This window comes from Ceratotherium simum, chromosome 2 (genome assembly GCF_057802395.1).
Source record: "Ceratotherium simum simum isolate JZ-2026a chromosome 2, ASM5780239v1, whole genome shotgun sequence".
Lineage (NCBI taxonomy): Eukaryota > Metazoa > Chordata > Mammalia > Perissodactyla > Rhinocerotidae > Ceratotherium > Ceratotherium simum.
Window position 1 is genome coordinate 48073552 of NC_141901.1, and position 55485 is coordinate 48129036.

General features: G+C 43.4%; 2 protein-coding genes and 2 long non-coding RNA genes across 5 annotated transcripts in view; 1 reads left to right on the top strand and 3 right to left on the bottom strand.

The window, feature by feature from the left end:
- Nucleotides 1–557: 557 nt before the first annotated feature.
- Nucleotides 558–8570, bottom strand: LOC106800283 (uncharacterized). Its single transcript, XR_015555435.1, has 3 exons — nt 8497–8570; nt 3488–3708; nt 558–1752 (listed from the first exon to the last, which is right to left on the bottom strand). It is a non-coding gene; the product is annotated as an uncharacterized LOC106800283 (long non-coding RNA).
- A 13-nt stretch (nt 8571–8583) lies between these two features.
- Nucleotides 8584–16327, bottom strand: LOC147918003 (NBPF family member NBPF11-like; the record flags this gene model as incomplete). Its single annotated transcript, XM_087417814.1, has 8 exons — nt 16296–16327; nt 15795–15970; nt 13403–13481; nt 12615–12829; nt 11484–11532; nt 10640–10854; nt 9501–9552; nt 8584–8671 (listed from the first exon to the last, which is right to left on the bottom strand). Coding segments are annotated over exons 1-8 (906 nt in total), but the record flags the coding sequence as incomplete, so codon positions are not given.
- A 387-nt stretch (nt 16328–16714) lies between these two features.
- On the bottom strand, nt 16715–50584 carry LOC147918004 (NBPF family member NBPF6-like protein). Its single transcript, XM_087417821.1, has 16 exons — nt 50388–50584; nt 48019–48140; nt 47491–47589; nt 46893–47088; nt 45240–45661; nt 44787–44843; nt 44237–44415; nt 42354–42431; nt 29226–29436; nt 27075–27177; nt 25593–25807; nt 20569–20620; nt 19582–19751; nt 18664–18715; nt 17675–17841; nt 16715–16809 (listed from the first exon to the last, which is right to left on the bottom strand). Exons 9-16 carry the CDS (start codon nt 29401–29403, stop codon nt 16715–16717), a joined length of 1032 nt encoding a protein of 343 aa, XP_087273947.1. The 5' UTR covers nt 29404–29436; nt 42354–42431; nt 44237–44415; nt 44787–44843; nt 45240–45661; nt 46893–47088; nt 47491–47589; nt 48019–48140; nt 50388–50584.
- An 805-nt stretch (nt 50585–51389) lies between these two features.
- Nucleotides 51390–55485, top strand: part of LOC147918005 (uncharacterized) — a 12369-nt gene continuing 8273 nt past the window's right edge. Inside the window, exons 1-3 of one of the 2 annotated variants that reach the window (XR_015549045.1) lie at nt 51390–51529; nt 52746–52824; nt 52972–53379. This is a non-coding gene — a long non-coding RNA (uncharacterized LOC147918005). Of the gene's footprint in view, nt 51530–52745; nt 52825–52971; nt 53380–55485 lie in introns of those variants that run through there. The other variant, XR_015549041.1, reaches the window with a different exon arrangement.

The window sequence follows — 55485 nt, forward strand, 5'->3', positions numbered from 1 at the left end:
TGGGGAAATTTTCACTTTTAAACAGCTGGTCATCATTGAATATATTTAATTGTATATGTAAAACAAAAATCTAGGAACGGACAAGATGGGAAAAATAGTATGTAAATGCTATATGTTTAACCAGGTTGAAATAATACAATAAGAAGTGGCAGGAAAAGATGGAAGAAAAGAGAAAAATAGAATAATGTCAAAAGTTTGAAGTTGAGAGATATCATTTAAAACATGTAAAACAAATATGAGAAGTTTGACAAGTTCATAAGGAACTGAAGATGTCAAAATAATTTTCGGGCAATGTCAAACACTATCTATACAATCCTTCCTAAATGCCAAACAAAACTCATACAGACACACCCATACACGCACACACAAAGAAAACAAGAAACACGGAGAAAGAGACAGAGCAAATGAAGTCTACTACACAGGGTAAGTAGAGCCTAAGGATATGGGAGGCTTTAGCATATAAATATGAATAGGAGAAACAGGAATATTTACATTAATTTATCCACATCCACTAAAATCAATGATGAAAATAACCATTATAGCATTGAACGTAAAAAATCCACAAGTCCACAGTGATAGTTAAAACAGAAATTTTAATGAAACGGAAGGGGGGAGGAATGTCCTTTTCCACAGCACAATGCCAGCAACTACAAGTTTACATGAATGACTGAATTAGAAAATTCCCAACGTATAAACACGAATATGATAATTGACATACAGCAGGGATCATTAATGGGTGGTAAAAATTTCTAGGGAAAGATCGTTGAGAAGAGGGTATTCATAGTCTCAAAGTACCACTCACCAAATTACTAACGGCAGAAAGAAAAAGATGTGTCTTTACAATGAACAGATCTTGTAGGCCCCTCCATATCAAAGAGACCAATGCTAGTCTCAGTAATGGTGGTGGATAAGCTGGACATTCTTGGTCTCCAGGTGGGCTGCGCTAGGAAGCACACAGCATTAACTAACTATACAGCATTCTTGGAGAAAAGGTGAGCCTGAATTTAATCACGAGGAAACGGTCAGACAACTTCAGAACGTAGACCATTGAGCCAGACGACTGACCTTTCCTCTCCAAACAAGGCAACGTCACCACCACCACAGACAACCACAAAAAGGTAGGAGATGTTTTTGGTTCAAACAGACCAAAGAAATATAACAACATAATCTTTTCAGTCCTTTGGAACCCAAAATATCTCTTCTTTTTCTTGTCTTACTTGTGGTGGCATTGACTGTTGGAAGACAGGCCAGTTGTCTTGGTCAATGGTCTCAATTCTGCAGGTGTCTGATAACGACCTCATGATGAAATTCAGGCTAAACATTGTCAACAAGAACACTGCATGGTTAACGCTGTCTGCTCCTAGCACAGCCCTGCTGGTGGCAAAGAATATCCGGTTTGCCATGTTGTCTTTTTCCAGTTGTTCCCGATTCCGGTTAGGGACAGCACGGGAATTGAGAGGAGCAAGCGTTAAGGTCTCTCAGAACTGTGTGTGGATCTAGGCAATGGTCTCCTTAGCGATTTATCACAATTGGAGGCTGAAGGGCTGGGATGTCTCCCATCAAACCAGGCTGTTGGAGTAAAAATCTTGGAGAGTGGTGTCTGGTTGTGAGGTTCATTCTAAGCCAAGGACCCTCTAGAGTTTTCTTGGGGGCTTTAACTTGATTTGCTGGTTTAGATTTTTTTCATCAAGTGGAAAAGCGACTTTTTATAATGGGGTTTCTTCTTTTCTTCGTTCCACAAGTACTTGGTATCTGAGAGAGACAGGAAAAAAGGTCAGTGTGAGTCCTTGTCAGGTCCTGCTGATAGCTGAGCCTGCAGGGATGGCTACCTGGTGACAGAGGCCAAGAGCAAGCTGAGCTCCTATTGGGAGGAAGAGCTGAAGCGGGGAGCTGCAGGCTGGCTGAAGGGGAAAGTGAGATCCACAAGTTAGAAGAAAAACCTCCCTAAACGTCCATCCAGTCTGTGGTGCAGGAGCTAGGGACCCCTGTCTTCACCTCACCAGGAGGCTGGTGACATCCCAGCTCAGAGCTGCTGCAGAGCCTTAGCCAGATCCCTACCACCCTTTCCTCAGCAGCCGCTTCACTCCTGAATCCCCTTCCTCTGGAGCAAAGTGATGGCTTCTCACACCTCCCCGGGAGGAACGTTCTCAGCCTCCATCACGCACATTCAGAAACAGACTGCTGTTGGAAGGGGAGGGCCATTGGTAGAGAAACACACCCTCTTTTTCTCTATGTCCCAGTCCTCTGAGGATGAGGGGCAGGCTATGGGAAGAGTCCTGGAATGGGAGAGCCTACAGGAACCTCAGAATAGATCCAAACCCAGTTCCACCTTTCACAGAAGAGCAGCTGCGGTGCCAAGGGGCAAAGGACTCACCAAAGCCATGTGACCTGTTACTGACAACCCTAGGACTAGAACCCAGGCCTCAGGCCCTTTCCACACATTTGGGGGAATGTGAGAGGAAAGGCTCCAAGCTGCAGGTGTCAACAGGTAGGTCACCTTGGCTGGGTCACCTTGGCTCTACAAATTCTATCAGCGGCTGATGGATACTCAGCCATTTCAAGGAAGTGGTGAAACGTTTGGGACATTTCTATGTGGAACCTGAGATCATAGGAGACAAATGGCTCCTCTCATCTCTCGCTGTGTAGAGAGTCACTGGGGAGCTTTTTAAAAATACTGAAGCCCAAAACCCACCCCAGACCATTTAAATGAGAATCTCGAGGTGTGAGGTCAAGGCATTCATTTTAAATTACATTTCACCTGTGCTTGTTACATGGCGGTAATAATGCCAGCTCCAGTGAGGTCCTGAGGTGGGGACACTGAGTCCCTGGAAGCCCCATGCAGATGAGCACAGGCCTGCACATCTGGGGCTGATGAGAAACCTCACTCCAGGCCAGTCCAGCACTCCCACCAGTGACCCAGGTTCTCATTTAGGTTTTTCAATGGGGCTCTCTCTCCTCAGTTTTAACACTTCTTATTGACATGGAGAAGTCCAGGGTTAAGGGTTGTCCTAGGTCGGGTTCCCTAAAAGAGGCCCAGGAGGAGGACCCGTGTGCAAGTGATGCATTAAGACAATGTTCCCAGAAGAAACAGGCAGTGGAGTTGGGGAAGCTGGGAAGGGAAGGCAAAGAAGCCAAGAGAGTGTGTGATTTCAGACAGAGTGCAATGTGATCAGTGGCTAAATGATGCTCTTGTGATGAGGAGGACCATGGGGACAGGCTTCCCCGTGGCTAAGAGGAAAGGCGAGAGCGAGTATCAGGACTGTAGCAGTGGGAACACAGCAGAGTTCAGACTGCAAACAGGAGATAGAGATGGAAGGGCCTGGCAGAGTGGCAGCCGCCATGGAAAACAGAGGTAAGACCAGACAGAGGTAGCATCAGTTGTTGGACTGAACACACAAAGAAGAGAAAAAGAGTGGGAGATTGAGCTATAACCTTAGATAGAGAGCAAGCAGGAATAAGTGCATCTAAGAACCACAGATGTGATTACCTCTGGACCCTAAGCTTGAAGGCCAGGGAATCTGCACGCTAGTCTCCATTTGCTGAGCCGTGCTTTTCTTTGGAGAATCCTCTGTTTCATGACGCTTGAGGTGTTACCGTGGCCGAAGACTTGACACCCATGCTTGCTGGCAGCCGAGCCCTCAAGAGCATCACCCTTCAGAGGTTCTGAGGGAGGGTTCTTCATTCTGAGAGTAGCAGTCAAACCCAGCTCTGAAAACAAAGCCACAGCCAATAGGATCCACTGTTATTCCTGATCTTACTGTGATTTACTCCTCCACCCAAGAGGGACATTGAATAAGGAAAGTGGCTGGAACAAGAACGGCCATCTGAAAGTCCAGGGGTGAAGTCAAGCCACTGCAGACTCTTTGATATTTTCTTTGTTGTTGATCTTTCTTAAACTACCCAGTATTGATAAGATTGCCAGGAGGCAAACATGCTCCCAGTTGCCAAATAAAATCTAGAAAAATAGAATTGATAAAGACAAACAGTGCCTCAGTAGAGAAGACAAAGTCAAGGAAATCACATGGTCAGAGGTTGTCCTATTGGAAGGGAAGAGATTGTAGCGATCACACAAAACCAGAGTTGAAGGAAAAACTTATGAGAGAAGAAAACTGGGGAAGTGAAAGAGGGGAATTTACAAACCTTGCATAAATATATATTTCATATGTGTACCCTATATACGATGTACACACCAAATACACATCACGTATATGATATATAATATAAATACAAATACGTATAAGTATTTATTTATCTAATTGAACTAATGAATACATAGGGATTTGGAGACATTGAATATAACATTCTAATTACTATTCTGGTCAGTTGAAATTGAAAAAAATTTAGAAATACAAGAAGAAGGAGAAAAGCTGTGGTGAGCAACAGATGACCTGTGAAACACCAGGGAAGAATTCCAGGAGGAGGAGAGTGAGACTACAACAAAGAGCATTAACAGTATGTGTGAGAGAATGATAGGTTGTGTTCCCCCAGATTCATATATAGAAACCTAATCCCCAACGTGATGGTGTTTGGAGGTGGGGCCTTTGGGAGGCAGATCCCTCATGAATGGGATTAGTGTCCTTATAAAAGAGACCCCACAGAGCTCCCTTGCTCTTGCCGCCATGTGAGGACAGAGCGAGAAGACGGCCTCTGTGAACCAGGAAGGGGGCTCTCACCAGCCATCGAATGTGCCAGAGCCTTGATTTTGGACTTTTCGGCCTCCAGAACTCTGAGAAATAAATTTCTGTTCTGCATACGTCACTAGGTCTGAGATATTTTTGTTACGGCAGCCCAAACAGGCGAAGAAACTATCCCTGGCCAAAATATCTGGTATGGAGCTTGCTTTCCTGCTCAGGCCTCTGTGGAAAGTGAGCAGGAAAGCGAGAGCCTGAGCCAGTGAGGCTGAGTCTTAGCTGGGATTGGGGGAAGCCAAGGGAAGTACAAGAGAGACTAGAGGGAGCAGAAGACAACTAAATACCCCAAGGTCTGATGGCACTTGTCAGGGCTACGCCTCCCCTGCCACTCACTGAGCACTTTCTGTGAGACCTCTCCATAAGCGACAGGGGTGCCTCTTGTTGCCTCACCTCCACTTGGGTCTCTCCTCGCTCCTCAGCTGAGATCATCGCCTGACGGATGAGTGCCAGGCAGCCCCAGGCTCCAGGAGGAGATACCGAGAGTGGTGGAGGGTAAGGAGGAACACGACCCAGATGAAATGGATGTCAGGGTTGGAAAGCTCAGTGTTAAGAAAACCTGAGCAGGAGTGGATCCTGATGAGAAGAAAACAGAGGACATGGTCTTCGAGAGGAGTGGAGAGCACGAATTAAACGGAGTATCCTCGGGCCGGCCCCGTGGCTTAGCGGTTAAGTGCGCGCGCTCCGCTGCTGGCGGCCCGGGTTCGGATCCCGGGCGCGCACCGACGCACTGCTTCTCGGGCCATGCTGAGGCCGCGTCCCACATACAGCAACTAGAAGGATGTGCAACTGTGACATACAACTATCTACTGGGGCTTTGGGGGGAAAATAAATAAATAAATAAAAAATTAAAAAAAAAAATAAACGGAGTATCCTAAAAGACACTGATTCGTGCACTTTACAGATGAAGGTGGCCCTTTGTTTTCAAAAAGGGGGAAAGACCGAAGAATAAGCAGGAGACTGAGCTGTGTGCCACTGTTTCCACCGTGACTGAATGTGCCTAACACATTGTTACTGACGGCACCTAATAGGGCAAAATTGGCCTGATGATGGATTGTGAGAGGAGAGGGAAAAATGGGCAAACGTGCCTTTCTGAGAAAGCAAGGGACGATGGGGTCCAGAGAGAGTGGAGACCATCAGAACTGCTCTACATCAGATGGAACAATGCATGGGACATCATTTTGTAAGGGTTAAAGCAGCACAAAGATACAGGGTTAGGCGTGATATCCTCACAGCTCCTGCTTAAGCAATTTTTATTGAATCGGACACTCTGGAAATGATGTCCTTAATACTCCCAAGAACCATGGAATACAGACATAATTTTCAGGGGTTCAGATAAGGGAATTCAGATGTAAACACCTAAGAAGATAAATAACTTGGCCAAGGTAAACAGCCAATAAGTTTGCAAACCCAGGACCTGGGGCAGAGCTGTCCTAAATCCAAGGCTCTCACCCACCTCACTCTACCTCATCACGGGTTTCAACCTGACCCGAGGGGAGCATGGGAGGGGCCCCACGGCCACCTCCACACGCAACCCTGCGACGACCAAGGCGTGGACTAGAGCTTCCTATTCCCCTTTTGTTTCTTATGTTGGAAGAAGCGGCCCTTGGTTTCCAGAGTCAGTGTTGGCTGCAAAATTCCAGATGGCGGAGAGAAGGCCAAGCCTGGCTTTGTCATCACCGCCATGGAACTGGCTCAGCTGCAGTCGCAGATCATTGGTCACCCCGGTGCTTGGCTCCAGCTGTGCTTGTGCAGTTTGCAACTCTGTCCTTTGGAAACTCAAGTTTCCGCTGAAAGGCCCTTGCTGACAGACCTCCTGAGTAGGAGCTGAAACAAGAAGCGGTTTCAGTAGGACCAATCCGAGTTTTCCTTTGCTAAGCTCTCTCAGACCACCCATTTCAGATGTCTCTGCCTGTCAGGGACACCACCCAGTGACCCAGGAAACAAAGGCAGACTTCATGTATTTGAAGGAGACGTCACCATTCTGTGTGTCCCTGGGGAGGCTGAGATGGCAGGTGCCCAGACTACAGGGTCCCTGAAGTGGACAATCACCTACTGGAGTCCAGAGGGCTTTGGATGGGCAGACGAGGTCATGCCTATTATTCTGTTGCTATTAACCTTAGCCCAGTAGCCTGCAGAGAAGTTTCTAGAGAGGACTCAGGAGATGGGGGAGAAAGAGTTGTTGATGTCTACCCACAAGAATATAAGAAGATGGGAAGAAGTATGGTCTCAAGGCTTCAGGTTCCAGTAGAAAGGGAGTTGGGAAACTGTAGACCAAGGACCAACTTAAGAAATTTTTGCCAAGTACTAGCACCTTTTGACCTCCCTTGTCTATAAGTTTCAACTGCCCTCCACCCACCCACCCACAGACACACACACACACACACACACACACACACACACACACACACATATGTATGCATTCTTTTGCCACTTGAGGGGAGGTACTAGCAGCTGTAAGTAAGGTAGTACAAGTCTGAGTCCCTTATTGGAAACTTAGGGGCCAGAAGTGCTACAGAATCAGACCTTGTGGCTCTTCAGGGAGGTAATACAGTGCACAATCCTTATATTACACACCCCTCAGTGGGGTCTGGGCAGTACTCCCTAATCAAATACGTTTATATTTCTACTGTGAAATGAAAACATACTCTCAGAAAGAGGGCTGACCAAAGACTTCAAACCACCTCAGGCCACTCTGCCTAAGCCTAAAGCATGGTCATGGCCCCCAGGGCCTCCTCCACACTGTTGTAGGCTCCCCTTTCTCCTCCCCTCTACACATCCTCATTCCCACCAAAGAGCGTTTTAAGTGTTTCTTAAAAATGTCATTTGGGATTGTGTTGCCGTTTAGATTCCTGACGACACACTCTGCGAGACCCTCATCGTTGATGCCTGGATTCACCAATCTCCTTCCACTTCTCTGATTCTGCCATCTCCACACTATCAAACGTCTCAACAGTCTTATCACCTAGAAGTCCTCTTCTCATCATGTTCCAACTCTACTTGTGCAAACTCCTCCTGCTGCCTTTGTAGTCCTTCGGTCTTCTGGCCTCACGTTCTGCTTTGCTCATAAATTAGGCCAGGGCCCTATCAGGCATGCTGGTTGATGATGGTTTCTGTGAGAGTAGCACACTGACACTAGACTCGTGATTGAAACTATAACCCACCCATGAAAGAAGTCACCGGGGCTGCACAAAGGATGAAAACCATGGCGATTTATGGAGGATGGGAAACCAGAGCCAGAGCTTTGGCTTCATTGAAACTAATGGGCACAGGCAGGATGTGGCGTTCAGGGTCTCATTTTTAAATCTTCAGAGGGACATAGTCACCCCAGAGGAAGTAGAGAATCTGCTTTGAACCCAAAATCATGGTAACAGACCTCCAAAATAATTGAGCAAAACTGTTAGCACGTGTGGATGGCCAGACAAGAGTGGAAGACACTGCTCAGGAAATGCAATTAGCAAGAACACTGCAGGAGAGATGAGGTGCCCCATGTCAAAGAAAGAGGTCTGACAAATGCCTGCTGTGCACCTGCTGTAGTGGTGGCTGTGAGGTGGTCATGACCCCTTCTCTCTCCTGCCTAGGGAACAATGGCTTGCAGATGCCAATGGGGGACAGGCTGAGACAGACACGACTAGGCACTAGGGTGACATCAAAGCTCCCGGGTCCCCCTGACATCTGTACTTAAAACTCTGCCCAAGAGACTGCAGAAATGATATCTCTCTACCTGGCAAGCAGCAGTGAGCACAAAAAATATGGAGGCTAACTGGGAGACCACCTGATTTCTCTGCTTTATAATGGGAGTACTCACTGGCTGCATCCAGAGCCAAGCTGACTTTAGTCTCATTAAACACGCAGGCGGTGCTTCTGAGGGCTTCTCCGGAGCTAGACAGATCCACGGACTGGAAGGAGTCAAATACTGTTTACCCAATGGATCTTGAGGGACTTCCCTCACGTGCTCCTTCTCCTGCAGCTCCCTCTCCAGACTGGTGAGATAGGGAAGACAGAAGATTAGATTAAGAGGGATTAGACACCACAGTATACCAACTGGTCCTGATTGGAGGCTTAAGGGTAGGGTCCAATGGTATCCCTTCAAAAAGGAGGAAGGAGGCTATCCTCCTCTGACTGGGGCAAAGCCTGGCTGCCCTGGAGCAGGACAGAGAGAGAGAAAGAGCAAACAGAAAGTGCTCAGTGCAGTGGCCAGACAATGAGATGATGATGGAGACTGCACTCTCCCTGTAAGGTATACTCATCACACACATCACACAAGGAGAACCCTTACAATGGCTTCAACTTGGTGAATAAATATTGTTGAATTTACATACGGCAGCCCAGTGAAGACAGGCTTCTAAGGCTCTGTGGACTCTCAGAGATCTTGTGCCTTCCAGGCCACTTTCTATCAATTTCGTGACATTTTACGATTTTTTTTTTTTTTTTTTTTTTGTATATTCCTTTTCTCACTGTGCTATACCTATCAAGGACCTAAGGCCAACAGTTGAGAAAGCAGATATGCATCTCATCATTGTTTTTAGCTTTCCAAGAGAGAGCAAGGGATTTCTTTAAGGGCAAGAAATCCCCCTGAGACTGCTTGGTTCCCCTTGTCAGACTGACTCTACAAGCACCACAAAGACAATAGACAACCTTGTTCAAAGGGCTGTGCCATCACTGCTTGAGTGAATGAAATCAGCAACATCAGCAGTGTTGGTTCACACAGGCATGTGAAATCCGGGGCTATTCGGATCTCGTGGTCTCTTCTTTCAGGTATTCTCCCCATATTTTATCCTTGCTTATTAGCCACTGATCATTCATTGTTACCTGGGGGTCAGCGATTCTTGTTCTTCTTCATCTTCATCCTCCTCCTGGGTTTCTGCAAACAAAATTCAGAAACATCCAGACAGAAATGAAATAGTGCCCCTTCACCTATTACACACACAAAGGCTTGTCTGGGCATGGACAGCAATTATCTGTGTATGAGGTCAGGACGCACTGAGAGAATTGTTCTGAAAGCCCCGTGCTGGACTTTGAAGGAATGGCCTGGGATGAATTACTGACCCATTGGGCAAAATGTCCCTGATCTGGTGGATCCCCATCATGGCATACTCTAAGTTTAATTGGCCAAAGATCTTTTGTCTCCAGATCATTGGGTTCTTGTACAGTTTCCCTCTGGCATTCTCTAGTTATATCCTTACTCCTTCCACAGAGCAAGTTCCCAGACCCAGCAGCTCTATGTCCCCTCACAACTCTCACATAGATCCTACTCCATTCTCTAAAAGGAGGATAAAAACACCCTCTGCCGCACCCCTCCATACAGCCCGGGACTTCACGGGGACCTCCAAGTTGGCTTTCACAGCGTAAGAGGAAAATTCTCTTTATGGAAAGTGTTCTAGTATGACTCAATGTATCTACCACCAGATTCTACTATTCTAACTAAATAAAACCCCAACAGTTAGGATTTTTATCCTTTTATGAAGTACATTCATGAGCAGTCCCTCCTTTCATAGTTACAGCTACCACGCAACACTTTTTTTGACCCATTTTACAGACGAGGAAGCAGAAATCCAGGTAGGATAAATCAATCACTTGCCTATAGTTATAAAAGCCAGTGCTCAGGCAAAAGCCTGAGGAACTCATGCTCAGTCCAGGACTCTTTTCACTCTGACGAGCTGCCTCCTGTCACGTCCCCCTTTTGGTGCTCTAACACTGGGTCGATGCTGCCTCCTGCCCCAAAGGCCACGGTCCATCACAGAGGAAGCAGATATTTGGAACACAATGACCTCCCCCTGTGCATTTCTCCTCTCTGCTCCCACCCAGCCAGTCGTGGTCCTGTCATGGCCCTAAAGTGCGATGTGGAAAGCAGGGCAGCTGGTAAAAACACTACTGGGGAGGGGAGGAGGCTCTTGTGAGCCGGGGACGTCGGAGGGGCTCAGTGCAATCAGGGCCTGTGGCCGCCTTACCTGGGCTAAGCTTGCAGACAAGGCACTCTGCCAGCCTGCGTCCCTCAGCCAGTTGCTCTCGGAAGCCCTGCCCCTGGGAGTTGTCAAGGTCACCGTGGGTGAGGAGGTCCTTGAGGTGCTGATTCAGTAGGATAGACACCTCTCTTCCTTCCCGTAATTTCTGGCGTATCTGGGTCAGCTTTCGTGCGTGATCATGAATTAGGAAATGGTATTTCCTATCGTGGGAGAGAAGAGAAATCTTCAGAGTGGAAACGGGGTAACGATAGATGATAAGGGGTTTGAGAGAGAGTTCCGCGAGAATAGCGCCAAAAGGCCGTCCCAGTGTAAATCTGCTCATTTTTGGTGAACCCCGTTTTTGCCTTTTTTTGTTTGTTTGCATTTTACATACAGTGACCCAGTAAAAACATGCTCCTGAGACATTCTAGACCCCAAGAGATCTTGTCACTTCTAGGATTCCTTCTCTAAATGTTGAGACAGAATATGAATTTTATTTTGTCTGGTTACTTTCCTTGTAATGAAATACCTGCCAACAAGCTAAGGCCAACGTGCAGAAAGCAGATCTGTATCTTACTCTGGGTTTTAACCATACAGCAGAGAAGAAGTCATCTCTGAAAGGGCAGGAAATCTCTAGGCCTGGTTACTTCACTTTGAGTGTGACAGACTACACATGCTACAAAGAATATGGACAATCCAGACGGGTGGAGTGAGTGAGACCAGTACAGTCAGCAACTTCTGTTCTCCCTTGCATCAGAAAAGTGACTACACTGGACCTCTGGGCCTGTTCATTCCAGAACCCTCTCTATATTTTACTTGCACATTACCTCCTCTGATCATTCGTTGTTACCTGGGGGTCAGTGATTCTAGTTGTTCTTCATCCTTATCTTCATGGTTTTCTGCAAACAAATTCAGAAAAGTCCATTTAGACATTAGTTACTTCCACTTCATCCATTATAAACGCAGGGGCCCATCTGGGCACGGAGGCATAAATTATCTACACGTGAGTTCAGGAAGGTGTCATATTTTGTCTTTAAAGAAACGGCCTGCCATGGTATTCTGATCGATCAGGCAAAGTGGCCCTGAACTGATGGATCCCAGAAGGGCATGCTCTGTGTTGACTTGGGCAAAGAGTTAAAACTTTATTTTGCTACCCAGATCAAGAGATACTTCTCCAGCTACCCTCTGGGCTTCTCCTGCTGTATCCCCACTCCTGCCACACAGCTGGTCCCCAAGTCCAGTAACTCTGTGTCTCATCACGGTTTTCATATAGAACCTCCTCCTTTCTCTAAGGAGAAGAAAAACAATTCTGTCCCACGAGTCTCATATAACTCGGTACTTCCTGGGGACTGCCACGTCTGCTTCTACTGTTTACCAGGGAAAATTCTCTCCATGTTAAGTGCTAAGTATTCTAGTGTAAACCAACATCCCACTACCAGCTTCTACTATATCAAGTACTTAAATCAACCCCAGTGGGTGATTTTATCCTTTGGAAAGTACACTCATAAACATTAAGCTATTGGAATCCTACAGCTACCAAGCAACATAGTTTTTAACCATGCTCTAGATGAAGAAACCAAAATCCAGGAAGGATAAATCCATCACTCGCCCACTGTTAGTAAAGACAACACTCAGGCTGGAGCCTGGGAACGTCCACGCTGAGCTCAGGCCTCTTTTCACTCTAACAAGCTGCCTCCTATCACGTCCTCCTTTCTGTGCTCTAACACTGGGTGGATGCTGCCTCCTGCCACAAAGGCCACGGTCCATCAGGGAGGAAGCAGATGGTTGGAACACTATGACCTCCACCTTGTGCATTTCTCCTCTGTCCTACCACTCAGGCAGTCCCGGTCCTGTCATGGTCCCAAATATGACATTGAAACCAGGACAGCTGGGAAAAACACTATGAGGGGAGGTGTGGAGTCTCTTGTGAGCCAGGCACCTTGGAGGGGCTCAGTGCAATCAGGGCCTGTGGCCGCCTTACCTTGGCTGAGTTTGCTGATAAGGCCCTCTGACAGCCTGCGTCCCTCAGCCAACTGCTCTTGGAAGCCTTGCCCCTGGGAGTTGTCAAGGTCACCGTGGGTGAGGAGGTCCTTGAGGTGCTGATTTAGTAGGATAGAGAAGTCTCTCCCTTCCCCTATCTTTTGGCGTAACTGGCTCAGCTCTCGTGCCTGAACTCGAATTAGAAAATCGAATTCCCTACGGCGGGTTAGAAGGGAAAATTGATCATTGGAATTGAGTGATAGGTTATTAGGACCTCCACAGAGGTTTCTATGAGAATATCCCCCAATTGCCTTCAAAACAGAATTCTGGTAGCTGTTTGGCAAATGCATAAATGGTTTTGAATGCTATATCAGCAACCAAGGAATACGAACACCTGAGGCCGCCTTCTAGGCCGCCTTCTCTCAATATTTAACAGAATATGATTTTTTTTGGTCTAGCTACCTCCTTTGTTGTGAAATACTTGCCAACGACCTAAGATGAACTCTGCAGAAAGCAGGTATGACTCTCACCCTGCATTTTAACCAAATATCCATGAGAGGACAGGTGGTGTCCGTGAGTACAGGAAATCCAGGAGAGTAGTCAGTTCACCTTGGTTCAGACTAACTCTACAAGTGCCAGAAAGAGAATACACAGCCTTGTTTAAAGAGCTATATCATTGTTGGTTGAGGAATGAAATGAGTGCAATCAGCAGGTTTTGTTGACCCTTGAGTCACGAATGTGGCCTCCTTTGCCCTCTTTGTTCTTTCTAGGACCACTTCCATACTTTACCTGTCCTTTTCCCTCCTCTGATCATTCATTTTGGACAGTGGTTCTTTCTCTTCTTCATCCTCCTCGGCTGCATGATTTTCTGCAAACCAATTCAGAAATGTCTAGTCAGACATGAAGTAGTTCCACATCACCCGTTACAGACACAGGGGCCTTTCTGGGCCGGGAGACATAATTACTATGGATGATTTCAGGATACACTGAGAGAATTTCACTGAAAGTTTTCATTTTTGTCTTTAAAGAAATGGCTTGGCTTGGTTTTATGATCCATCAGATAAGTGTCTTTCATCTGCTTGATCACCATCATGGCACGCTCTGCCTACAATTGGGGAAAAAGTGAAAAATGTCTTTTGTTCCACAGATCACCATATACTAGACCAGCTGCACTCTGGACTTCTCCACCTGCAGCCTCCTCCACGTGTATCCTCCTCCTTGCCACAAAGCTGCTTCCTAGGCTCAGTCACTCTGTGTCCCATCACAGCTCTCAGAAACAATCTCCTCCCTTCTCTTACAAGAGTGTAAACAACCCTGTCCCAAGTCCCTCCATACATCCAAGGACTTCCTGGGCACCTCCAAGATGGCTTCTGCTATGCTATCGGGGTAAATTCTCTGTATGTGGAATGTTTCAGTATAAACCAACTTTCCCACCACCAAGTTCTACTATACCAGGTACCTTATCCAACTCCACGCACTGCGAGGCTTTCTTTTTTCTGAAGTGCATTTGTAAATACTCCCACAGTTGATCACTGCAGCTACCATGAATAGATTATTTGATTCATTTTACAGATGAAGAGACAGACATCAAAGTAAAAATCAATCACCGTGTTAGCCCACCGTTTGTAAAGAAAACACTCAGGCTGGAGCCTGAGAACGTCCACACTGAGCTCAGGACTCTTTTCACTCTAACAAACCACCTCCCATCATGTCTTCCTTTCTGTGCTCTAACACTGGGTGGATGCTGCCTCCTGCCACAAAGGCCACGGTCCATCAGGGAGGAAGCAGGTGGTTGGAACACTATGACCTCCACCTTGTGCATTTCTCCTCTGTCCTACCACTCAGGCAGTCCTGGTCCTCTCCTGGCCCCGAATGTGCCAGGAATGGTAAAAACCAGGACGGCTGGTTACACATTACAAGTGATTGTATAGAATCTCTTGTGAGCTGAGGACCTTGGAGGGGCTCAGTGCAACCAGGGCCTGTGGCGGCCTTACCTGGGCTGAGCTTGTGGGCAAGGCCCTACGCCGGCCTGCATCCCTCAGCCAGTTGCTCTTACAAGGTCTGCCCCTCGTAGTTGTCTGGGTCATTGGGGTGAGTAGGTCCTTAAAGTGCCGATTGAATAGGACAGAGACATCTCTCCCTTCCTGAAACTATACAAGCATGGGGAGATAAATACTCTCTAGCAAAAGCCAGGGTCTTCTAACACTGTAGGAAGCCTCATGTTGGGCCTTTTGAGAAGTGGCCGGGCTTGTCTTCTTGAGCCATCAAGTGAACTGACCCAAACCTGGTAGATCATCATCACCATGTCCTCTACCCTGAGTTGAGCAAACAGTGAAACATGTCTTTTTTCACCAAAGATCACAGGGAACATGTAATCAGCCTTCAATAGGTGTTGCTGAAAGAGTCAGCTATGTCCCAACAGACACCCTAGTTCTTGGTGAGATAGATGGGAATATACACTAAGACTAGACTGGTGGATGGAATCTATACACCCCAAGTAGGAAAGCACATTTGGTGCTTTCAAGAGGACAGGATCCTCGGTGATTCACAGAGGGAGGAGCACCAGGGTCCATGCTTTCTTTTCAGGGAAAACTCCAGACATGGAAAGACAGAGATATCTTTCTTTTGGTACTCAGAAGACTGTTTAGCCAGGACAAGAAACCTTATAAGTGAGAGAGACTGGAGTTCAGACCTGAGGAACCGTTATAACAATTTCTCCAAAGATATAGGCAAGACTACAACTTTACTGGGACAGTCATTAATGCTCAGTTCAGAAACACAATTAATAAGAAAATGACAGGAGAGATCAGAGGTCCCATCTTAAAAGCAGCAGCTCATGTGACCCTTGTTGTGCACATGCATCAGTGGTGGCTGGAAGTGTGTTATGATCCCTTCAGTCTCCACACTCTGGTTTGCCTGGTGTTCAATGACACGTACTTGTCACTAGGGCCTGGGATGACCATAACCTGGCCTGGGACTCGGATGGGTGTAAGGCTGCTTGACCCACGTGATGTCTGTGCTTACCACTGACTCTTAGATTCTGATTCAAACCAAAGAGGGTCTTCAGGGCCTGCTGGCAAAGAGACATCTCTGTACCAGGACAGAGGTGTGAACACACAGAATATGAAGGCTACCTCGGAGGCCATTTGGAGATTTGTCCCCTTTACAAGAGAGTACTCACTGGCTGCATCAAAAGCAGAGCAGACTTCATGCTCCTCAGACGGGATAAGAGTACTGTCTGGGGGATGGCAGGAGTCAGACAAGTCTCGCTGAGTAGAAAGAGTCAAACACTGTTCATCCAATGAGTCCTGACGCACATCATTCCCTTCCTCCTTCTCCTGTAGCTCCCTGCTGAGCCTAGAGGCACAAAGATAACAGAATATTAAACGAGGAAGGACTGGTCACCACAGTGCCCCAACTCGTTCTGATTGGAAGACTAAGGGCAAGGTCACAGAAGGTAGAGAGGGCATCCTTTGAAAGAGGAAGAAGATAACAACACTTCTGTGACTGGAAGTAGGTGAGGCTCCCACGGTGGTGGGAGAGAGATGAGCAGATGCTCACTGCACTGTCCAGACAACAAGTTGAGGAGGAAGGAGACTCATCAGTCATGAAACACAGCACACATTGAGAACCATTCAGTTCCTACAACTCCAAAGCATAAATTTTGTTCTCCTTTTCTTACAGAGGCCCAGTGAGTAGAGGCTCCTGGGGCATTGTTGACTCCCAGAGATCCTGTGCCTTCTAGGCCTCTTTGTCTCAATATTGTAACCCGACATACACTTTCTTGTCTAGTTATAGTTCATGTGATGACATCCTTGCAAAGAAATAGGCCAAATGTGCAGAATGCAGATATGCATCTTATCTTGCTTCTCCACAAGCAAGAGAGGGCGGGTGGTCTCCTTGAATGCAAGGAATCCCTGCGATTGAGGTGTCCAACTGATTCTAGGTTACCCAACTTGAGAACTTAAAACAAATTGGAAACCCCAATACGAGAACTCCCAAGTTAACAGACAGCATTCTGAAAAGGGGCAATTCGTGATTGACTCATTTGATGAAGTAGGAAAACTTGGCACTTTCTGCTTTGACCTGGAGTGGAAAACTTCAGCAGTCACCATTACATTCACAGCCATGATTATCAGAGTTACCTGGGGCTGCTGACCCTTCTCTTTCCTCATCCTTCTGATCCTTTTGAGTTTCTGCAAATAAATTCAGACAGGGCCAGTCAGAATAAAAAGTTGCCTCTTGACACATTAGCAACCCAGTGGCCTATCTCAACACAGGGACTATAAGTATTCTCAGTATGAGAAGAGTATATTCTGAGAATATTCCTGGAGGCCTCAGGTTGTGTCTTCTGAAAAGTGACCAGGTTTCCTTTCCCGAGTCATGGGGCAGACTGTTTCCTACCTAGGAGATCAATATCACAATGGTGTCTGCCCTAAGTCTGGGCAAAGAGTTAAACATATTCTTCCAGAGGCCATGAGGAGCTCATCTAGTCACTTTCTGGTGATGTTGCTGCAAGATTCACCTCTCACTCCACTAGATGTCCCAGTTTGTGTCGGTGTGGATGAAATTATACACTGAGACTAGACTTCTGGATGGAATTTATTCACCCATAAATAGGAAAGAACCTTTGGTGCTACCCAGAGAGCAGGATTCTTGCCATTCAAAGTGGTGGAGGGTATGAGTGTCGATGTCATGCATTCAGGAAAAATTCCAGACACATTCCAGAGGCGTTTATCTATCATTCAAGAGGGACTTCGATGGCTCCTTATTGAGGACAAGTCAAGTTGGAGGAGAGCGAGACTGCAGCTTGGAGTTGAGCAACCATGGGAAAGGGGTGACAGGGATTTGGCCTGGGACTTCGGATGCTGTAGAGCTACTTGACCCACCGGATGTCTGTGCTTAAAAGTGAATCTCAGATTCTGATGCAAACCAAGATGGGTCTAGGGCCTGCTGGCAAAGAGACGTCTCTGTACCTGGACAGAGGTGTGAGCACACAGAATATGAAGGCTACCTGGGAGACCATTTGGAGCTTTGTCCTCTTTACAAGAGAGTACTCACTGGCTACATCAAGAGCAGAGCAGACTTCATACTCCTCAGCCGGGATGGGGGTACTATCTGGAGTATGGCAGGGGTGAGACAAGTCTCGGTGAGTGGAAAGAGTCAAACGCTGTTCAGCCGATGAGTCCTGACACACATCTTTCACTTCCTCCTTCTCCTGTAGCTCCCTGCTCAGCCCAGAGGCACAAAGATAACAGAATATTAAACGAGGAAGGATTGGACACCACCACATCCACATCCCAACTGGATCTCATCGGAAGACTAAGGGAGAGGTCACAGAAGGTAAAGAGGGCATCCCTTGAAACAGCAAGAAGATGACAATCCTTCTATGACGGGAATTGGTGAGGTTGCCATGGCAGCGGGAGAGAGAGGAGCAGATGCTCACTGCACTGTCCAGACAACAAGCTGATGAGGAAGGAGACTCAGCTCTCTTCTATGGTACAGTCATGGCACACAGCACACAATGAGAGCCAAAGCTGTTCCTACAACCCAAAACATAAGTTTTGTTCCACTTTTCTTACAGAGGCCCAGTGAGTAAATGCTCCTGGGGCGTTGTTGACTCCCAGAGATTTTGTGCCTTCTAGGCCCCTTTTTCTCAATATTGTGACCCGATACACACTTTCGTGTCTAGTTATATTTCCTGATTTCACAACAAGAAACAGGCCAAATGTGCAGAAAGCAGATATGCATCTTATCTTGGTTCTTCCCAAGCAAGAGAAGACAGGTGGTCTCCCTGCTTGCAGGAAATCCCTGAGATTGGTTACTTTGCCCGGAGTCCAACGGCCTCTAGGTTACTCAACTTGATAGCTTAATACAAAGTGGAAACCTCAATAGGAGAACTCCCAAGTTAACAGACAGCATTCTGAAAAAGGGCAACTCGTGACTGACTGATTGTATGAAGTAGGAAAACTTGGCACTTTCTGCTTTGCCCTGGGTTGGAGATCTTCAGATGTCACCATTGCATTCACAGCCATGATTATCAGAGTTACCTGGGGGCCGTTGACTCTTCTCTTTCCTCATCCTTCAGATCCATTTGAGTTTCTGCAAATAAATTCAGATGGGGCCAGTCAGAATAAAAAGTTGCCTCTTGACACATTAGCAACCCAGGGGCCCTTCTCAACACAGGGACATAATTATTCTCGGTATGAGAACAGGATATTCTGAGAATATTCCAGGAGGCCTCAGGTTGTGTCTGCTGAAAAATAATCAGGCTTCCTTTCCCAAGTCATGGGGCAGACTGTTTCTGACCTAGGAGATCAATATCACAATGTTGTCTGCCCTGAATCTGGGCAAAGAGTTACACATATTCTTCCAGAGGCCATGAGGAGCTCATCTAGTCATTTTCTGGTGATGTTGCTGCAAGATTCACCTCTCACTCCATCAGATGTCCCTGTTTTTGTTGCTGTGGGTGAAATTATACACCGAGACTAGACTTATGGATGGAATTTATTCACCCACAAACAGGAAAGAATCTTTGGTGCTACCCAGAGAGCAGGATTCTAGCCATTCAAAGTGGTGGAGGGTATGAGTGTCGATGTCATGCACTCAGGGAAAATTCCAGACACATTCCAGAGGTGTTCATCTATCATTCAAGAGGGACTTCGATGGCTCCTTATTGAGGACAAGTCAAGTTGGAGGAGAGCGAGACTGCAGCTTGGAGTTGAGCATCCATGGCAATGGAGTGACAGGGATTTGGCCTGGGACTTGGGATGTTGTAGAGTTACCTGACCCACCTTATGTCTGTGCTTAAAATTGAATCTTAGATTCTGATTCAAACCAAAGAAGGTCTTCAGGGCCTGCTACTAAGGAAACATCTGAGTACCAGAACAGAGTTGTGAGCACACAGAACCAGAAGGCTACCTCCGAGACCATTTGGAGCTTTTTCCTCTTTACAATAGAGTACTCACTGGCTACAGCAAGAGCAGAGCAGACTTCACCCTCATCAGACGGGTTGGGGAGACTGTCGGGAGTGTGGCAGGAGTCAGACAAGTCTCGGTGACTGGAAAGTGTCACACACTGTTCCTCCAATGAGTCCTGACGCACATCATTCACTTCCTCCTTCTCCTGTAGCTCCCTGCTGAGCCCAGAGGCACAAAGATAACAGAATATTAAACAAGGAAGGATTGGACACCACCACTTCCCAACTGGATCTCATCGGAAGACTAAGGGCGAGGTCACAGAAGGTAAAGAGGTCATCCCTTGAAAGAGGAAGAAGATGACAATCCTTCTATGACTGGAACTAGATGAGGCTGCCATGGCAGTGGGAGAGAGAGGAGCAGATGCTCACTGCACTGTCCAGACAACAAGTTGATGAGGAAGGAGACTCAGCTTTCCTCTATGGTACAGTCATGACACACAGCATACGATGAGAACCACAACCGTTCCTACAATTCCAAAGCATAAGTTTTGTTCCTCTTTTTTACAGAGGCCCAGTGAGTAAAGGCTCCTGGGGAATTACTGACTCCCAGAGATCTTGTACCTTCTACATCCCTTTCTTTCTACATCAAGACATGACATGATTTTTTTTGTCTAGTTATGTTTCTTGCTATGAAATCCCTGCCAACAATCTAAGGCCCACCATGCAGAAAGCAGATTTGCATCTCATCCTGAGTTTAGCCATAGAGCAGAGAACAGATGGATTCTGTCAGGACAAAACATTTCCCCAGTCTGGTTCATTTCCCTTAGGTAAGACTGACAAGTATCACGAAGATAATGGACAACCTTTTTAGAAGGCTCTTTCTTTACCGGTTGAGTGAATGTAATCATTCAACCAGCAGTTTATGTTACTTTTGCATTTGAAACGTGTGGCTACTTTTGACCTCTTGTTCTCTTCATTTGGGGACCATCCTCGTATTTTACCCATCCTCTTCCAGGCCCTGATCATTCATAGTTACCTGGGGTCTAGGGACGCCTTTTCTTCTTCATCCTCCTCAGCTTCATGATTTTCTGCAAACAAATTCAGAAATGTCCAGTCATGCATTAAATAGTTCCATGCCACCCATTATAAACACAGTGGCATGTCTGGGCATGAACCTATAATTACCTATGTACGATTTCAGCATACACTGAGAGAATTGTACTGAAAGGTCTCTTATTTGTACTAAATAAATGCCCTGGCTTTTTTTTATGATCTATCAGACACAGTTTCCCTGATCTGGTGTATCACCATCATGGCACGCTCTATCTGAAATAAGAAACAACGTTAGAAATATCTTTTGTTCCCAAGATCACCATATACTTGTCCAGCTTCCCTCTGGTCTTCAATGACTGTATCATCCATCTTGACATAAAGCTCGTTCCCAGGCACCATGGGAACTTTCTCTAAGGAGACAATAAACAATCCTCTCGCTCTCCACTTAAGACGTCTGAGGAGACTTCCAATTTCTGGACCAGCGTGTAAGGATCTTTGAAGTCATCACTCCTGTCCTCACAAGAAAAAGGCTGAACAAACTGAAAATCTACCACTCTTCTTAGATCCACCAGAGAATGAAGGTCAGAGGGCAAACCACTGCCCCCAAAGCTGGAAATACAGGCAGGCTAGACGAATACAGAGAATTACAACTTATTGGAGCAGAAACCTAGGCAGGAGCCAGTACCAAAGTACGAAAACGCAGCATGTAGTTGACTAATTGCTGGAGGCTCAGTGTGGAGAAGTTTGAAGTTCAAAGCATCAGGGGGACCCAGTCTTAGGAGAGCCCCCACATTTCTGGAGAGTTTTATTTCCAAGAGCCCTACCAGTTCCTCAAAGTGAAGACTAGAGAAAAATCTCCTCAGGCTTCTGGCAGGGTAAGAGGAAAGTAGCCATCTTGAAAAACATCCAGAGCATTTTGTTTTTCTTGACAAGGCCTGCTCTCAAAGAAACTATTTTACCAGAGCCTAACCAACTGGGATGCTACCAGATCCTAACTGACCTGGGGGAAGGAGAATACCCAATTCCAGCCCCCTCTAGCCTTCCTTGTTCACCTAGGGGGACAGGAGCGAGAACTCTGAGAAGCCTTGGGAATGTCACAGCACAGGGACACAGGCAGACTAAAAGACTGAGACCTAATCATAGGACTATAGAATGTTTATACACACACTCGCACACCTTACCACCACATCAGTAGGGGTCCTATAAGATAACAGCGGAATACAATGGAAAGAACTGCAAGTCTCAAACCTCATTTAAGCAGAAATCTCTAGGGAAGCTCAAGACAACAGAGGAGACAAAAGCAAGAATGCCAGAGGACATTTAAGCCTCTGACACCTACAGCTACAGCAAACAGTAACCCTAGCCTAACCTCTAGCCAGATAAAGATAGAACCTCACACCAAGGCCTACATACCTCAAATCCTTTTAACCAGTACATCATGTTTGGCTTTCAACAAAACATTAAAAGACATACTATAAGACAAAAAAAAAAAAAAACACTTTGACTCAACAGAGCGAGCATCAGAACCAGACTCAGATATGGCAGACATGGTGGACTTATCAGGCCAAGAATTTTAAACAACTGTGATTCACATGCTAAGGGCTGTAATGGGAAAAGTAGACAGCATGCAAGAATATATGGGTAATGTAAGTAGGAAGACGGAAACTCTCAGAAACAATTCAAACGAAATGCTAGAAATGAAAACACTGGGACAGAAATGAAGAGTGCCTTTGAGAGGTTCAACAATAGACTGGACATGGCTGAGGAAAGAATCTGCGAGCTTGAAGAAACAGCAATAGAAATGTCTCAAACAGAAACACAAAGGGGAAAAAGAATGAAAAAGAACAGAATATCCAATAACTGTGGGACAATTACCAAAGGTGTACTATATGTGTAATAGGAATACCAGAGGGAAAACAGAAGAAGTATTTGAAGCAATAATAACTGAGAATTTTCCAAAATTAATTATAGACACCAAACCACAGATCCAGGAAGCTCAGAGAATAGTAAGCAAGGGCATATCAAAAATACACACCTAGGAAAGAACATCATATTCAAAATGTAGAAAATGAAAGACAAAAAGAAAATTTTTAAAGAAGCCAGAGGGAAGAACAGCTTACCTATAGAAGAGTAAGGATAAGAATTACATCAGACTTCACGCCAGACACTCTTCAGGCAAGAAGAGAATGGAGTGTAAGAAGAAAACCCTCCAACCTAGAATCCTGTATCCAGTAAATTACCCTTCAAAGCCAAGGAAAAATACAGACTTTCCTTGACAAACAGAAATTGAGGGAGGGCCGGCTCCGTGGCTTAGCGGTTAAGTGTGCGCGCTCTGATGCTGGCGGCCCGGGTTGGGATCCCGGGAGCGCCCCGAGGCACCACTTCTCCGTCCAACGTGAGGCCGAGTCCCACGTACAGCAACTAGAAGGATGTGAACCTATGACATACAACTATCTACTGGGGCTTTGGGGGGAAAAAACTGAATAGATAAAATCTTTAAAAAAAAAAAAAAAAAAAAAAAGAAATTGAGGGAATTTATCACCAGTAGAACTGTCTTGCAAGAAATGTTAAAAGAAATTCCTCAGAACAAAGGGAAATGATATAAATCAGAAACTGGGATCTACACAAAGAAAGGAAGATCATTAGAGAAGGAACAAATTAAAATGAAATTGTTTATTTGTTTTGTTCTTGATTGACCTAACTGATAACAGTTCAAAATAATAGTAGCCATAATGTACTCAGTGATTACAGCTTATGGATAAGCGAAATGAATGACAGCAACGCTATAATGGACAGGTGGAATGAATTGGGAATACTCTGTTATCAGGCACTTGCACTACCCAGGAAGCCATATATTGGTACTTGAAAGAGGGCTTGGATTATTTGTAAATGTATACTACAAACTCCAGGGCAACCACCGAAAAAGATGAAAAACAAAAAAAAATAGGGGTGTAATTGGCATGCCAAGAGAGGAGAAAAAAACCAGAATCACATAAAACTCTTATTTACAACCAGAGAAGGCAGAAAAAGAGTGGAAGACAAAAAGAAAGAAACCAAGCAAAAGAGCAACGAATATAAAACAGTAACAACTATGGTAGATAGTAATCCAGTATATCAACAACAACCTTCAATGCCAGCGGTCTAAATGCACCAACTAAAAGATGACCGTCAGAGTGGAGGAAAACGTAAGACTTAATGATATGTTGTGTATAAGAAATCCACTGTAAATAAAAAGACACAGGGTTAATAAAATTAAAAGGATGGAGAAAGATATACCATGCTAACACTGATCAAAAGCAAGCTGCAGTAGCTCTATGAGTTTCAGACAAAGCGGACTTCAGAGTAATGAAAATGACCAGGGATAAAGAGGGGTATTACCGAACAAAAAAGAGGTCAGGTCTCCAAGAAGACATAACAATTCTTAATGTGTATGCACCTAGCAGAAGAGCGCCAAAATAAATGAGGCAAAAACTGAGAATGGCAAGGAGAAATAGATGAATCTAGTACTCTAGTTGGAGATTTCAACACCCCTCTGTCAGAAACAGGCAAATCCAGCAGGCAGAAAATCAGGAAGGATATAGTTGAACTCAACAGCACCATGAACCAACTGGATGGAATTGACACGTATAGAATGCTTCATCAAACAAGGGCAGAACACACAGTCTTCTCAAGTCCACACGGAACATTCACTAAAATCGGCGCCATGCTGGGCCATTAAAACACACATTAACAAATTGAACATAGAAAACATACAAAATACGCTCTCAAGCCACAATGGAATTAAACTAGTAATCAATAACAACAAGATAGCTACAACATTCCAAAATACCTGTAGATTAAGCAATATACTTGACACTTGTCAAAGAAGAGGTCTCAAGGGCAACTTAAAAATATTTTGAACTAAACGAAAATGAAATATAATCAAGATTTGTGCGATGCAGCAAAAGCAGTGCTTAGAGGGAAATTTATAGCATTGCATTGCATATATTAGAAAAGAAGAAGGATCTAAAATCAATAATCTAATATTCCATCATAGGGTACAAGACAAAGAAGAAAAAATTAAATGTAAGCAGAAGAAAAAAGTAATGAAATTAAAGCAGAAATCAATGTAATTGAAAACAAGAAATCAATAGAGAAAATTGACAAAACCCGAAGCACATTCTTAGAAATGCCCAACAAAATTGATGAACCTCTAGCCAGATTAACTAAGAAGAAAAGAGAGAAGATACAAATTACGAATATGAGAAATGAAAGAGGGACCATCACTACTGATCGGATGGACATCAAATGGATAATAGAGGAATATTAGGAACAATTCTGTGCCCTAAAATTTTAAAATAGATCCATTTCTTGAAAGACACAATCTACCAAAACTCACAGAAGGAGAAATAGATAATCCCAATAGGCTTATATCTACTACAGAAATTGAAACAATAATTAATAATCTTGCAAAACAGAAAGCACCAGGCCCAGAAAAATTCACTGATGAATTCTCTGAAACATTTAAGGAAGAAATTATCCCAATTCTCTACAATCTCTTCCAGAAAATAGAAACAGAAGGAATACATCCTAACACATTCTATGAAGTCAGCATTAACCTACTACCAAAACCAGACAAAGACACTACAGAAAGGAAAACTACAGGCCGATATGTCCCACGAACACAGGTGCAAGAATCATCAACAAAATTTGACAAGTTGAATCCAACAAAGTATAAAAAGAATTATACACCACATCTCAGCAAGATTTATTCCAGGTATGCAGATGGTTCAACATTCAAAAATCAATTAATGCAATTCACCACCCCTCGGGGTAGAAGCAGACAGTTGGACCAGAATGGCCTGTACCCCGGGCATTTCTCCTCACTGTTCCCACCCTGCCAGCCCTGGTCCTGTTGTGACTCCAAATGTGACATGGAAACCAGACCAGCCGGTTAAAAACAAAATTCCCTTGTAAGTGGAATCTCTTGGAACAGCTCAATACAATCAGGGCCTGTGACTGCCTTACCTGGGCTGAGCTTTTGGGCAAGGCGCTCTGCCAGCCTGTGTCCCTCAGCCAGTTGCTCTCGGAAGCCCTGCCCCTGGTAGTTGGCAGGGTCATTGTGGCTGAGGAGGTCTTGGAGACACTGATTGAGTACGACAGAGACTTTTCTGCCTTCCTGTATCTTTTGCTGTAACTGGGTCAGCTCTTGAGCCTGATCTTGAATTAGGATATCACATTTCCTAAGGGGGGACACAAGAGAACATTTAAAAGTGCAAAGAGTTGAACCATAGGTTATAGGAATTTTAAAGGAGATTTCCGTGAGAATATCCCCAAGGAGCCCTCGAAGCAGAATTCGGGCGTATGTGTGGTGACCCGCCTGTGGTAAAGAGAAAGAAGATGGTAAAACAAAGGCTTCCTCTGTATTAGAGAGTGCTCCTGTAAGATCCCTTGACATCCCATTCATCTTGTTCTTCTATAAGCAAAGCCAACTGTCTCCCTAAACCTGCTTTATAAAGATGTCCCTTCAGTTCCTTACTGAATGGCTATGTGCATTTTGATGTAAAAATGCACACAGTGCCTTATGTAGTGACTGGACACAGAACCAGACGCAGAAATGTGGACAGGCACAGCTGGTGTTAATTGGAAAGAATATGAGAAGGACAGTGTCAACAAGACAGCAGTTTTAAAAAGATTTCTCAGAGCATAATTGACATACAATATCCTATTTGCTTCAGGTGTATATCATAGTGATTTGATATTTATATACATTATGAAATGATCACCACGATAAGTCTAGTTACCATCTGTCACCATACAAAGTTATGAGAGTATTATGGACTATATTTCCTATGCTCTACATTCCATCCCCATGACTTACTTATTTCATAACTGGAAGTTTCTACCTCTTAATCCCCTTCACTCATTTTGCCACCGCCCCCCTCCCACTCCCCCCTCTGGTAACCATCAGTTTCTTCCCGTGTCTATGAGTCTCTTTGTTTTGTTTTGTTTTGTTTTTTAGATGCAACATGCAGGTGGAGGAAAGGAAACCCTCGTATGCTGTTGGTGGGAATGTAAATTGGAGCCGCCACTACGGAAAACAGTATGGAGGTTTCTCAAAATCTTCAGAAAGACGGCTTTTTACTGAAAGCAAGGATGACAAGCTGTAGTCCGTCAGGAGGTGATTGTGATTAAAGGTAAGTGAGGTGGTGATTGCACAACATCGTGAATGTACTAAATGCCACTGAAGGGTTCACTCAAATTTGGTCAACTTTATGTTACGTGCTTTTCACATCAATAAATTTTATTTTCAAAAAAGAGTAAAGGAGGCCTTGAGTAATTGGAGTCCATCATTTACCAATTATTGTTCTCTAATTGTTTTATAAATATCCGTATGCATGTGCCTGTCATGAAAATTTCTGCCCTTCTCCTGGCCCAGAGTTGCTCCTTGCCCTTCTTCAGAGATTCCTACAACTTCCCACCAGCTGCCCAGCAGAGAGCTCTCCTTACCTGAGCTTCTCAACTAAGGCTGCCTTCTCTGTCAGCTTCCCCTCCTCAAACTGCAGCTTCTCTCCCAGCACGGACTCAACGATGCCTTTGCACTCTCCACACTCTGAGAAAAGACAGAGATGCCCGCCTCAGTGGAAAGCTGGCCATGTTGCTGTGGTCACTGCCTTCAAGGGAGGAGGCAGGGTCCATCTCTCTCTCTCTGTCTCTCTCTCTCTCTCTGTCTCTCTCTCAGAGAGAGACATAACCCCAGCACCAGGCTCTCTGCTGGGATTTCCACATCTTATTCCTCAGCCTCCCAACTGCATGTCGTTTGGTTACTCTCCATTTTAGAACTGAGGAAAGAGAAGTTCCAAGGCAGAAAAAGTAACCAGACAAGATTAACTGGTATTTGGCAAGGTCAGAATTCAATTCCCTGAGACCGACCCTGAGTCATGGGCCACTTGACCTAGACTTGCAGCCTCTTGAGTAAAACGCTAAGCAGGGGCATGAAGTAGCGATTCCTGTGTGCTTGGGAAGGCCCCTAGGACTGCTGACTGTTGGTTCCCCTCAGCTCAGAATTTCAAGCACAAGTACCTTAAAGATGAAAAACATTTATGTGAATACAGTTCTGTACAATATCATCACATGACTATAAATCCCTGAAGGAAACATGCACGGACACTAATAACGTTTGTTTTAAATTAAAAGTAGTGAAGCAAGAACTCATAAATAGTGTTTGCTCTGTGCGAAGAACTGTTTAAGGAGCTTTAGAGAAATAACTCATGTAATTCATTGCAACCACTCAAAAAAGTAGGTACTATGAGAGCACCACATTAACAGAGGAGGAAACTGAGGCACAGAAAGATCCACAACTTGGATTTGAGCCCAAGAAGACTGGCCCAGTGTCCATGCTCTTTATCACTGCACTGTGTTACCTCAATACCAACATCTCTGGTGACATCATTCTTCTTCACCGTCTTCAAAATTTGTTTCCTTCAGTTATGTTACGATTATAAAAAAAGACGTAAATAAAACTTAGTTTGTCCTTTCTCAAAAGCTAGTCTCTTCACTTGCTTAAATAGCAGTCTTCAATTTTTTACATTTCTCTGTCAGTCATTTTAACTTAACCCCTCCCACAATGGTCTATTGGAAAATGCCACCAATTCCGGCTCAGAGTTGTCAAGATTCCTTCTAATCACTCTGTTGTGCACGGGCCCCCATTCTCAAGATTCCTTTCGTCACTACAGCCCCCTCTTACTGAACGGGTGATCGAGTTTCCAATCGTAAATCTGACTGGGGGAGGGAAGGCCCTGCCCCAAACACTGGCTTGAAATTGTCCTGGGGCTGGTGGCCTCCCCCACTTACCCTCATTCTCACTTTGGCCACATGTCTCATGTCCCAGACCCTCAATATCACCTGGACCTGCTGGCCATCCTGCATCATCAGAGGTTCACCAGCTCAGAGAGAGACAGAGGGGGTGGTACAGATTCTCTGATTTCCCCAGAAACACCCTCAACCTCACCACAGTGGTAAAATGGCTTCCTCGGACTCAGAAAGAAGAGCCTGTGCTCAGGAAGCTCAGCTTCCCTCTCAGCAGCGTAGTCTCCGTCTTGATGGCATCCCTCATGGATAGCACAGTTTCAGTGAGGAGCGGACTCATCTTCAAGCTCCTTTAAGGCAGGTACCATCACCTGCTTCCCCCAGCGTGTACCATCACCCCGTTTTCCCAGTGAAACTAGCACAGCGCTTTGCCAATGGGACCTCAGAGAAGCCTGAACTGAGGGAGTTCATTAGTCCTCGACGTTTCTGCCAACAGTGACGCAGGATCTCGCTCAGTACAAAGAGGATGCTGAGAGCAACAGTTTAGCCTGTTCCTGAGAGAAACAGGCAGTTCTGTGCCTGCACCGGGATCAGTAACCGGGATCTGAAGTTTAATTCCACCTTACACCTCACTGCAAACCTGGCAAAGCCCCTCAACTCTTTGTGCCTCAGTTTTCCCATGCTCAGCACACTGAGACTAAGATACCCACTTGTACCTTTCCTGGATCCTGGTCTGAGTGAAAGCTATTTTGCCCAAGAGAATGGAAGATAAGGTCTGGAGAGTTTTTAGTTTCTTAGAGGGAAGACAGTGATCATTCATCACTCTGGTGACCATGACCCTGTAGGACTTACTGTATTTCTGCAGCTGGTTGGCCAGGATGTAGGCAGTAGATTCAGATACAAGAAATTTCTCTCTGAGGTCTCTAAAGTCCTGTTTGCTTTGTGCCAGCTGGGATTGAAGCTGCTGGTTGATTTCCAGGATGGTACTTTCAGCCCTCGGATCAGACAAAGGGCCTAAAGATTCTGCCATGGTGACGTGCGGCAGAAGAGGTAGAGCCAGGGACTGGGGAGAAGAAACCCAAACACAGAACGGGTTAAAAACAAGTGAAATCAAATAGATTTAATCAGGACTGAGGGGTGATGATACAGGGTTTCTTAACTTACTGTTGGCAACGACTTGATCAACACCCCACAATACTTGAGAGTCCGGAACCCCAAAACAAGGTTCAAGATGCCAGAGCTCAGAGCCGAAGGCACTGTCCGTAGCTCACACTCCAAGAGGAGTGAGTGAGGGAGGACCCAGCGTGCCAGGTAACGGTCTGGAGTTGCCATAACAGAATTGGAAGGTGGGGGGTGTCATGGAATCTTAGGAGCCCTTGCCTTCCAAGTGCCTAGGCCAAGCTGCTACACAAAGATGTCTGATTTCTACTGAAGGTCACCAGCAATGGGGACCACCCCTCAGCAGCCACTCTCAATAGCTGTCGGCCCTTGTGCTGATACCACAACTATTCTCTTTCCAAGAAATAGCTAAGCATAATAATTTCTCAGTGTTCGTTCTTGTGTGTTTATAAAAACATCAAGACAGAAATTGTTTCCCAATAACTTTTCTTTCCTTCAGGGCTGTCATGAAGTCACCAACCTTCTCGTTAAACTAAAACAGATCTTAAGGCTTTTCCACAAGTGAAAGTTGTCAAACTTTTAGACTCTCATGATGTTCTTCTCTGGAACTTCTCCAGTTTTTTCTACATCTGTTAAAAACTGTACACATGGCCGCCCCCGTGGCTTGGCGGTTAAGTGTGCGCGCTCCGCTGCTGGCGGCCCCGGTTCAGATCCCGGGCGCGCACCGACGCACCGCTTCTCCGGCCATGCTGAGGCCGCGTCCCACATACAGCAACTAGAAGGATGTGCAGCTATGACATACAACTGTCTACTGGGGCTTTGGGGGAAAAAATAAATAAATAAAATTATAAAAAAAAAACTGTACAAGAAAACCAGAGTATCACACTAAGTGAATGAATAAAAAATTTACAAAATGCTTTCTGTCCTGACTCTCTCATTTCTTTTTGCTGCATCCCTGTGTTCTGTCAGCTTCTTATCCATCAGTAGGGCAGCATGTTGGTTTTTCATTTAACCGAAGTCAAGTGACACTCCTACCTCCTAAACTTCTCCTCTATCTGTCGGTTGCTCTTTTGTTGTTTTCCTTTAATGTAACTAAACACTATATTTCCTGTTTGTCACTTATGGATTTCATTCTAGTCCCACGAGAGCTCTTTCCAAGCTGTCAAATGATTAAAATAGTTTAGTTATATATCCTTAAATACACATAGTGACCATCGCTTTTGGAAAGACGTAAACCCGATGCTGTTTTTTTATGTTCATTCAGTTCACACACATATTGAACAGACAGGGATCCATGGCAGTTTTTATGGAACATTACTTGATAGATCTCTTTGAAATGTCCTCATGCCATTGACCTGTAGTTGTATTCTGCTAACAGCACCTCAAGGTCACGGGTCAGGGATGGTTGATGATCCACATGTACCCATGCAATGGGGTCCAGTGACATGGAAGCTGAGGTTTAGAAGAGCAGGAGGGGCCGGCAGCAGAAAACGATGCCCTGAACCTCCTCCTCCACTTCTTCAGCATCTGACCGCACCTGGGTCTTGTGAGCCTGAGACTTGGGAGATCCCCCAGAGCATCGCTCTCTTCAGTTTAGTTACTGGACTTTCCTGAGTTGAGGGTGCAACTGGTGTGAACGTGTGCCACCTAGCATGCATGTCAAAATGAAGGATGCTGGACCGGATCAACCACTTTTGAAAGTTTATCTTCTCCCAAGCCCACGCCATCCACCACCTACACTGTCTAAAGGTATTAGTGTGTGAGATCCACCAAAGGCTTTAAAGAAATCTATTATCGGGTGTCTCTGGGACCTGACATTCTATGGGAGAAAGAAAAGTTTGTCAAATTCCCTCACTTTAAAAATGATGAAAGTGAAGGCTTGCAAAAGTTACATGACTTACTTGAAGTCACACACGGATGAGTTTCTTGCAGTGCTAATTATAGTAATCATAATAACAGTAATAATCCATTGAGTGATATTGGGCCAGGAATTTTGCTAAGCACAGTAGACGTACAATGGCATTTTATTTTCATCATAAGCGTTTGAGGTAATGCTGTTGTCCATAAATAAAGTAAGAAACCCAAAGAAGAGGGACTTTAAATAATTTATTTGGCCAAATTAAAAACAGAAAAAACACTTTTTATTAAGAGCAAGGAAGTGATTGCCCTGTGTTTTGTTACAATAAGAGAAACCTGTTTTGTGTTTATCCTGCATTTTTCCAGTTACTACTCATCTTTTTCTCTCTGTGACCTGGCTTTGCTTCTAGAGCCCTACTTTGTTCTACTAATCCATCTTCAGGCAGGTCCAGTAGCAGAAGTGATGGCGGGGCTCTTCCAGAGTCTCCTGGAATGCTTGTGGTATCAGGACGTCAGACACAGTCTGGAGGCAAGAGCGACCCATATCTGAGAATGGGCAGCTGTTTTCTCACCTCATTCGAGTCGGCATGATGTCAAATGACAGGAAGGGATAATTTCCCTTTAACTCGGGAGTCACGTCTCAGTGACTGTGATCTATTGGGCTGAACTGACCTGAAGTGGAATGGACTTGCTAACTTTTTGGTTTCTTGTGAAGTGGCGAGAATATTTATAAGACTTTCTTACTTAAACATCTCTGTTGACGTTTGAATTAACAGCAATATGATTTATTTTTGTAAGGTAAGAGGCTTGGAGAAGACTGGTACCTTCAATGAGCAAAAAAGGATCAATTTAACTTCCATTCAAAGCAAGCTAGAATCTGAAATTAGGGCTTTCACTGTTTTCAAGGTGGACTGTCAGGTGCCTCAGGCATATGTCCCCAAGGGCTTGTGTCTCTTCTGTAAACCGGATGAGGTTAAAACGGGGTCAGATGGGCCAGGTCCCTTTCAAGTCTAGGTCCTCCAACAGTTCCTCCTCCGCTTTAGAGAATGGATTGAAAATATCCTTGTGGTTCTGTTCTGTCCTACTTTTGTGTTTTGGGTAAAAGTTATACAGCTCAGTGTTTCTCCCGCCCCCAAGTGGATCATTCTAAGAATCATCTGGGAGAGTCAGTACAAATCAGGTTCATAGTCCTCACTGTAGTGATTCTGAGTCGGTGGGCTTAGGTGGGGCATGGAAGCTGTGTGTTAAAGTTACTCAGATGTGAAACAGGTTGAGGACCCACTGATATCATCCACCTTCCTCACAGTTTGGGGGAGGATCATTTCAGATATATTATTAATTCTAATCTTCACAATCGAGTTGTGAGGAAAGCACCACTTTCCCCTGTTTGCAGATGAAGAAACCAAGGCACAGGGAGGGTCTGTAACTGTCCCAAGGTCCCCTGGCTGTTAAGTGCTGCAGCCAGGTGTCAGGTAGACTCCCCCTCTCCCCCAAAGCCCCTTGCCACATTTTCCATTCACTCTTGTGTCAGGTTTTTCCAAGGAGGTGCTTCCTTTGCCTATACCTCATTTCTACCAAAGAATTGCTGAATTTAATTTTTTCATCTGAGATATTTTTCACAACGGGCTAACAGCATCCTATTCTGGCCACTGGCTATTAATTTGAGGCACACTGTTTAATGAAAATACAGGGCATGGGAATGTGCAAAGTCATGCTGCTGATTATTATTATCCTTATGGCATAATTCATAAACTGTAAAATTCACAATTTTGTGTACAATTCAGTGACTTTTAGTCTATTTGCAAGGTTCTGAAAGCATCACCACTCTCTAATTCCTGAATATTTTCATTACCTCAAAAATGAAACACCAAACCTATTGGCAGTCACTCCCTATTCCCCCCTTCTCCCAGCCCTTGGCAACCACTAATCTACTTTCTCTCTCTATGGATTTGCCTGGACTGGGCATTTCTTCTAAATGGAATTATACAACTTGTGGTCTTTGGTGTCTGGCTTCTTCACTTAACATCATGTTTGCAAGGTTCATCCATGGTTTGGTGTGTATCAGTACTTTATTATTTTCATGTTTGAATAATAGTTCATTTTATGACTATACTACATTTTGTCCATTCATCAGCTGACGCATATTTGGGTTGTTTCTACTTTTGGCTGCTATGAATAATGCTGCTATGAACAGTCGTGTGCAAGTTTGTTTGTGACCACATGTTCTCTTGAAAACATATACCTAGGAGTGGAATTCCTATGTTTACTTCAGCTCTAGATTTAACTTTGAGCAGCTTACAAACTGTTTTCCAAAGCACTGGCACCATTTTACATTCCCACTAGCAATGCAGGAGGATTCCAGTTTCTCCACATCCTCCTCAACACGTGTTATTGCCTATCTTTTAATACAGCCATACTAGTGAGTGTGAAGTGGGATCTCATTGTGGGTTTGATTTCCATTTTCTTAATGACTAATGAGGTTGAGCATCTTTTTATGTGACTATTGGTCATTTGTACATCTTCTACAGAGAAATGTCTGTTCAAATCCTTTTTCCATTGATATATTAGATTATTTGTCTTTTTACTGTTGACTTGTAAGAGTTCTTCATATATTCTGGATACTAGACACTTGTCAGATACATGTTTTGCAGCTATCTTCTCTGATTCTGTGGGTCGTCTTTTCACTTCCTTGTTATCATCCTTTGAAGCACAAAAAAATTTAATTTTGATGAAGTCCAATCTATCTATTTATTCATTGGTTGTTTTTGCTTTAGCTGTGACATCTAAGAAATATTACCTAATCAAAGATCACAAAGATTTACACCTATGTATTCTTCAACACACCACTTTGAATTAGAACTTTCCTGAGTTAGGGTAGGGGGATGTATTTGAATTTTGAGTCCTGTAAATTGGTATACATATATATATATATATCCCCCTTGATTGATATTCACAGGTCTCCCACGCACTCCAACGGAGCATCCTTGTGCTATAACAGAGATTTGGGAAATAGTATTTATTAACATCCTGGCTTTGATTCAGGTGAGAGTTTTGGTCATGTGGGACAGCTTCTCCTCGACCTCTCCTGGGTTAAAAAATTGTTGAATATCTTTAGAGTTGAACAAGTGATTGAGTGTCTTTCTGAGAAACACTTGGGAGTCCACGTTGTTCTAAAGCTACAATGGACTCTGCCCTTCCACTCCAGACAGCGATGACTGCAGGGGTTGGACTCAGCCAAGACTTGCACCTCTGGTCTTAGGTGGAAACTAGCCCTGCTTCAGGGTTTGAGGATGGCTGTTCTAAAGGGTCTTGTTCCTCTCCAATTCTTTTTACTGCATATATGACTTCTTCCTAGAAATGGTGGGAAAATGTTTATTTTAGAACAACTAATCTGCTCTCTGCCAATAGTTTTCTGTCTACAGATTTAAAGGGAGTAAGGGAGGACTCAAAGTCAAATATGTTTTTAGCGCCTATTATTGTTCCAGTGATCATATTTAATCCTATGAACTATCTTACTAGTCAGGTTTTATCCTTTTCCTTATGAGAAAAGAAAACTCAGAACGACTACAAAATTTCCCAAGGTCAAAAATCTAGTGAGGAGAGGACTGAGCATTAGAAACGATTTCTGTTTGGCCTTCAAAGTCAACCTTGTAGCATTGTATCCAACTGAATGGCAGTACTTTTGCTGGAATAAGTCTCCGTGTTTGTTGTTCGTGGCTGATTTCTCAAGACAGCAGTGTGTCATTTTAATATTATTTGAACTTTTAAATTTCACTATCTCTTTTGGTTTAACCATACATTTTAGTGCTTGTCCTGTTCCATCGCTTTGGGTTTCTTTTCAAGGGATTCTTATTATTTATATGTTGAACATTTGTTACCTATTTTCTGTCATTTGTCACCTTTTTTACCCTTTGTCATCATCTCTCTCCCTCTCTTTTTTTTTTTTTGCTCACATTTCTTTATTGAGGTACAATTTACCTAGAGCAAAATGTACAAGACTTCAGCATACAGCACAATAAATTTAACATGTATGCGTTGTGTAATCACCACCCAGACTAAGAAACAGAACATTTTCCATCATCCTCCAAAGTTCTGTCACACTCCTTGCCAGTCAATACCCATCCCCCAAAGAAAAACATATTCTAATTCCCTCATGATAGATTAATTTTGCTTACTTTTGCACTTCAAATAAATGGAATGCACTATGTTCTCTTTCATTCTGTGTGCTTTCACTCAATATCTGGTTTTGAGATTCAATCTTAATAGGCTACCTGTGTCAGTAATTTGGTTTTTTTATTGCCAAGGTATTCTGTTTTATAATTATAGCACAATTTCAATATCCATTTTTCTGATGATGGACAGATTTATTTTTGGTTCTCCTGCGTGAAGTAACTATGAATATTCATATATATATATATTTTGTGTGTGTGTGTGTGGAGATAATTACTTGTTTGTCCTGGGTACATATACCTAGGAATAGAATTGCTTGGTGAAAGGGTAGAAACTGACATAGACTCTTGCAAAGTAGTTGTACCATTTCACATTTCCATCCAAATACAAGACACTTCTAGTTTCTCTACATTCCCCCACACTTAGTATTTTCAATCTTTTTAATTTTAGCCATTCTGCTGGCTGTGTGTAGTTTTGCCATTTTGGTTTTCAAAAGCTTCCTGGTCATGTGGCTATCTTCTTATATGTGGTGCCTTTTCTAATCTTGTGCTCATTAATAAACTAGGTTGTTTGTAATGTTCTTTTCTTTTTCTATCTTTGGCTGAGGAAGATTTGCCCTGAGCTAACATCTGTGCAGGTCTTCCTCTGTTTTGTACGTGGGGCCTCGCCACAACATGGCTGATGAGTAGAGTAAGTCTGCGGCTGATATTCCAACGCACAAACTCGAGCTGCTGAATCAGAGCATGCAGACATTTAACCACTAGGCCACGGGGCCAGCCCCTTGTAATTTTCCTTCTGACTTGTATAAGTTCTTTATATACTTTGGATAAGTCCCTTGTCAGATACATGTATTGCAAGTAATTATTCCTGGTCTTTGAATTGTTTTTCACTTTTTAAATAGTCATTATGATAAGCTAATGGTTTAATATTTTATGAAATCCACTTTGATCAATTTTTCATTTATGTCGAATGCCTTGGTGTCATGTCTAAGAAATCGTGGCCTACCTTGGTCATGAAAACATTTCCATTTTTCTTTCAAAGCCTATATAGTTTTAACTTTCGCATCTCCAATTAAGTTCAGTGTCTGGTGGGAAGTGATTTTTAACATTAACTGGTTTTTCGATAGATATTCATTTTTTTTAACGCCTTTTATGGAAAAGCCTTCATTACCCCAGTGAAATGTATTGGTGACTTATAAAAAAAAATCAAATAATTGCATACGTATGTGGGGAAATATTTTACTCTCTGCTCTTTCCTATTGATTTCTTTGTGTTCCTTTACTTCCACCAATACTACAGTGTCTTAATTACTGTACCTTTAAAGTGAGTGTTGAAATCTAGTAGAGTGAGTGTGTCCTCCAACTTAATTCTTCTTCAAGGCTGTCTTGGCTATTCGAGGTACTTTCATTTCCATCTACATTTTAGAATTAGCTTGAAAATTTCCCCCCAAAAATGCCTGCTGCAATGTTACTTGGGATCATGTTCATTTGACATTCTAACAATATTGAATCTTCCAATCTATGAATTTGATAGATATTTTTTGATTTATCTAGTTCTTCTTTAATTTCTCCCAGTAATAGTCTTCAGGAGTCTTTATTATGTGTGTTCTTAGGCATTTAATGATTGTGGATGGTAACCTCTTTTGTGTTTTACTGTATTTCATTTTCTAAATAACTCATTGCAAGTATGGAGAAATATAACAGATTGTTATATGAATGCTGTTGAGGTATAATTTAGGTAGAATAGACCACACCACTTTAAAGTATACAATTAAATGCATCTGACAGATGTATACACTAATGAAACTACCTGCTACAGTCAGGATACAGGGCATTTCCACTATCTCATGACTTTCCTCGTGCCCCTTTGCAGTCCATCACTCCCTCAACCCTAGGTCCCAGGCAACCACAGTCGTTACAGATGGGTTTGCATTTTTAACAACTTTATATAATGGAGCCATACACATACTCTTTCATGTCTGCATTTCCTCATGCAGCATAATGATTTTAAAATCCATCCACATTACTACATGCATCAACAGTTCATGCCTTTTGATTGCTAAGTGGTAGTCCTTTGTATGGCTGTATCGTGTCTATTTATACACTCATCTATTAATGCACATCTGTGTAGTTTCCAGGTTTTAGCTATTATGAATACGTGCAGATTTTTGTGTGGACATATTGTGCAAATACCTAGGAGTGCAACGGCTATTCACAATTGGTATATGTTTAACCGTGATTCAGTTTTTCAAAGTGGTTGTACCATTTTTCATTCCCACAAGTGTAAGAGATTTCTAGTGGCTTTACATCCTCACCACAGGTGGTATTTTCAGTCTCTTTAATTTTAGCTAAGGTACAGGATGTGGAATGGTAACTGTTATAGTATGAATTTATTTCCCGGATGACAAAGTTGAGCATCTTTTCATGTGCTTTTTGGCCATTTATATATCTTCTTTTGTGAAGTATTTCCTCAAGTCTTTTGACCAATTCTCTTATTGCATTGTTACCAGACAAAATATGTGTAAGAAAAGTACACTGAAAATTACAAAACATTACTTTGAGAAATTAAAGAACTAAATTAATGGAGAGATAAAACTTGTTGTGGATTGGAAAACTCAAGATGGTTTAGATGTCAATTGTCCCCAAACTGATCAACAGATCTATTGCAATCCCAATCAAAATTCCAGCAAGTATTTTGGGACATTTACAAGCTGATTCTAAAATTTATTTGGAAAAGCCAATGATCCTGAATTATCAAAGCAATTTAATAAAAGTAGACGAAAGGTGGATAACTTACATTGCCTATTTCCAGAAGTACTATACAAATCTTTTACTCAACTTAAAATTAAGCTCTTTGTCTTTTTATTATTTGGTTTTAAGAGTCTCTGTATAGTCTGGGTATAAGTGCTCTATCAGATGTGTGATTTACAATTATTTTCAACTCACTGTGGCTTGACTTTTCATTCTCTCACCAGTGTTTTTTGAAAAGCAAACGTTTTCAATTTTTCTGATGCACAATTTATCAATGTATTCTTTTATTGAGTATGTTTGTGGTATCAATCTAAGAAATTTTTGTCTAACCTGAAGTCACAAATATTTTCCTCTATGTTTTCTTCTGGAAGCTTTAGTTTTAAGGTTCACATTTAGATCTATTATCTATTTGGAGTTAATTTTTGTATATGGTGTGAGATATGGATTCGACTTATTTAACTATTTTTCGTATGGATATACATATCCACTATGTGGATATGTGAAAAGGTTGAAAAAGATCACTCTTTATCATTTGTTGAAAAGACTACCTTTTTTCCACTGCATCGTCTTTTTGCATTTGTCAAAAATCAGTCTCTTTATATATATTAGTTTATTTTTGGAATCATTATTCTGTTCTATTGATCTATTGACCTATGATGACACCACTACCACACTGCTTTGAATACTATAACTTTAGAATAGTTCTTGAAATCAGGTAGAGCTAGCCGTCCAACTTTGTTCTTTATTTTATAGGTGTTTTGACTGTGCTAGGTATTTTGCATTTTCACATTCATTTAGAATCAGCTCATTACTTTCTACTTAAGATGCTGACTGACATTTTGAGTTGGGTTGCATTGAATCTATAGATCAAGTTGGGGATAACTGACATCTCAGAAATAATGAGTCTTCTGACCCATGAACATGGAATTTGTCTTTGTCTTTTTAGGTATTCATTCATTTCTTTCACCAATATCTTGTACTTTCATCTGTTTGATGCTATTATGTTTCACACTTCAATTGTGCATTGAAATTACATAGACATAAAATAGATTTATGTTTACTGATCTTGTATCCTGCTAGAAACACACGCCTCACAGTCAAGCTGTATCTAGCAGTGACCATAGCTTTGGGGACTTGTGTTATTTGCCAGGTGAGAAGAATCTTCTTCATTCAATTGCGGCTTTATCATCAGGCCAAGGAAGATGATCAAAACCCAAGTTGAGACCGGTGGCTGGGGAGTGTTTGTAGGAGGGCTTTTGTGGACTAATGAATGTGAAAGGTTTTGTATGTTCACCAATAAGAATTTCTTAAAGTTAACCATTTGATCGGTGAGCCTGCCAATTTATCCTTGTGTTTAGCTGCGATACCAGTTATAGATTTAGGGGCCAATCTTCTCCCTTATTACTTCTTTTTTTTTTTTTTTTAATTTTTTGTTTATTTCACCACCCAAATACTAACTACAACCCATCACCACACACATGTGCTGAATTATCCCTCTTACCCTCCTCCCTCCCTTACTACTTAATTTAGTCTTCGATAATCTAGTCCAGCCTTATGTACTGCCAGAATCTTTCAAAAGGTATGCAAATATATATCCATCAAATATCGTGAGTTTGTGCCCAGTTCTGACTAGTCTTATGGCCGATGAATTCTATGATAAAAATGACACCACAGGCATTAAAACAATTAATAGCAGCAGCCCGAGGGGGTTTGGTTGTGTATCATTTGGAAGCCTTAGGATACACTGCCTCCTATTGTTACCAGATGCATACCCAGGTCCTTTACCTGCCACACAAGAGGGGACAAATGAAAACTGGAATGCCAGGCTTACGTCAAGGAAAGAGTTTTTACCTCGGGTGACATCAGCCGGGAGACGAGAGCTCTCAAATTTGTCCCATCTCCCTGAAAGATGGGATGCAAGGGGTTTAAAGATTGTGAGGGAGAGCATGTGCTGGGGTTTTAGGTAAGGGAGGGGGAGCATGTGGACGTGCTGGCTGGTACCTTCCCACCAGCTTGCGTTTGGCCTTGAAGACTGAATTTCTTTCCCTTGACTATCTGGACTTTTCTGGTTAGTTTTCATCTTCAGCCTGTGTTTGGCCTTGTGAGGCTGAATTTTGATGTCTAGACCTTGATTTCCTGGGAAAGACAGCTCACTCATATACTAAGGAGGGATAGAAAGACCTGGTTAGTTTTAAACAACAGTTGATTATGCTGAGTATGCACAGCTGCAGTTGGCAAAGCTTATCTCCAAGTTTTTGCTAACTTCTTCAAGCCCAGGGAAGATTTTTTAACCTCTTTGTTCTCGGTTTCACTATCCCATATCTGAAGTAGGTGTCCATTCCCATCAGTCTATAAGCACAGAGCCCTGAGGCTGCAACAGAATCTGTAGGCCCTTTGTGTCAGCTTCATTCACCCAAAAGATGGTGAACGACCTTCAGCTCAAATTATGCTCTGACTGGTGTACGTAGCATATTTAAGTTATCTCTTTAGTGACCCATGTTTCTGTCCAGTCTTGTAAAGCTTGCTCACCTGGATGACTCACAAGGTCTCATTCCCAGTGGGTCAGATGACTTGTCTCAGAAAAACCAAAGCATTCATTTGTCATTATGTATCTCTCCTAAAACTTATTCTTGATGGGCTAAAACATGGCTCACAAAAAGCTTTAAATGTGTTTTATTTATATCTGTTGAATGGTTTTCTTTTTTTTTTTTAATTTTTTGTTTATTGCAGTAACATTGGTTTACAACATTGTACAAATTTAAGGTGTACGTCATTATACTTCTATTTCTGCATAGATTACATCATGTTCACCACCCAAATACTAATTACAACCCATCACCACACACATGTGCCGAATTATCCCTTTCGCCCTCCTCCCTCCCCCCTTCCCCTCTGGTAACCACCAATCCACTCTCTGTCTCTATGTGTTTGTTTGTTGTTGTTATTACCTACTACTTAATGAGTGAGATCATACCGTATTTGACCTTCTCCCTCTGACTTATTTCACTTTGCATAATACCCTCAATGACCATCCATGTTGTCAAAAATAGCTGGATTTCATCGTTTCTTATGGCTGAGTAGTATTCCATTGTGTGTATATACCACATCTTCTTTATCCATTCGTCCCTTGATGGGCACTTAGGTTGCTTCCAAGTCTTGGTATCATGAATAATGCTGCAATGAACACAGGGGTGCATGTATCTTTATGCATTGGTGTTCAGGTATTTTGGATAAATACCCAGCAGTGGAATAGCTGGATCATATGGTAGTTCTAGCCTTAATTTTCTGAGGAATCTTCCTACCACCTTCCATAGTGGCTGCACCAGTTTGCACTCCCACCAGCAGTGTATGAGAGTTCCCTTCTCTCCACATCCTCTCCAACACTTTTTGTTTCCTGTCTTGTTAATTATAGCCATTCTGACGGGCATGAAGTGCTATCTCATTGTAATTTTGATTTGCATTTCCCTGATAGTTAATGATGTTGAACATCTTTTCACGTGCCTGTTGGCCATCTGTATATCTTCTTTGGAGAAATGTCTGCTCAGGTCTTTGCCCATTTTTTAATTGAGTTGTTAGTTTTTTTGTTGTTGAGATGCATCAGTTCTTTATATATTTTGGAGATTAACCCCTTATCAGATGTATGGTTTGCAAATATATTCTCCCGATTGTTAGGTTGTCTTTTTGTTTTGTTGATGCTTTCTTTTGCTGTGCAGAAGCTGTTTAGTTTGATGTAGTCCCCTTTGTTTATTTTTCTATTGTTTCTCTTGCCTGGTCAGACATGGTGCTTGAAAATATGTTGCTAAGACCGATGTCGAAGAGCGTACTGCCTATGTTTCCTTCTAGAAGTTTCATAGTTTCAGGTCTTACATTCAAGTCTTTGTTGAGTGGTTTTCTAAAGGCAGTGACCCAACTGACTTTCTTTTTACACTCCAATTTGTTGTTTCCCAATGCTCCACCCACTTGACAGGACCCAAGAGTCAGTATAAACATAGATTTATCCCCATTGGTTTGTTAGCAACCAACTGATGGTGTGTACATTACATATAATTCTATACATTGGGCTGACTGTGCCCTCCTTCCTTTACCTGTTTCCTGTTGGGTGTTCAGGTGTTGTAATGTCGCTCACTGCTTCCATTGACATCCCTGGATGACAGTGCTGCTATCTGTAAAAACAGTTGTTTTGCATTGCTATTTATCAAAGTTATCATATTGTCTTTAAATCTGCACCTTTATGAGCATCATTAATAATTAATATCTATGCTACTCAATTCTTCAGTTAGGTCAAAAACTAAAATTTGAAATTAAGAAATAACTGCTTCACTATTTTAGCTTTTTTGAAAAACTATACCATTTCCATTTCAGGTGTGTGTGCTAATGTGCAGATTTTCGACACTCTTTAGAAAAGTCACTATTGATCCCAGACAATACAGAATAAATTATGCACAGAATGATTGCAGACCATGGGCTAAATATTAGTGTCCACTGGGTCTGACATTTGCTAAACATGTTTTTCCAAGATGTAATGTTCTTCAGAGCCAACTCATTTGCAGCTCCGAAAGCCTCAAATCGTTTCCTCCATCCTCTTGTGGCCACTGTCATGAAATCTACTCTACCTCTTCTTATGGCATCTACCATGGGATCTGCTTTGTTCCATGGCCCTAGAGGCAGGGCCACTTTTTCCAGCACATTTAAGTGCATGATGAACCTCCTGTTTCTATAAGGTCAATGGAAGTGAGTGGCTCTCTCTGTTATTTGGTATGTAGGGCCATCTTTTGGGTCACTTGGGGAATGTGTTGTCTTCACAAGTCGTCAGGTGCTCCTAAATGCAATAAATTTTCTCTCACTACATGACACTAAATCCCACCCATTCATTGTATTCTTGAAAATGTTACTTTCTGATTGGGATCTTGAAGGTTTTTGAGATTTCTTGCCCAACCACACATTATTCAGTCTTTTTGAGTCCATCTCTCTGCTTTTTCTCTTGATATGGCTACTGTCTAAATAGGATCTGTGAAATGAAACACAGGAAGGAGGTCCATGCCAAGACTTTGGGACACTCAACTATGACAGCGACAGCAGGGACACTCTTTGGAGGAGATTCTCCAGATGCTTTTTGACCTGACTCCTCAGGAGGTAGAAAGCCAGGTGCTCTCATCGCTCCTCCTCATCATCTTCCGTTTCTCTAGGATGAGACTATTGTGTCTGCTATTGATGCTGTCATCTACAGAGAACAAAGGCTCCGGTGTGGACAGACATCTTTTAGCTCTCTTCAGTAAGGACTGTATCCTCCAGTGTAATCAGCACAATGCTTTACCCACAGGGGCTCAGTAAACGCATTCATGGAGCTCAACTAATTTAGAATCCATGTTATCTAGATGAGTAGAGATGTTATATTTTGTAGAACTTGATAGGATGAATAGAGGAGTGAAACAGGGAGTCTTACTTTACTCTGTTTCTAAGGGAACAAAAGTCATTGGGTTTAAAACCACTTAAATATCAGAGGACTAGGTTTTAGTCCCAGACACTCCTACTTTATCACTGCAAACTTGGAAGTTGCTGTACTCCATTTTTACTTTAGTTATTTGATCTGAAATTTGAGGATGAAATACCAAGTTTCCAAAATTCTAGGAATATGGCTGATATTTACAGTATTTTTGATGTGGGGAGAGAATCTTGAAGTCTGGAAAGCATTTAACTTATCAGAGAGAAGACAGATCATCACTTATCATTATGGCGAGGAACGTGTAAGACTGGTTACGAGAAGGGAAGAGGGGGAGGGCAATGTGGGTAGAGGGGGTCATTTGTATGGTGACAAATGGAAATTAGACTTTTGGTGGTGAACACAATGTAGTGTATACAGAAGTCAAATAATAATGAAGTATATCTGAAATCTATAGAATGTTATAAACCAATGTTACCTCAATAAAAGATAAAATGAATAAAAAGAATTTTTGAAAGACTTATTCACCTTGCCTCTTTATGTCTCCAGCTGGCCAGGACATAGTAGCTACTGATATCAGCAGTTTCCTCTGGAGACCTTGGTAGTGTTGACTGCTTTGAGCCAACATGCAGCCCAGGTTGGTTCTATCCTGAGAGGCTGAAATCTGGCTGAGGTCCAGGTTTATTGGGCCAGAACAGGTCATCTACCTGTTGGAAAAAATAGAAGGGGGACGAGGACAACTACCGAGGTCATCCCTAGGCAGCACTGGCCAGTTCTTCCGGTGACTAACCATCTCTGCCCTCATGATTTCCTGGTTACTAGACTGAGAGCTCTGTGAAAGTTGGAATATTTTATTCATCTCTGTCTTCATGTCTCCTAGCACCATATCAAGCCCTGAGGAGTCTCTTATGACATTCTTTCACTGATCCAATCAAAGTGGCTGTAAATCTCCTCATTTCAATACATTCCTATCCCAAACATCCTGTCCGGGATGCTCTGCTCTCTCTCACGATGTAGCTGATGCCCATCCTTTGAGAAGAGACTTCACTACACTCTCTATATGCCCTATGACACTCACCTGTGGTCAGCTCTGATGATGATGGCTGTCCTCAGGGATTCCTCTCAATGGTTTATCCTGTCCTTAGGAAGAAATGTCCTTGGTCTACAATCTCATCCTCTGGGCAGCCACAACACCCAAGATTAGGAGAGCTACCATATTGTGTTGAAACTATCTGTTTGTATTCTCCCTCTCATTCCTCTGATTTCCTCAGGGAAACCTTACTGATATCTGAATTCCAAGTTCTGAACACAGTATAAGAAAAATTAAGCCATCAAGAAATATCTAAAACATATTGTGTGTAAAGACTTTCTCATCCATAAATGCAGGAGACTATTATTAGTATCACTGCTTCAGATGCAAGGCTCCCCCTACCCTGGTACTTTCTGACCTTAGGGTAGAACTGTTCAAGGCAAGAACTGACATCTCCAACCCTTCTCCAAACATCACTTATCCCTCTAAGCCCACACTTACCGGAGGGCATCCACTGTGTGGGCAGCCCCAAAGTCGAGGCTGGGGGTCTGGGGCAGAGCCTCATGGTCACATCCTCCTCCACTTGGAACTCGTGCTCCCCAGTGGTAGAAACCAACCCTGATCCATCCTTGGATCTCCCCGGCAGGTGCACAGGTTCACTGTGGAGTAAGTGACTCTCCCAGTCCTCACTGCTCAGCTCAGGCTGCTCCTTGAGGAGCCAGGTGATGCTGTAAGCATTCCTCAGTTCCCCTTGACGTTTCTGAACTCAACTTGTTCTTATTCTCACCTCCTTGGGCAACCACCTGCTCCACTAGCACCTGGACCTTCTTTGAATTACTCTCATCCTCCAAACCAGTTGATTTTCTTTATTCCATCTGCTCCCTCAGTTCTGTGTTTTCAGTGTGTGGGCTCAGCTCAGGCTCCTGCAGGAGACACACAGAGAGGGAACTAAGGTCCAATCTTGGCTGCAGTTCCCAGGGAACATTTAATATGCCTCTCAGTCCCTCATGCAACCAGAGAAAACTGAGCAGGAAAGGATTTTGGAGAATTTGAATAACAACCTTATCTTAGTGATGAGGAAACTGAGGCCCAAAGAGAACAGGAGATTTTCCCAGGCTCCCTCACCACTCGATGGCTGCAGAGCCACCACACAAGCCTTGGCCACAAGCTTTCCTGTCTAAAGCGCCTACCACACCCTCCAGGAACTCATGCTTGAATGTCAGGGACATGGACCAAACACCAGTATCTCTACTGTTACAACAAAAATATCTGAAGGACCTTTCCTGGGACAATTCTTTTACCACAGTTCTTTAGTCTTATTACATATACTCAGTCAGTTTTCATCTTGGCTGATACAATGAGACGAAAGCATACATAAGTATTAAATAAACTTTATCACAGCCACAATTAAAATGTATTTATGCGCTCATCCGTAAAATGTCTGACTCCTGTGTCAGTTCATCTTCCTGAGAGCAGGCACTCTGTCTGCCTTGTTCACCCCATCTCCCCAGAGCCTCCACAAGACACTGCCAGTTAAAACACTCAGTAAATACTTTCCCATTGCATAAATAAGAGTTACCAGGAATAACTAACATTTACTGATGTCTTCTATCCAACCATATCTCCAACCAAATCTTATCCTAGGTCTATGCTGAAGCAATAAAAGCACAGCTTTGGAAAAGCAGTCAAAGATTGAAAAACCAACTCCACCACGGACCAAGTATGCTTTCCTGGATGATTTCACTACCTTCTCTGAGCATATTTCTCTCATGTATAAGAGAGAAGAATGTATAATGTAAAAGAGAGAAGGCAGCATTGACCACTAGGGTGTCGGATGATTAAATGTGATATCATGCAGTAGACAGGGCTCCAATCCCTGGGCACCAGCTGCAGAGCTAAAGAACGCCCACATCAGAGTCAACATGGTGCTTGTTACAAACCTCCAGGGATAAGGCCCCCAAAACTGCATTTCAGATAAAAATGCCAAGGAGATTTTCATGCAAGGAAAAGCCCTCACCATTAAACAAAGCACCTAAGATGGAGACCCCTAAAGCCCTAGTGGCAGCAAGGATGACTCAGTTGGAGCAGAGAAAGTCCCTTGTCCAAGGTGTCCTCTCCACAGGAAATGTCCCCTTTTCCAAGAAGGGTTCCTACCTGATGTGGGACACAAAGAGGGCCCTGCTTCCGCAGTCCTCTCATTTCTCCTTTCATTTCTGCTCTGCTCTAATCACTGGATCTCAGCCCTCCCATAGGTCATTTCTTTATGAAGACCTCTGTTGTTTTCTTCTCCTCTTGGAGAAAGAGATGGCAGAGATCAGATCTGGGCTTTCTCCTAAGCCACCTAAGGGAGCTGAAAGAAATCACGATTGATAGAAATCAGGTCAATAAAGAGGATCCCAGAGGAGCGTGAGATGGCAAGGGCAGCCCCTCATGGGAGATGGTCAGAACCCTGACATGGTCAATATTAGACCTATTCAGACGAGGAGGACATACCAACCAATTCTCTGAGCAGACAACCCAGACGCGACCTTCCAGACTTCTAATCTACAGAACTGCGAGATAACAAAGGTGCGTTGTTTTAAACCACTGTTTTTGTAATCTGTTATTATGCAGCAACAGGGAACTAATTCCGATGCTTCTCTCTACTCTCCTGATTTTTTAATTTTCAGGAACATGTATGCTAATCGCCGTAAAGCAAAAAAGATCAAAGCACCACCATAAAAGTCTTGTGCCGTGTAAAGCTTGTGCTCACCTTCATGTGACTGTTCCCAAGCCCTTGTATCATGAAGGACACCATGAAGGGCATTTCAGGTGCTGGAGGAATGTCTCTTTAATGTGACCAATGAAACTTCTGAAAGAGTAAAGAGGCCACAATACTTAACTACACACAACATTATCTATGAATCCATCACCTATCTCTATTTCCTATGGCATATTCTTTTTAGCTCCTTGTTCTTCTGAACTCATGTGACAAGGTTTTTATAGCAAGTACCAGTTCCCAGCATAGGTGAACCAATTCAAGGAGGGCAACATAACCACCACAATATTAAGTTCCCCAAACAAAGTACTTTGAATTGAACACAATCTCTTCTCTTATTTGGACTAGAAATAAAAATCTATTCTTTGAAGTCCTATTCTAATGAAAATTTAAACTCAAATGCTTCTATTTTCCAATTTTTTGGAAAAAAATTCCAACCGTGGACACTCCATTCCTCAGGGTTAGTGAGTTCCCTTCCCTGCAGCCTGGACTCTCTGTCAATGAAAGTCAGGGGAACCCAACCTCAAATCTCTTCTTTGAACCAGCTCCTCAGCCTCAAAATCCAGGACAATGTGCAGACCCAACAGGCAGTAGCATCCACCAAGCAGGAGTGATATGTTTGCGTGGCTCTTGGCCTAGATTATCTGAGAGAACAGAGCAGACATAAAGCAGAAGACAACAGAGAAAAATCATATTGATTTCAGCTCTTCCAGGACGTCAGTTAAGTTAGACCAAAGAGTGTAACCTCATTTGAGGAAATCTCTCAATAAGGGGTTAATTGTTGACAAAAATAAGTGGTAGGTGCAGGTGCTATCCAGTGTTGGCAAGAGGGTGGAAAAAAGAATATTCTCTTAAATGAATGAGAATATGAATTAGTAAAGCTTCTTTGCAAGGCAATAAGGTATGATTTCGCAAAATTACATCTGTACAAATATATTTCTAAACCAAGCAATTCCCTTTACAGGGAGAAATAGGAGAGAAATACTACCCAAGTGACGATACAGAGATATAGATATAGATATAGATATAGATATAGATATAGATATAGATATAGATATAGATATAGATATCGACATCGATATTGATATAAATATAGATATAGATATAGACATATAAATGTCCCCTGCAGCATTGTTTGTAAAAATAAACACTGGAATCAATTTCATGTCCATCAATTGGAGAACACTTATTTATAGTGGTCCATCCATACCCTGAAAGGGTCTGCAGTTGTCTAAAAGAACAAGGCAGATAGTAAAAATGCAGATGGGTATGGGCAAGAGCTAATATGTACTGAGTATTTACTCCGTGCCAGGCACTGGGCTCAATGTTTTACTTGCACAACTCATTTAAAACCTAGGACAACCCAGGAAGGAAAAACTCCCATTTGACCCATTTTTAAATGAGAAATTGAGACAGAGAAATTCAAGAAACTTCGGCCAAGTCCAATGCAACCCAGTCACGTTTGCAGGTAGAGCTTGTGAGACCAGGGTGCTCTCTTTTCTGGTTCTCTATTTTAGGGATTTCCAGTGAGAAAGAAAAATACCAGCCTCTGATGCCCTGAACTGATCCGACACTCACAGCCGGACTGTTTTGTTCTCATGCTGGAGATAAACAGTCTCAGATACAGAATACCAACCTTAGACAAGATTAGTCTGAGACCTTGATAACATGAGACAGAACAAGGCTACCTCATAATTTTGTCCAGGCACAGACAAAAACAAGGCCACTGTGCAACTTACAAAATTCCAAACATCCTCCTCTTTTCATAAGGAAATGAATCATAGAATTGCCCCTGCTGACTAACAGTATTCAATATAGAAGAAACCCTGCTTCCTTCCATCCTTCCACAAATCACCCAGTCAAAGGTCAAATCCTATAACAGGTTTCTTCTAAACACCCTCTTACTTAGACCACGGGGTGCGTTCTTTCTGGCTGCAAGTAAAAAACCCAACTTGTTTAATAAGAGGTGTGCTGCTGGTGATTTGGCTTACGGGAATTGATACCAGCTTTCCAGGAATGAGCAGCTGTAAAAACCCAGCCTCCGGAAGAAGGGTTATGTTCTCTGTGAGATAACTAGGCTCTGGAACTCCAGAACTTGTTTCTACCCTTTAAAAAAAGAGATTCTTTCTACCTAATCCATTTAGTAACCAACACGAACCTTAGGGGTTGGGCAGGACTTTTCCATGTTGGATTTAAAGCAGAGAGACTGAGGATAAGGTTAAGAGAGGATGTGCAGCACAAACATAGCTTAGAGGGACCTGGGATCAGTCAAAACCCAGTATCCCTCGCTGGGCCTGAACCACCAACCCTTCAGTTAGCAGATGAATGAGCTCACCTATCACCCGAGGAAAGCCACCACTGGTCCTCTATGTGAAGTCTCTCTAGCCCCAAGCTGCTGCACCCTGGGCTCTTCTGCCTTGCCTAACTCCGCCAGCTCCAGAAGACATAGAGCCCAAGAATCGTGTGGAGATAGCTACAGCTACCATAGTGTGATATCATAAGAATCGGAAACTCCTCTTGGCAACAAAGAGACAGGGCTCTCATATGCCCATGTTCAGAAGGAAAAGCTACATTTCTTTCAGATATTAGTCAAAATAAAGATGTCATTCTCCCACCCACCCTAAATGTATGATGTTTTGGAACGCATTTCTCTGGATCGTGTAGCAAAGGCTGTTCTACCCAGTTTTGGTGCCTGGCAGCCTCCACCAAAGTCACGGAGGACTTGGCAGGCTCTGTGGGGTCTCTCCCACAAAGGTGCAGGGCCCTTCCCTCCCTTCCTCTTCCCAGGAAACTGCAGGACGCTGCTCCCAACTCCTTCCCCCTGGTGAGCAGGAGAGGGTCATAACAGCTCTTTTCTTCCTGGAAATCCTGTTCCTCATATCTGTACTTACCTGAAGTGCCTTTTGGGTTTGTCTTTCTTCTCCTTTTCTTCCCTTAAAATTTTGGTTAAGGTTTCTAGAACATACCCTTATCATAATCCTGAAAATTGTTTTTTGTTCTTGTTCTTGTTACTTCCATTATAGTTTTCCTTTTCAGCGGCTCTTTTTCTAAATTGGTCTCTGGATGAACGACCACCCACAAGGACGAGGCCTAGCGTTCCACACTCTGCCTAAACTTGGAGGGTGAAGACGTCATTTCCTGCTCAGTTTGCTGTCCTACCATTGGCCAGGAGGGTGGAGTGGGAGGGGAAATGTGCCGGCAGGGGGCTGAGCGTGGGTGGGTAGGAAGGTAACAGCAAATGAAGCCAGGCCAGGGGCGTGTCTTGTGTAGATGAGGCAGCTCCAGGGGCTGCTGTTCAGGCACCTGTTGCTCACAGGGTGTATGACTTCCTGAGCCACAGGGGTGGAGTCCAGGACGGTTGCCTGATTTTGAGAGTAAGTTCTTTGTAGATGAGCCTGGGGCGGGGGGAAGGGGTCCTAGAGACTGGGAGTGGACAGTGTAAGGAATATAAGGCTATGCGAGGACGGCAGGGAATGACCTTTCACACGTGGTGCCACGGATATCCCCCAAATAGACGTACTTCCTCAGGGTAAGGTTGCTCAGTCGCACTTCGTCTTTTCTTACCCCTGCCATTGTCCCAGCTATGAGGAATTGACTGTGTAATATGTGACAGTGAGTCTTGCTGCACAGACTTTGTCCTGTTTGGGATTTAATGAGAGTTTTCCCCCAATCTTTCCTTCCTTCCAAATTTACCACTCTAGCTCTACTGCTAACCTCGTGCTGTGGGCAGTGAGGTTCTCTCCTGCTTATTTCATAAGGTCTGCCACAGACTCTAGAGGAGAAAGAACTTTGGCCAGGTCTGGTGTCCTTACTGTCTGTTGCTTTGTTAGTTACTGTCAACTATTGTTTTTGTTTTTGTTTTTGTTTTTGTTTCTGCTGAGGAAGCTTGCCCTGAGCTAACATCTGTGCCAGTCTTCCTCTATTTTGTGTGTGGGTCACTGCCACAATGTGACTGATGAGGGGTATAGGTCCACACCCGGCGTCCGAACCCACGAACTCCAGCTGCCGAAGCAGAATGTGCCATACTTAACCAGTAAGCCACGGGCCCGGCCCCTCAACTATTTTTTTCTTTTGTTGTTGCTCTATGAGTGAGTGTGTTTGTGTGTGTTTTTTGCCCACCTGCTTACGTCAAGGGTGAGCTTTTAGGGACTCTTGAGAAAGCTGATGCTGGGATCCTCAGGCCGTCTTCTGTAGGTTCTGCCTCTTCTCTGGCTGACTGTTCTCTCCGGGTTGTTGACTTCTGTTGGAGGCCACTGTCCCCTCACCTCTGCATTTGGGCATTTCCTCTCTACAGGCTTCTGAGATACTTGGAATGCTTGGGCCACCCTGCCCTTGAGGAGCTCTGCCCTATGAACCCACAAAATGCCTGGGAGTAACCGGGAGGTCCTCTTCTCTGCCACGGTGATCACACACACTTCCTGCTTAGAAAGGCCCTACGAGTTAGGACAATTCTCTGAGCCCCCACCCCCAAATAAAGCTTGGCATCTCAGTTCATGGCTCAGAATGTACTGGATTCAAAGCTCCTCAGAGATACCCGCAGTTGGTCCAGGGGTAATAGGTCAAGGCTGTGGTTGCCAGCACTGTGTCTGTCACACGGGGCCTCATCCAGTCCTGGTGCCACCACTTGTCTGGTTGGGACCAGGGTCCACCGCTTAGGCTTTCCCCGTGGGTCATATGGATGTAATAATATCCCACAAGTCCTAGTGCTGTGCAGATTGAGATACCCCAGCCGCTCACTTAGCACATTTGTGCTTCCCAGTATGATCTGCGTTGACAGAATGATATTGTTTCTTTAATTGTGTAACACAGTATGCAGAAGGCTACAGAAAACATAAATGTACAGCTCAATGAATGGGTATAAATTAACATAACCCCCACCTAGGTCAATACCTAGAACATATGAGGCTTCCAGAAGCTTCCCACGTGCCCCTTCCTGATCACATTTTCCTCTTTGTCCACAGCAATAACCACAATCTTATTTTCATGATGTTCCATTCCTTGTTTACTTTATAATTTTGTTTATTCAGCACTCCTCACAGGTCTGGGTTTTAATTTGTAATCATACAGTATATATTCTCTTATGTCTCCCTCTTTTACTAAAACTTATGGATTTAATAGTCAGCAGTGATTCCTCCATTTTTAATGAACTATACCACAATTTAGTTATCTATTCTATTGATGATGGACATTTGGACTGTTTCCAGTTTGTGGCTTTTTCACACAAAGAGGCTATGGTTTTTATTGTGCAGGTGTCCTGGGTGCTGTGGGTTTCACATCAAGGAATGGAATTCTGGAGTCCTGTATTATGCCTGTCCAAGACTTTCTGAGGTAAAAAAAAAAAAATTATAACACAAAGCTTGCAGATTATAAAATTCATATGAACAGAGTAAAACAAACTGAATCTATGCGATGTATTGGACATATAGATTCAAAGTTACATGTTAAAGTACTAATCAGTGTGTTTTCTGTGTACAGCCTCCCCACTCCATTCAAGTGTGATATCTTCACAAATCCAACTAGAATGACCCGGGATGCCTGGATTCAATTCAGCAAGGGGACCGCATGACTCCATGCGGAGACCTGGCCTGCACTTTCTTTTTTCTTGGGAGATTTTTACACTTTGGACTCTCTAGGACCACAAGACCAGGGTTGGGCAAGTGAAGGCAGGAGCTGGGAGGGGACAGTCTCATTCCGGGTGAAGGATTTGGGCCTACACTTGGGGAGACCCAGTGGAAAAAGAAAGAATCCCCAGAACAAGGGCATGGGAAGAGGAATGAGAGGCTGTTCTTGTGGAAAGAAAGGAGGCTGGAGGATGAGAGACCACGGCAGGGCGTGTGTGTGCAGAATCGGGTAAGGGGGAGTTCCAGAGAGAGGGGCTGCCATCCTGGGGCCAGGTACTAGAACCACCTTGGTGTTCATCTCTCCATCCTCCTCCTCCTTCTCTTCCTCCTCCTCCTCTTCCTCCTGCTAATCTGCCCCTCCTACTCCTTCCATATCCTGCCTCTCCATTCCCCTCCCCTTCCTCCTCCATCTCGTGATGGCACACAAGGGGCCATAGGGATCCACTCAGTATGCAGAGGAAAATGTTTTAATTTATTTTAAAATTAGAAGAAAAATAATTTTCTTTTGTCAAAGAAAATATTTTAACATATAATAATAATAACAATAATGCATTTTCTTTATAGCAACACAGTGGTAAAATATACTTTTTAATATTTTATGGATGCCAAGGAAGGCAAAAGTACATAGGGCCCACTAAAGTCATAATGTGAATTGTGTAATTTAACAGTGTACATTTGTCGTGTATTTTACCTGAAAGTAAAGACCTATACAGCCAACCAAACAAGGGAGAAGGACTCAGTAGTTATAGACCAAGTCCTTTGTCCCTGGTGGTCTTTGGCAAGAATCTTCCCTCCTCTGGGAAAGGGGTCCTACTCAGAGGGCCCAGAAGAGGTTCCTCCATATGAGCCTTCAGGTCTTTCAGTCCAGCTTTGGTTTATGTCTTCTCCTCTTAGTGTTGGTTGTTCTCAGTGCTCAGGGGGAGAAAATTTTCTTGAAGACCACGGTTACTGCCTCTTCTATGGGGAGACATGAGGAAGAGATGCATTAAACATCTTATCAATGACCCAGTTTTCTCCAAATTCATGTGGATGAGCTGAAGTGAGATAATGGTTTAAAGAAATCAGGTCACTTAAGAGGTTCTATCCAAACCTGGCAGCACAAAGACAGCTCCTAAGTGAAGAGTCAGCCCTACTGTATGGCATCCGGATAACAGCTTCTTCAGCCGTATGGGCCGTGGAGTTGACTGTGAGAGTGAGACAAGGAAAGATACAGCCATGAGAAAGAAGTGGAGGGTCCCCAAGTGTGTGAGAAGACAAACAAACAAGCAAAGAATCTATCAATTGAAAAGAAAGGTGTTTTTTAATTATGCTGGAGGTGAGGAGGCTGGGATTCTTATCTTCCCATTGAAATGAAGTCTCCTGAGATATACTTTGCAAGTCAGGAAGCTTCATCAGGCCCCACATCACCTTAGAGTTGTTGACCACAAAGAAGAATGCTCCCTATGCCAGAGCTCCAAGGCTGTTAGCTCCTGTCTGAAGGTCTCCATTGAAGGAGACCATCCTTCTCAGCAGCCCCTTTCTCTTGTTGGCTTTCCCTTGGCTGATCCTTCCAAACACACTCAAAAAACTGAAAATTTCTCCGTGTTCAGTCTTGCATGTGCCAAAAAAGACATCAAGGCAGCAATATTTCTCAGCTGCTTTCCTTCATTCTTTTGTTGAGGACTCTATTGAGGTCATTCATCAATCTGTTTCAATTGGAATCGTCCTTGGTGCTTTTCCTCAAAGAAAAATGTAAAATTTTACATATTCCTCTAGTAGTCTTTTCCAATCTTTCATACCCTTTGGAGAGTGTGGAGTCAATCTGAGAATAATACTCTACTTAGTTTATGACTAGTTAATTTAGCCAAAGGATATTTATCCCAATGGCATATTCGTATTATCCTTAACATATCCCATTATAATGTTGACTCAGTTTCCCTCCACAACAACATAATGGGTTTCATAGAACCCAGGGAAGTCAATTTTGGCATCCCTGTCTCCCTACTTCGTCCTTCGTTGTTATATGTAGTTTGTTTACTTTTTAGTTTCTGTAAAAATTGAACTCTGTACCTGTAACTTATGAATTTCATTATAAGTCCATAGGATCTCTTTCCTGCTTGGCAAAGGCATTTAAGAATTTCACATGTATCTCCTTGAATACGTGTAGTAAATCTAATGATATTAATTTTATTTGCCTTCGGACAGGATTAGATGCAAGGGCAGTTTCTATGGAACACTGGCTGGATCTGCCTGTGTTGGCACATACCATTGACCTGTGGTTGTTTTTCTCTGATGTACATGGGAAAACATAGGCTATGACTGGGAGTGGAAAGGATATATGTCACATATGTACAATAATGTTTAGTGGCACAGCAGCTGGGGTCAGGAA

What these genes read in the sequence shown, in the direction of transcription:
- LOC147918004 (XM_087417821.1), bottom strand. Translation starts at nt 29,403, where the DNA reads ATGGCAGAATCTTTAGGCCCTTTGTCTGATCCGAGGGCTGAAAGTACC. An exon ending in GCCTTAGTTGAGAAGCTCAG is followed by an intron (nt 25,808 to 27,074) that starts GTAAGGAGAGCT and finishes GTCCCCCCTTAG; the next exon opens with GAAATGTGATATCCTAATTC. An exon ending in CTCTGCTCTTGATGTAGCCA is followed by an intron (nt 16,810 to 17,674) that starts GTGAGTACTCTC and finishes ATTTATTTGCAG; the next exon opens with AAACTCAAAAGGATCAGAAG.